The sequence below is a fragment of the Xenia sp. Carnegie-2017 genome, unplaced genomic scaffold (genome assembly GCF_021976095.1).
Source record: "Xenia sp. Carnegie-2017 unplaced genomic scaffold, XeniaSp_v1 HiC_scaffold_19, whole genome shotgun sequence".
NCBI lineage: Eukaryota > Metazoa > Cnidaria > Anthozoa > Malacalcyonacea > Xeniidae > Xenia > Xenia sp. Carnegie-2017.
Genome location: NW_025813481.1, coordinates 10,517,862 through 10,586,316, shown reverse-complemented (window position 1 = coordinate 10,586,316; position 68,455 = coordinate 10,517,862). Strand labels below are relative to the sequence as shown.

General features: G+C 36.8%; 5 protein-coding genes and 1 long non-coding RNA gene across 6 annotated transcripts in view; 3 read left to right on the top strand and 3 right to left on the bottom strand.

Moving 5' to 3' along the window:
• The window catches only part of LOC124438919 (52 kDa repressor of the inhibitor of the protein kinase-like), a 1,429-nt gene extending 317 nt beyond the window's left edge, over positions 1-1,112 (top strand). The window contains exons 1-2 of the mRNA XM_046989114.1: positions 1-565; positions 1,010-1,112. The exon at positions 1-565 is cut by the window's left edge and continues 317 nt beyond it. Coding sequence (XP_046845070.1) covers positions 1-565; positions 1,010-1,080 — 636 coding nt within the window. The 3' untranslated portion in view covers positions 1,081-1,112. The remainder of the gene's footprint in view (positions 566-1,009) is intronic.
• Positions 1,113-32,850: 31,738 nt separating this feature from the next.
• On the top strand, positions 32,851-36,688 carry LOC124439438 (52 kDa repressor of the inhibitor of the protein kinase-like). Its single transcript, XM_046989663.1, has 4 exons — positions 32,851-32,929; positions 33,327-34,078; positions 34,376-36,108; positions 36,227-36,688. Exons 1-4 carry the CDS (start codon positions 32,859-32,861, stop codon positions 36,686-36,688), a joined length of 3,018 nt encoding a protein of 1,005 aa, XP_046845619.1. The 5' UTR covers positions 32,851-32,858.
• Positions 36,689-40,816: 4,128 nt separating this feature from the next.
• Positions 40,817-42,408, top strand: LOC124438611. The gene is made up of 2 exons (XR_006946145.1): positions 40,817-41,062; positions 41,161-42,408. It is a non-coding gene; the product is annotated as an uncharacterized LOC124438611 (long non-coding RNA).
• A 1,585-nt stretch (positions 42,409-43,993) lies between these two features.
• Positions 43,994-44,906, bottom strand: LOC124438584 (hepatic lectin-like). Its single transcript, XM_046988756.1, has 2 exons — positions 44,682-44,906; positions 43,994-44,592 (listed from the first exon to the last, which is right to left on the bottom strand). Exons 1-2 carry the CDS (start codon positions 44,728-44,730, stop codon positions 44,165-44,167), a joined length of 477 nt encoding a protein of 158 aa, XP_046844712.1. The 5' UTR covers positions 44,731-44,906; the 3' UTR covers positions 43,994-44,164.
• Positions 44,907-50,657: 5,751 nt separating this feature from the next.
• LOC124439436 (uncharacterized protein K02A2.6-like) lies at positions 50,658-52,085 on the bottom strand. The gene has a single exon (XM_046989662.1). The coding sequence runs from the start codon at positions 52,083-52,085 to the stop codon at positions 50,658-50,660; it is 1,428 nt and encodes a 475-aa protein (XP_046845618.1).
• Positions 52,086-60,622: 8,537 nt separating this feature from the next.
• LOC124438762 lies at positions 60,623-62,417 on the bottom strand. The gene is made up of 2 exons (XM_046988960.1): positions 62,075-62,417; positions 60,623-60,733 (listed from the first exon to the last, which is right to left on the bottom strand). The coding sequence occupies exons 1-2, from the start codon at positions 62,317-62,319 to the stop codon at positions 60,676-60,678; spliced, it is 303 nt and encodes a 100-aa protein (XP_046844916.1). The 5' UTR covers positions 62,320-62,417; the 3' UTR covers positions 60,623-60,675.
• Between the last annotated feature and the right edge of the window lie 6,038 nt (positions 62,418-68,455).

Sequence of the window (68,455 nt, the reverse complement as noted above, 5' to 3'; positions counted from 1 at the left end):
GAAGAATGGAAACCAAGAACAGTGCGCAAACAAACGACCAGGGAAAATATTCCCCACACAACCATTTCTGAGTATTATAAACGTGCAATTACTCTTCCTCTACTAGATCATTTGCAATCTTCTTTAGAATCACGATTCGACCTTGAGAGTGTGAATGTCTATAAAGGCCTTAGCATTGTACCGACGAAAATGATGTCCATGACAAGAGATGGGGTGGATTGGAAAGAGCCATTCAAAACTGTGGCTAACTTTTATTATGATGATTTGCCAAATCCTTTGGCCTTAGATGCTGAACTTAGGTTGTGGTACACTTATTGGGAGACCCACTGCGGCCTCCTTCCTGATAACATTGCCCAGACTTTAAAATCTGTTCATTTCGCCGGATTTGAAAACATTAAAATTTTACTACGTATTTTAGGAACGCTCCCCATTACCTCTTGTGAATGTGAACGATCTATTTCTTCCCTTAGGACACTTAAAAACTATCAGCGAAGTACCATGGTTGGGGAACGCTTAAATGGTTTGGCCTTGATGCAAATTCATCAGGAAATTGTACCAGATATTGGTGAGGTTATTAATACTTTTGCTGTTGGAAATACAAGGCTAAAATTTGCATGAATTTATTCATATCCTAGTTTTTTATTTTGTTGAAATGTCCATATGTTAACCATTTATTGTGCGTTGTACACAATAGTAACGTCAATAGAATTTGCATCAAACTAATAGCTCCTTTTGCTATTTGCTGAAGGTGTGAAAGGCGAGTTTCTGGCGCCTTCAAAAACCAGAGTGCTCATTTTTAGGTGGGGGGTAAAGGGTTGGAATTGACTGGGATGGTGTGAAAAATTGAGCAATATCACATCCATGAAATATCCCATATAGTCACCCATTTCTAACCAAACTCCTTTTTCAAAGGTGTGTAGGCGAACTTCTGGTGCCATAACCAGTCTGCTTAATTCGGCTCTCACAGGGCTGTCCATGCCGGATCACGATTTTTTGTTTTGCGTTAAAGTGTTCCTAGGCATGCTGATGAGCCCTGATATGGGGCGAAACAGTCTTGTGTGCATTCAATATTCTGAATAGTGAAAATCAACGACCTTGTGATATGTAAGTATAAATATACATAGGTTTAGCGCTGAATGACGTCATAATGTTTTGCCTATGGTATCCAAAATCCTAGATCCGCCCCTGCTATCATCCACCACAAACACTAGAGCAGATATTAAATCAATAACAAAAATGACTATAGGAGACCTTTTATCAATTGCAATAAGTGCAATAAGCTTTACTTAATCCTCAACGCACACATTTATAATTAAAAATTATTGAATGAAGCTGAGAATTATATAAAAAATTATTCAATGTCATCCTCCAAGCAAAGCAAAGCTGAGGATGATAAATTTCCCCCATTGATTGGATTACTCTTTATATCATGCAAAAACCAAAGCACATAATTCAGTTTCTAAAACAATTGAAAATCTTGTGGAAGATTCTATACCTCAATACACTTAATGCTGTCAATTTTTAAATTGAAAATCTCGTTACCTACAGCAAATATTCAACGTCCAGTGGGCGGCAAGACTTAATGTCTTTGATAAGATATTATCAGTCAAGATTGATAATGTTAAGACTGAATTATCTGTAAGCTCTAAGCCAATCACAATCAAGATTGCACAACTTTTGTATAATAACTGCAATTATCAAGAATTGCTATGAATGTTTGGAGAGAGAAATAGCAATGAACATTTTTACAACAACTATTGGTAATGATTGTCACATTTCTCTTAGTTAACTATCCATAGACAATGCTCGCTTGAGATTGATTAGGATTGAAAACAGTGGACACCCCGTGATGATTGTTTATCCTACAGTGTAAATAAAAAGAGATGATCTTTAGAATTCAAAGTATTGTTATAATAATCCTTATCACTATGTTAAGTTCACGAATGAATAAAGTATTGTTATTTGCGTGTATATATTGGATATCTTTGTTACTACCATTAAAGCTTTTGTACTTCAGGTAATTTTCCAGTGGCAATGAATTTCAATGACGTTCTTTCATTTGAAAAAACACTGTGACTGCTTCATTCATTGATTATATTCCTTATGCAAAGATTGAAAACGCTTTTAATGCTCTGTAACGTAGCCAACTCTAATCTTTTTTCTTCGCAAAACAGTATAGGGAATATACAGTAGGTCCGTTTCGTGCGCAACTGGCTGATATATGTTTAAATACACGTGACTCATTTCATCGACAATATTCGTTAAAAATTACAATTGACTAGCTGCTAATGCTAAAATGGAAAGTGTAATTAGATATGCTTGGCACAATAATATAAGAGGAGTGGCTCTACTGTATATTCCGGTTCATCATTCTTATTCGTCAAAAAATACAATTGACTGGCTGCCAACGCTAAAATCATATGCATAATGAGATATGTGTGGTACGAAAAAGTTCATAGGAGTGGCTTCACTGCATATTAACAATACTGCGATTCGCACACTTTTTTCAAAAAATTAAAGAGCAACGTCTTTTTTGTGGATTGGGCCTTCAATTGTATTTAGCATAATGATTTTAGAACGTAATTTTGGACTAAAAACAATAATACATACGTATTACAGCACTGTTCATCAAGTACTTCAAGCATGAAATTCATTTCAGTTGCTTTCACACGTCCATAAGGATTAACTATTCTTGAATTATGCAAATTACAAGTGTCGGCTGATTTAAATGACGCGTAGTTTTTGATACACCCCGGTAGAATATTTTAAGTATCGACATTATCTGGGAAAAAACATGAGTTCTGATATTTATGTTGGCGAAAATATTTCCACTAAAGAAGAATCCATTGAGGTTACTAAGGATGTCTCCCAAGACCCTTGTACCTTGTCCAGCAGAACACCAACGGAACGAGAACAAATGACAGAATCAACAAGCGAGCCGCCTTACACTTATGTGGATCTTATAAAGATGGCATTCGCAAATTTAACATTTCCAATAATGACAGCATCCGAAATCTCCAACTTAATTGCAATAAAGTTTCCCTACTTTAAAAAATATATGTTAAAACTGCATGGCAATGTTCGAAAAAACTTATCGCAAAACGACGTTTTTGTCAATATACATAGGAAGATGATTGATCGATGCTCAAATGAGGATTACTGGGCAATAACGTCATATGACTTTACAGACAGCAGTATACTGAAATATGTACCAACAGAACGGAAACAACGAGGAGTGGATGAAAAACCACCCTTTAGTTACCTCGCTCTTGTCCAGATGGCTTTTTTGTGTTCACAAAACAAAACAATGACAACAGCAGAAGTATGCAAGTTTTTCATGAAAAATTTTCCTTACTTTCGGAAATCCTTGAAAAAATGGAGTTCCAGTGTTTATTGCACCTTAAATGCTAACACTTGTTTCACTAAAATAAGCGACTCTAGAAACGTTTACTGGGAAATAAACTATGATTTGTGTATGGTTGAAGATTTAATGTGTGACATTGTCAATTTACCTAGGCCATCTAAGAAAGAAACTGTTCCTGCCCACGTTGGAAATTCAACTCAATTCTATTCAAGAAAGATTACCATGCCAAATTTGCCCATTACTAATCCATTAAACGCAACCAATTTCACTATTTGGAATAATTTTGCCATGACATCAACGACTAAAGCTACATCATCTCCAGGATCTTCTACATTTCAATCGACGCTCCACAGCTTTCCCTTGTATGTAAGCCAGCATACAACAAATAATCCTGTACAGTGTTCAACACTATCTACAGCTGCTCAAGATTATATACATTCTCCAACTCCTATATCCGAGGTAATGAATTCTATATGGGCAAACCAAACTTCTTCACAAAGACTTGTACATTATCCACCAATGTCTCAAACTTCACAGCAATATGTACATTCTTTACCCTCTACAACCCAGGAAATGGCTTGTACTTATGCAAACAAAACTACTACACACAAGCTTGTACATTATCCACCAATGTCTCAAGCTACACAACAATATGTACCTTCTACAACCTCTTCAACCCAGGCAATTTCTTGTACTTATGCTAGCCAACCAACTACACACAAACTTGTACATTATCCAGCAGTCTCTCACGACACACTACAATATATGGCTTCTACAACCTCTTCAACCCAGCTAATGCCTTGCACGTATGAAAGTCAGCCCACTACACACAAACTTCTACATTACCCAACATCCTCTCACGATACACTACAATATATGGCTTCTACAACCTCTTCAACCCAGGTATTGCCTTGTACTTATGCAAGCCAACCCACTACATACAAGCTTGTACATTATCCAGCAGTCTCTCACGACACACTACAATATATGGCTTCTACAACCTCTTCAACCCAGCTAATGCCTTGCTCGTATGCAAGTCAACCCACTACACACAAACTTGTACATTACCCAACATCTTCTCACGATACACTACAATATATGGCTTCTACAACCTCTTCAACCCAGGTATTGCCTTGTACTTATGCAAGCCAACCCACTACATACAAACTTGTACATTATCCAGCAGTCTCTCACAACACACAACAATGTATAGCTTCTAAAACCTCTTCAACCCAGCTAATGCCTTGCTCGTATGCAAGTCAGCTCACTACACACAAACTTGTACATTACCCAACATCCTCTCACGATACACAACAATATATGGGTTCTACAACCTCTTCAACGCAGGTAATGCCTTGTACTTATGCAAGCCAACCCACTACACACAAACTTGTACATTACCCAACATCCTCTCACGATACACTACAATATATGGGTTCTACAACCTCTTCAACCCAGGCAATGCCTTGTACTTATGCTAGCCAACCAACTACACACAAACTTGTACATTATCCAGCAGTCTCTCACAACACTCAACAATATACAGCTTCTAAAGCCTCTTCAACCCAGCCAATGCCTTGCACGTATGCCAATCAGCCCAATACAAACAATCTTTTACTTTATCCATCAGTCTCTCAAGCTACACAACAATATGTACCTTGTACAACCTCTACAACACAGGTAATGCCCTTAATGTATGAAAAACAACCCACTACACACAAACTTGTACATTATCCATGAGTCTCTCACGTAACACAAAAATATATGGATTCTACAACCTCCTCAACCCATGTAATGCCTTGTACGCATGAAAGTCAGCTCACTACACACAAAATTTTACATTATTCACTACTCTCTCAAGATACACAACAGTATATATCTTCTACAACGCCGGTAATGACTTGTACGTATAAAAGCTTGCCTACTACCAACAAACTTGTACATTGTTCACCTGTCTATGAAGCCAAAAGACAATATATACCTTTTACAACCCCGACTCAACAGGAAATACTTTGTACTTTGTCGTAGTATGCAAATGAGGCTACCACAAACTTTCCCATAACAATCAACCATATGTCCAAAACAGAAAATCATCAGATAGCGACAAAGACTCTTCAAAAACTTGGGAAAACTTAAATCTGGATAGGTTACAAAGAATTTCTTGAAGAAAAACGTTTGAAATTATTGATTTAAACGTATGCACAGGAATTCGACATCAGATAATTTCTCAAAATATTCATTTGCTCCTATAACGAAAAAGATTGATAATGTTTTATTTTTATTTATAAAGATCTTTAACATACTTTAACATACTTTTTATTTATAAAGATCTTTAACATACGTTTTTTTGGGACTTTGATATGTAATTTTTCTTGATTATTATTTCATTGCACTGATCTGTGGAATACGAAGAAATAGAGTTAAATTTTTAATAGTTTAATTCTATGTGCAAATACCACAAAAAGATCTGATTGTATGAAACCTCTACGAATAGAATATGCGTTGCATATTAACTTGGTGATGAAGATTGAATTTCGCCATGTTAATTGATTTAGGTGTTGTAAACGTTGCATGTAAAAAAATATGGAATAGCCCAATTTTGAATTTAAATTTAACACAACAGCAACTGATTCCACCAATAATGAAAATCTTCCCACTCGATTGGTCTGTACAGCTCAACCAAGTCGTATAGCTCCTATTATGCAAGCATTGTCGTGCCACCACCGCACAACAAACATTTCTTTACAAGACATAGTTACTAAATAGCTGAAAAAAGAGAACGAAGAAAAAGAGGTATACACCAAATTCATACAAAAAAAGCTCAAATTTGGACGAAATAAATATATCCCTAACACATTAAAGTCATTTTAACTGCTTTTGTGCCTCCTTAGGGATAGAGGATTCCTGAATCATGCAATTTTTTGAAGTCAACCATTTCTAAAGACGAGCTGTTTTTTGAGGCAAACTGTATAGCCATTACCTATTGACATTGTTATGGAAGAAAACTCGAATTCTGAAAATCGTTGAATAACGATGAAATTGTTCCCTCTGAAGATGAAATGATTGAGGTGACTATGGATGTCTCAGACAAAACCTTAAGCTTGTCTAACAGAACACTAATAGAATAGGAACAAATGACAGAATAAACAAGCAAACCCCTTACAATTATAAAGATTCGCATATAATGAAAACGACAAGTTTTTTAAAATAAGCATGTTTCAACATCTCATGATGCCATCTTCAGTATAATAAAGATATAATGCACATAATAAATATACAAGAGTAATATAATACAGTGAAACAATTTATACAATTATGAGAAGATTTACATAAATATTACAGTGAAATATTGATTAGAATTAACGATAAGTATATTTTCAGGCTGTGTTTAGTGTTAAAACGAAAATCTTGAACGTTGTGATTAGGGTAAAATTTGTTAATGTGAATTGCTTCTTTGAGTCGAGGAGTGAATGTAATGTCTGCAAAGTCATGATTTTAAATCAAGAAGGTGAATAATTAGTTTTGCATGAAGGTAATAGTATACTCATAGACTCAAACTTGTAGACACAAACACAAAATAGCATTAACTAAGTTTAACGCTTATGAAAATACTGCTATGTTCTTTGAGTATTATTATATGCAAACATTTTATTAGAATCAATATACGTATCGTTATAACACGAAGAAACTCCAATTCGCTAAAGTTTACTGGGAAGTCAAAAAATTGAAACCATTTATGTTCTGATTAATATTTCAGGCTTTTAGCTTGTGCTAAGACTCTACTTGTAAAATCCTGGAGATACCACCTTGTGCGCATTGGCTAGAGAAGATTTTTGGAGACAGCAGTAGTGATTTTTAGGTGAGAATGTGAAGACCATGTGCACTATATCAATGAATGACGGAGAGAATAAAAATCAACAATAACAATCACGGTAAAACACAGTTTGACTCTTTAACAAGTCAAAAAGCAACTCATATAAGTTAGCATTATATATTTATGTAATGTTACTACCAACAAAGCTTTATTGCTTCTAGTAATTTGCCAGCGGAAACGACTTTCATTACGTTCTTTCATTTTAAACAACACTCTGACCGCTTCATTTATTGATGATAATCCTTATGTAAAGATAAAAAACGCTTTTAATGCTCAGTAGCATAGCCAACCCAAGTCTTTGTCAAGTCATGCAAAGATTTCTTTCTTCACACTGCAGTATAGGGAATTTACAGTGGGTCCATTTCGTGTGCAACTGGCTGACTTGTGCTTAATTATGCGTGAGGCAAGTAATCATTCTTATTCGTCAAAAAATACAATTGACTGGCTGCCAATGCTAAAATCATATGCATAATGATATTCGTTCATAGGAGTGGCTTCACTGCACAGGGGCGGTCATTTAGCGGTTATCAAATCTTTCACGTGACTAACGTATGAAGTTATCTGTACGTATTGAAATTCGGAACTTTTTTGTCTACTAATTAATTCATCCAACAGACTAAAGTGTTAAAAATATTTATACGTCAATACTTTCAAGGGCTATAAGCCAAACGAAAGCATAATGAACAGAATAATTAATGGCCGGACTTTACTGTCTTTTTTTAAGGAGGGCTATGTTTTTAACCTCAAATAAGATCTCAAGTCCACAGACCATCAAAAAATCAAATCTTAATCTTTTTATTGGTCAATTCGTTCATTGCCATGGACACTTGCAGTTTTGATATATATGCGGGGAGGCCTGATGGATTGACGACTTGCAAGGGGCTCTAACAGTCATAGTATCTTATAGTATTTACTAATATTTTTACTATATTATGTTTCGTTGCTTACGTACGAAAAATCCTAGATCCGCTCATGTCACTGCATATTAACAATATTGCGATTCGCACACTTTTTTTCCTAAAATAAAAGAGCAACGTTTATTTTGCAGTTTGGACCATGAATTATATTGAAGTATAATGATTTTAGAACGTAATTTTCACTGAAAACAATAATGCATACAAATTATGGCAATTATTCATCAAACATTTCAATTATGAAATTCATTTCAATTTCGTTCGCATGTCCTTAAGGATTAAGTATTCCTAAATCATCCAAATGCTAAGTATTCGCTGCTTTGAATGACGAGCAGTTTTTAATACACGTTGTACACAATATCTGTGAAAGAAAAATGAGCTCTGACATTTATGTTAGCGATGAAAATGTTTTCCCTGAGTAGAGGCGATGGAGGGTAATAGTGATGTCTCAGAGGACAATTCTAGCTTGTCCAGCGGAACCGTAACGGAACAGAAACAAATAACAGAATCAACAAGCAAACTACTTTACACTTATATGGATCTTATAAAAACGGAATTCAACTCTTCGAATAATGTCAATATTTGAATTAATTGCCATAAAATTTCCCTACTTAAAAAAATATATCTAAAAGTTGTACGACCGTGTTCTAAAAGCTTATCGCAAAACGGCGTTTTTTTAAATATACATCAGAATATGTTTGATCAAAGTAAAAAGGACGATTAATAGGCAATAACGTCACATGACTTTACAGACAGCAGTATACTGAAATATATTCCAAAAGAACAGAAGCATCAAAGAGCGGATGAAAAACCTCGTTCTCGTCCAGATGGCTTTTTTGAGTTCACCAAACAAAACAATGTCAACAATAGAGATACGAGAGTTTTTCAAGAAGAGATTTCCTTACTTTGAAAAACGTTCAACGCACTATTAATTGACTATTTATAGTAGCTTAGACGCAAACACTTGTTTTAGTGAAAAACGTCGGGAATTTGTGCAAAATAGAAGATGTAATGTTTGACATTATTAATTTACAAAGGCCATCTAAAAAAGAAAATGTTCCTGCCCCCGATGGATGTTCAACACAACTAACTCAACTAAAATTACCAGTCCAAACTTACCAATTGGTCGTGAAAATGATGTAAGTAACTCTAACATTAAGAATATTCTTTCTATGACATCAACCACTACTGCTACATCATATCCTGGATCTTTAACATCCCAAGTGAAGCACCTTCATTTAGCGTTGTAAGATCGCTCGTCTACTACAAAACGTCAGCAAAATATTCATCCTCAGAGTCAAAAATGACTTTTTTGACTCTGAAGATGACTACCGCTAAGGTTGTCGAAACGTCAGTCAACAACAAAAACAGTCCTTCTCAGGACTTTACCAGCCCTGTACGCAAGTCAGCCCACAACAAGCAAACTTGTTCATTATTCCCCAGTGTCTCAAGCTACACAACAATATTTACATTCTACAACCTCTACATTCCAAGAAATGCCGTATATGTATACAAGTCAGCTCACTACAAACAAACTTGTTCATTATTCCCCAGTGTCTCCAGCTACACAACAATATTTATATTCTATAGCCTCTACATTTCAAGAAATACTTTATATATATGCAAGTCACCCCACCAGAAACACACTTGAACATTATTTATCAGTGTCTCAAGCTACACAGCAATATTTACCTTCTACAACCTCTACAACCCAGGAAATGCCATATTTGTATACAATTCAGCCTACTACAAAAAGTGTTCGTTATTCACCATTGTCTCAAGCTACTCAACAAAATGTATCTTCTACAACTTTTACAACCCAGGTAAGGCCTTTTATGTATGCCAATCAGCCCACTACAAACAAACTTGTTGAATATTCACCAGTGTCTCAAGCTACACAACAATAATTACATTCTACAACCTCCACAGTCCAAGAAATGCTGTATATGTATGCAAGTCAGCCCACTACAAACAAACTTGTACATTAATCATTAATGTCTAAAGCTATACAGCAATATGTACCTTCTAAAACCGAGGTAGTATCTTTTATAAATGCAAGTCAGCCCACTACAAACAAACTTGTGTATTATTCACCAGTTTCTTAAACTACAAAACAATACGTACATTCTAAAACCTCTACCTTGCAGAAAATTGTACATTATTAACCATCATCTCAAGCTACATAACAGTATATACCTTCTACAACCTTTAAAACTTAGTTGATGGCTCCTAGGTATGCAAGTCAGTCAACTAGAAACAAACTTGTACATTACTCACAAGTATCTCAAGCTACACAGCAATATGCACATTCTACAACCTTTACAACCCGGATAATGCCTTCTATGCATGTATGCAAGTCAGTAAACTACAAAAAGACTTGTACATTATTCATCATTCTCTCCAGCTACACAACAATTTATACTTCTTAAAACATCATTACCCCAGGTAATACTTTAAACGTCGTCGTTTTGTGAAAGCTTGACTATACTACCAGCACACATGTACAGTATTCATCAGTCTATGAATCAACAAGTCAACATATACATTTTTGTTATGCAAAACTTCTGTTAAAGTGTACACGACTAAAACATAGAGAAGATGTTAGATTATAGCGTGGGGAATACGGTTTAACATGGCGAAAACTTCCGACTATCATACCAAGTGATGGATGATTGAACGCCAGCACAAGTTTATTGTTCTTTATAGGCAGAATGGCGTGAATGTCGGCTATGAATGTTAAAAATAAGGGTTGTAAATACCTCAAAAAAAGATTATAAAAGATTCTGCTTTCATTGATCTAAGGCTTTTTAAGCTCTTATAATTTTGACGATTTTTGGCATTTTTAGTTTTTATATTTTCTTGTTCGGTGCACAATGAATTGATGAGTTTTTCCTTACAATTTTGTACAAGCACTAGCGTTAATGCGCACTTAATGCAAACGATGGAATTTTAAAATAGACGAGTTTCGACATTTTATGATGCCATCTTCAGTATGAGTGAATAATTACATAAATATATCAAAGTTTATATAAAAATATTACGATACAGTAACATAAATATATAAGTATGGATAAATTATAACAATACTGCGGAAATGAGATAATTTAATGGGGATCTTGTCACAAACTAAATATTGTGCTGAATCTAAAAACTTGAACATTGAGGTAAGGTTAATGTTTTTTTAATATTTTGTTAGTATTTTGTTAACAAAACTAACCCTAACATAATGTTCAAATTTGAAATTCAACACAATATTTAGTTTGTAACACGCTCCCCATTAATTTATCTCATTTCCTTATTATTGTTATAATTTCTCCATATTTATATATTTATGTTTCTGTATCATATTACTTTTTTATTAACTTTGTATTATTTATGTAATTATTTACTTATACTAAAGATGGCATTTTTCTTTATAGTAAACACGTAAGCTGCTTGAATTTCGGCTATGGAAAACCGTTTTGTAGTAGCTTAAACCACTTCTAATAAATTTTTAACGAAATATGCACTTCATTTTTCTAAATTACAGAAAGTTAAATTTGCATTATTTGGCTTGAGAGCCTTTTAACAGACATCAGTAGCCATTTTTAGATGACCATTAGTGAAGACTGTGGGCACATAACAAAAAAATGGTGGAAAAGTAAAAATCAACAATAACAATTACGGCAACACATCTTTTCAATTTAAACAAGAGAAAAAGAAAAGCAACGTTGGATAGTTTAGCTATAAGGCTAAGGTGGAAATTTAGGTTTGCTACTGCATTTCTAAATTTTAAATTAAATTCAAGTCATCAACTTATTCGAAGTTGAACTCACACACTTTTCTAACCATGCGACAATTTTCTCCTGATGATCGACATCAGATGCACGTTATACTGCACTCGACCTCAGCTTTTTTACGCACTTTGTATTTCGAGCAGAAAATGACAACAAACAGAGAGGAAGAGCTAAAACAAAGCAATTCATTCGGTTACAAATACATAGTGATTAAAGAATTCATAATATATTTTCAAGGAGAATAGGACTCCACACCATGCAAAGTAATCAAATAAACCTTTATAATTTTTTCACTAGACTTACCATTACCATGCACGTTTGACTGAAAGTTTAAAATACTCTCCACTATGTTGCCACTCGAACGTTCATAATTTTGATCAGCAATCATGTCCCACTCGTGATAATTTGTCCACTAAACATTCCTAGTATCGTGTTAATTGGTTGCACATTGACTTCACTAAAATGATAATATTGTGCTTAGCAACAAATACCAGCACTTGCTTTAAGAAACAATATGACACAATACTTAAGCCAGGTAATAGTATAGAGAAGAAACGTAGTCTCACATTCATTTGCAACTTGGTGTTGTATAATTAATTAGAACATGGCCAAAGGCACTCGGCTAATCAGACTTCTGTATTTTGATGGTCTATATCTCGTAGTCCTCAAAATTAACGAAGTGGTGTTGGCTATAAAGCTCAAATAAAATTCAGAGATGCAGTGATAATTATTGAAAAATATAGTTTAGTAGTATTCTCTAAATCTTACTAATGTTTTCTATATAGAGAATACTAATTTGGATATTGTGTTATTATTGTTTACTTCCTTATTAATACTCTCTAAATAGAAAATACTAATGAGCTTAAATTAACACCCTCATGGCTTAAATAAACATCCTCTACTTAATATGCTGGCTGCGGTTGAAGAGGCAATTGAATGGCTATCGTTATGTTAAGAGCAATGACATGCATAATAAGACATTTACTACAGTCTGTTTACTAAAGCTACGTACGAACGAGCTCAACATGCTTAGCGATGTTGATCATATGAGATAAACTATTCCTTGATTTCTGGCAACAGCGGAAAATATATAAATACATATACTGATCAGTGACGAAAATTTTACAATAACATACGCCACACAGTGCGCATGCGTTACCTTGACATTGTTGAGTAAGCTGTGCAAACGCACTAAACAATGTTTAGACATGCATCGATAAGCGCGGAACAAAGAAATGTTGAGCGTTGCTGAATGTTTTAAAAAGTTCAAACTTCACTTAACAACGATCAACACCTCTCAATACCACTCCACAGGCTGTGCAAATGCGCTCAACATGTTGAGGCTACAATGTTGAGTGAACATGTTGAGCGCGTTTTCACGTAGCTTAAATTTCACAAAGCAATACACATAGCTATGACGTCAGAATTTTTACGAAGATTTAAAGTTCCAAGATATACTTTCGCGAGTTTTCTCGAGATTTCACATTTATTCTCGCCCATGTAACTAGCATGCTTAATGACATATGCTATGCAAAGTCCAGCAGGATTCAAAGTGTAGCTTTGTAATGCTTTGCTATTCTTTATGCCAGGCACATACAAATAACATATTAACTTTTCTAAAATTCAACTAATGTGAAAACAATAGATTCATAAATAAATGAATTATGATAATATTCTGAAATTGAAACAGCAAAAGGAAAACTTGCAGATAATGCCGCTGAAAACAATAATTCATGTGAGTTACGGCTACTGCTCATTGCATATTTCAAGTATGAAAGCCATTTCCCTGTCTTGCCCTCCTGAGGGATTAAATATTTTAGATTCATGCAAATTCTAAAAGTTTTAGCTCGTTTCAAAGACGAGCAGTTTTCTTGAGACACCCTGCACAACATTTGAATATCGACATTATCAGAAAAAAAATATGAGTTCTGGCATTTTTTAAAGACATAAAAATCTTCCCTCTGAAGACGAAGCGATAAAGGTTGCTATGAAAGTTGCTGTTGAGGTCTAAATGCACACATTCAGGTTGTTCAGCAGAACACTAACGGACATAGCCTAATCAAATTTACACGGCCTGATATCTTGCTATAGCAAGGCCACAAATGCAAGGCCATTGAATTTTCAATGAGTCAGCAAGTTTTCTTTTCAAATCTAAAAATAGAGCATGACAGGCAGGAAGTTTTTCATGAAGTTGTTCATTTGAAAAAGTAAATTTGTCTTGGTTAGTTGAGTGTCTGTGATAAGATCTTGATTGAGTTGTTCGTCAGTTGCAGTGCAGAATGCCAAATAAATGTAGCGTTGCTAGGTGTTACACCAACTACAAAGGACACGCTAGTGGGACTGTGTTCGAGGAGCTGCAACCGATATGGTGCTTGTTCTTGAACAGAGGAGCTCATGACACCGCTGAGCTGAAATCCGTGTTTACATGCGAACATCACTTCGAGGACAAGTATATCCAGCGAAATACCAAGTATCCTCGCCTCATCAAGTCAATGAAGCCAATTCCAACCATTCATCCAGAGAGCCTGAAAGATCGTCCCTCACTGCAAACTTCAATCCCAAAGCTTCGAAAACCTCCGACTCAACGCGTTTTTCAGGAAGATGAGTTTGACAAGTTCAAGCACCTTGACATAATCAAAGATTTTGGTGAAATTAACGACTCACTGCTCCACGTAATTGGTCACCAGTTTTCGTTTTCTCGCCATGACGACCATGCCATTTTTTTTGAAATGGAAAAGAATGAACAATCTGTGCCTGAAGTTACAGTTTGCATCCGAGTGGATGTTGATCTGCGCGTATGCCTTTACAACCGAGGTGCCCCGCTTCCTTTACCTGAGTGGCTTCGTAGAGATCAGTGTAAATTGACGAGTAAAAGTATGCTCCACAATTTCCCTGCCTATGTTGAACAAAAGAGCTTATCCTCTAGCGGTGTTTTTGAAGAGTTAAGGAAGTTGAAATATCAGAAGAGCCCTGTGTATTCAGCAAACATGATTCGGTATGCCCTCTTGTTACGTTATACATCTCTACAGACTTACAAACTGCTGCAAGAAGAGTTTAAATTGCCATCTGTTTCCCTCCTCCGGCGAATAACAGCTGGGAAGATCGATGCATTGAAAGCTGCGAACCTTCTTAAAGACAACGGCAGTATTTCTGATGATGTGATCCTGATTGTGGATGAAATGTTTCTTCAGAAGTGCGAGGAGTACATTGCTGGTGAATCATATGGCGCAGATGAACAAGGTGAGCTGTATAAAGGTGTAGTATGTTTCATGATAGTTGGGTTAAATAGTAACATTTCATATGTTGTGAAAGCCCTTCCCGAGAAACAAATAATTGGGAAATGGTTAAAACACGAGCTTTTAGCCTGTTTGAAACTACTTCAAGAAAACGGATTCCGTGTCAGAGGAATTGTATCGGATGTTCATTCTTCGAACGTCAATTCATACAAGGAATTGCGCTCTGCGTGTGGCGCCGGTGTTGATGATCTGTATATCACACTGAATAGTCAGAAGACCTATCTGTTTTTCGACTCTGTTCACCTGGTGAAGAACATCAGAAATAATTTGCTGAATCGCAAAAGGTTTCTTTTTCCTACTTTCAATTTTACTGGGTTTTATGACCCTATTTCAGTAAGCGGAAGAGAGATTTCCTGGCGGTTACTTCATGAGGTTTACGAGAAAGATCAGAAACTTGAGGCAAATTTAAGGGCAGCGCCTGGACTTAGTGCGAAGTTTTTACACCCGGGAAATTGTAAACAGAATGTACCCGTAGCTTTAGCCATATTTTCACGTTCAACTGCTACCGGCATAAGACATTAATTTCCTGACAAAGCCGACGACGCTGCAAGTTTCCTGCACCTTATTGATGTTTGGTGGACAATTTCAAATTCAAAATCCCGAGTTAACACCTCTAATCGCCTTGGGAATGCTGCAGTTCTCAAAAAACTCGAATTCTTGAGAGCCTTTGCAGATTGGATTGACGAGTGGGATAACCTTAAAATGCCAAATTGCGACAAATTCAATCTTACTGCTCAAACTAGTCATGCGCTTCGATGCACCCTTCGCTGCCATGCTGCTTTAATTGAAGAACTTTTAAGTGAGGGTTATTGATATGTGCTGACTTCGCGCTTACAGAGTGATCCTTTGGAAAAACGGTATGGTCAGTACCACCAAATGAGTGGTGGTCGTTTTTTGGTCGGCTTACAAGATGTGGTATTCTCAGAAAAGATTCTAAAAATAAAAACCCTTGTGAAGGAAGGACTGGACATTGATGATCGGGTCAAAGTCACCGATGAAAAATCACCGGAAAAAGTAGAAGAATTTAGAGACTCCGTGCAGCCAATCATATCTGAGTCTAATAGGATATGTTTGACGGATGCTTCTAAGGAAATTTCTGATAACGTTGCTGGGTACATTGCAAAAATGCTGATTAAGCTTTGCAATAGTTGCTGTGAGCAACTACTAACCAATAATGGTGTTTCGCCATATGTGCAGTTACTTTCTCGCGGCGGATTGAAGGAACCATCTGCTGCGTTGGGTAATTTTGTTGCTCATGGATTTGCTGTACTGAATGCAGCAGCGAATATTATTCAAGACTCTAGCTTGCCATAGCGATTTGTTGCGGAGGATCTTTTGAAAACCGTTTTATGTAACGAATGGTTCGTCTGCGAACAGCACGAAGATATCGCCAATAACCGGGCAATAAGAATTATTTGTAACGTCTTCCTCAACAATCAGAGGAAAAGGCGAACAGAGGCTGTTGTCAAAGACCGAGTTGTTGCACTAATGCAAAGCAAGCGTTCCAAAGGCAATTGATGTAATTTTATTTATATTAACCGAGACAGCGTTTTTTAAAAGGCATCTACTTTCAACTCGAGTTTTTGTTTCAATTTCAGCATGCAAATGTCTTGTTTGTCTCTGAGACACTTGATCTCTAGTATATACTCCAATCTGATTTCGCATATAAGTGGTAGAGGTCGAAATCATTTAGAAATCGTGAAGGCCTTAATGGCCTTGCATTTTTGGCCTTGCTATGGCAAGATATCAGGCCGTGTAAATTTGAGTAGGCCATGTAACGGAACAAGAAGAAATGACAGAATCACCAAGTAAACCACCTTAAAATTGGCCATCTCAAGTTCGACAGTTCGAATAATGACAGAATCAAAAATCGCCGAACATATTATTAAAAAGTTTCCCTGCTATGAAATGCATAAATCAGAATTGAACATAGTTTCGCTTAGTTCAATGGCAATTATCTTTGAAGGTATATCAACAAAACAGTTTTTTTGTGACAAGTTTTCTAGAACATCTATGTGCTTTGCAACCACATCATATGATGTTTCAGACAGCAGTATACTAAAATATGTGCCGCGCCAACAGAACCGAAACAACGAAGAGCGGATGAAAAACCACCCCTTAGTTACATTGCTTTTGTCCAGTGACTATTTTTAGTTCAAAAAACAAAAATTGACAGTAGAATAAATACGCAAGTTTTTCAAGAAGAGCTTTTCTTGCTTTGACACATACTCGAAGAATTGGACCGCCGCTGTTCAAAAAGCCTTAGATACCACTACCTGTTTCATCGAAGTAAATACAAATGATCACATTTACTGTGGGGAACGAACCAGGAGTTGTTTATGGTAAAAGATATGATATTTGTTTGACATTTTTGAATTGCCTAGGCCATTTAAAAACATGTTCCTGCCCCTCCCTTACAATTTCAACTCAATTAAATTCAACGAGCACTATCAAGCAAAACTGCCATTACTTATCCATTACATGCAACTAATTTCAGCATTGAGAAAATAACTACCACGACATAAACTGCTACATCTACATCATATCCTGCATCTTTTACATCACAAGTGAAGATCCACAACTTTTCAATGTATGCAAGCAAGCATATCACGACAAACAATCCTGTATATTAACCACTCTCTGCATCTACTCAACAGAATATACCTTCTAAAGCTCCTAAATCGAAGGTAATTTCTTCTATGTATACATATTTGCATGAATGCAAACCAGCCCACTATAATCAATATGGATGGATTGCAAACTGTTCGACTGGAGACTACCTTTGACTCTGAAGACGATTACCACTAAGGTTGTCAAAACGTCAGTCAACATGAACAACAACAGTCCTTATCACGACTCTACTAACCTGGACGATCTATTTCTACAAACATGTAACGATACTTCATGGTTCAAACTATTTACTTTAATGAAAACTACATCATAATATGTTATAAATGCTTTAAATATTGTCTGTTTGTTAGTTATTCGGATACAGTGGCGGATTAAACCTTTCTCGGGCCCCCAGCTACTAAATCTTTCTCTGGTTGGGCCCCTTTAGACTGTCCGCTTCTTCCCATTCCCTTGCAAATCATTAGTTTTCCCACAATGAGCAAAGGAGAGACTTTATGAATAAAACAAACTGCCATTAAACTTAAGAAAACACTTTAGTTAAAGTATGATTTAAATAGGTTTCTTACGTGCTTTCTTTGTTGCAAAATTGTCAATAAGCTTGTCAAAATCAAGTGCATTTGAAATTTCATGCTCGATGCTTATAAGCGATAGTTTGCTGTTTTGGTCCTGACCCATTGTTCTCCTTCACTCGTTTTTTATGCGTTTAAATTTAGAGAAAGATCTCTCTCTGCTGCCATTTGAAACCATCATGCGGAAGTATATCCAAAGGGTGATGTTTATATTTGGAAATGTTTGTATCCAGTCATTGTCATACATTTAAAAAGAAAAACATACCAAGTTCACTCGAGCTTTCTTGTTTGGTAGCTAAGCAATTGGAGTCTGCATTCAAACCTTTAGTAACAGCCTTGCAAATGCCAACAATTTGGATAAATTTTGAATCGAAGCAATCATTACGGTCATTACGGTAATCTTTTACAAGATTTGCTGCTGCAACTTTCATTCCTGCCGTAGAAGGTTGTTCTAATGGGGAGAGAAAGCCAGACTTTGTGCAGACAACTTGATAAGCATCTAAATGTTTCTTCAATGCCACAAATAATTGGTCAGTGATGGTAAAGAAAACTTCAGCCTTAAATTTTTCACGTGCGTTAAGCACTACATCTTCTGCACTGCTTTCATCAAACTGACGTTTTCTCTTCCGCTAGCGTTCTTCATCACATTTGTAGCTGATTCCACTACACTTTTCCCCCTAAGTGGAATACTGGTGAACAGTGATTTCACATCAAAAGACACTAGTATATAGTTGTCCGGTATTTGTATAGTGCTCAGTTTTTTAATGAAAGTTTCAGTGGATTGTAGCTTGTGTTTTGATTTGTTTTGAGGGTTACAATCGTCCTCTATACGTGACAACAACTTGACAAAAGACGAACAACAAGCACTCAAACGACTAAAACACGACAACAACATCGTCATTTTACCAGCAGACAAAGGACGCGTGACTGTGGTCATGGACAGGAATGATTACTTTAACAAAATGGACACACTTGTTAACGACAGACAAACGTACGAACAACTCAAACGAGACCCAACACCATCACTAGTACGCAAACTTAACAGCAAGATCTTCTCTATGAGAAAATCTAACATTATAGTTGAACGTATTTACTATCGACTCAGATGTTCAGTACCACGACCACCCAGACTACACGGACTACCAAAACTTCAAAAACCACAAATACCCATGCGACCAATTGTATCATTCTGTGGTTCGCCTACTTTCGAACTTTCAAAGTACTTGACTAACATACTGCAACCACTTACAAACAAATCAAAACACAAGCTACAATCCACTGAAACTTTCATTAAACAACTGAGCACTATACAAATACCGGACAACTATATACTAGTGTCTTTTGATGTGAAATCACTGTTCACCAGTATTCCACTTAATCTGGCACTTACTTGTACAAAAACCCACATTACAAACACCACGGACGTACTGCCATTACCGACAGAAACATTATGGAGTTACTAGAGCTCTGCCTCACCTCGACTTACTTCCAATACAAAGGAACACACTACAAACAATTACATGGGACAGCAATGGGCTCGCCCGTTTCTGTTGTAGTTGCTGAAATTGTAATGCAATCTATAGGGGAACGGGCACTCATGACTTACAAACATGCACTACCTTTTTGGTTTCGCTACGTAGATGACACAATCACAGCACTACATGCAGACGACATTAATGACTTTCATACTCACATCAACAAACAGAACAGCCACATACAATTTACCAAAGATGTCGAAGAGAACGGAACTCTTCTTTTTCTCGACTGTTTGGTAAAACATGACAATCAAAAACTAGGAACAACAGTTTATCGCAAGCCAACACATACTGACGGACTACTAGACCAATCATCTTACAACCCTACATCACACAAAGCCACCACAATCAGAACATTAACAAGACGTGCACAAATCATATGTGATTCACCGGACGCTCTACAAAACGAAAACAACTATCTCAAACGTGTTTTTGACAAAAACAACTATAACTCTGACTTTATCAAACGCAACACTTACAAACCCAACGAACCCAACGAAACGAACAACTCAGTGACAACAGCAACGATACCTTACATCAAAGGTACGTCTGAGACTATCTCGCGTATCTTACGACCATACAACATACGTGTCGCAAATAAACCAATCACAACGTTACGACAAGTACTAACGAACATAAAGGACAAAGAACAACCCAACGAACGACAAGGTGCAGTTTACAAAATAAACTGCTCCGACTGCCACGCCTCCTATATCGGGGAAACTGGCAGGAACTTAAACATAAGACTTACTGAGCACAAACGAGCTACTAAGAAACAAGACAAAACTAATCACATTGCCGAACATCACCGAATCATAAAGCACAACATTGACTGGGACTCGGCAAAATGCATCACTTACAGTACTGACTATAGACAACGGCTTACATTAGAAAGTTGGTATACCAACTTGGAACAAACCCCCCTGAACAGATCACAGCAATTACCGGCACCTTACAAACGACTTATTCACAATACAAACAAACGATCAACTAAAAACATTACACTTCAAACTAATTCACAATGACAATACACAATTGACACCCACACACTACAACTAAAAACGTCACACCTAAATCACACATCACAACTAAATAAAATATTTCACTTCACGCTAATCCCCAATGACACTACACATTTCCTGCACATTTCCTGTACACACAATACAATGACGTAAGAACCAGACAACAAATATGGCTAACCTGACGTTTACTCCGCATTTGACTCTGAAGATGACTACCGCTAAGGTTGTCGAAACGTCAGTCAACAACAACAAAAACAGTCCTTCTCAGGACTTTATTAACCTGGACGATCATCATTTACAAACATATAACGATACTCCCGGGTTCAAACCATTTACTTCATTCACAATGTCGGACAGAACTTTATTACCCATTAATCCAATAATTTTCCTCACAGATTGTTGAAGACAAATATGATGTGTAACCACGACTTTTGTTGGCGTGCTTGCGAACGTTCTCAGCAAGGAATGTATCATATCTACTCAGCAGCTGTAGAATACCAAGATAGTTCTCATTGGTAGATGAACCAATTATTTCTTATTTTCCACGGAATTTCAGGCCTCGACCAAATAGAAATTGTACAACACTCACTATTCTTTGAAGCAGCTGCCTCCAATAATCCTTCTCCGTCTTGTATACTTTAATCAAACTGTCGTCCATTTTCCAGAAAACGTGCGACTACGTGGCAAATGTTCAGCCCTATGCTGAGTTAAACCCCGGTGCTGAAATTCCATCTCTAATTCAGCTCACGGGGTTAAAATTTCTAGAAAGTGTTGAACTCAGTATTGGTATTAAAATTACACCATGTAATCGTATTTAACGCAGAGCCGAGTTATTTAAGCGTACGTATCAGTTATTGTCGGCATTGACATGATTTTTATGTTTTATGTTCCTGGTGTTTAGTTGACTAGATGCCCGTTAATTTCTGTCCTCGGGAATGAGATTTTCAATGTGAACACAAAAAATTTCAACTCACTTAACAGGGCTCAGTTCACCCGAGAGTTGAAAACGCTCCCTGTAATGAGCCCCTCGATGGGGCTTACAACCACACTTAATTAGATATGTCAAGCAAAGTAAGCGAGGCTAAAACTGAGCCTTTTTATTCTTTTAATACTCTCTATGGGTTGCTCAGATGAGTAACATGTAAGTTTTTCTGTGTTTAACTACAATGAAAACAATGCATTTGTAAAAAAAGGAATAATGATGACGTTCCGAAATTTATATAACAGGACGAAGCTTGCGAGATGCTGCTGCGAAAAACAATAATTTAAATAAATCACGACAATGTCTCATTGCAAATTTTAAGAATGAATATCATTTTCATTTTGCATGCTCCTGCTCAGGAACAAATATTCCTGAATCACAAATTCTAAATGTAGGCTGTCTTCAAAACTGAGTAATTTTCAGAGCCATGCAGTACAACATTTGACTCTAGACATTATTAACGAAAAAAGCAGGAGTTTTGATAATCGTGATAACGATGAAAATGTACACTCCGAAGAAGAAACAATGGAGGTGACAATGGCAGTGGTGAAACTGGGTGAGATAACAAAAATTAAATACTTTACACTCCAGGAAAACACTATTTTTTCTTTTTTATTTACTAAGCTATAACATGAAACTTCGTGCCTCGTACAACCGTTTAATCACCTATTATCACCAAAAGTTCACCATTGGATGAAGTGCTTTTTGAACTCTATGATTATGCATTTGCTAATGCATAGTTTGGTAATATATAAATCTCTGTACTATTTCATAAATAGTTTGCAGCATTGAATAGTTTTTATTGATATTTACAATTTCTAATGATGAAATTCATTGCGAAGATATTTAAAAGTTCTTTGGCGTGCTAAAAGATATGTATTTTATATTTTCTGTATCTACTGCTGCTAGTATGTTGAGTTTTAAATATAAATGTGTTCTATTGTGTTACTTCAGTTGTTTAGCTTGGTATGTTTGAATAAATTTAGTTTGGTAAACATATTTTGCAAAAATAAAAATTATTATATTTTAATTGAAAAGACTTGAACAGTGTTTTAAAAAGTAGCTTAGATAAATATGTATGAGAGAAATCACTGTTCGTCTGATAGCAGGTCAAGACATCTACGATAAGCAAGTTGACCCTGTTCTCCCTCATCTTTTAGTGGCTCTTGACATTGTAACCTAATAGATTCTCCAACCTTTTAAGTTGGAGGTGTTAACTGAATTTCATTATCTTAATAACTAAGATTCACCAAATTTTCTGCTTCAGAAACAAATCCATAAAGATATAGCTGTGCTTCTGTCAATGCAATATGTGCAGAATTGATATTTTGTATCATACCAGCAGTCCAAAGGTGCACAGGTGATTGGTTATGTTCTGAAAACATTAAGCGGATATTCATTTGAGACACAAATTCTTTAAGTGATCTATTAATCTGAGGTAGGAAGATATAATAAGGGCACCACAAAACATATATTTAAGGGGTCGAGAATTTCGTTTTCTTCAAATTCAGCAAACAGTTGAGAGTAAAAACACAGAACACCAGCACACACATCAATGTGGATTCGCTCTACCTACAGTTTTGAGCAGATGATCCAGTGATAATGCTGCCTCTACCTAAACCTCGCTGTTCTAACATGTACTGAGCACATGTAAATTCTCCAATCCGTGGTCACATCTTGCATGTGAAGGTACACCATATTTTTGTGTTTCTTTATTTAAAAGGTTAAGAACAGTCTCTGCTTTGTTGTTATCACAACAATAACAATATATGAGCAACCGTGAAAAGCCATCAATAAAAACATGGAAAACAGCTTCCACCTAATTAAACTATGGGCAAAATGAAAGTGCCAAAGAGAATTAGGCATTGAAATACTATATTTACCTCTATGTATAACCAATCTCTACCTTAATGCAGTCACCACAGGATCAACTCTTCTCAGGCAATCACTAACTCTACTGCGTTGAAGTCAAATTCCACGACTTCTTAAGCACCAATAAATCTTCTCCTTCCAGTGTTAGGAGCTAGAAACCTCCAACTAGAATTTTCATCTCTTGATGTTAATTCTTCGTATATATTGTCCAAATTCTTATGAGATAAATCAGAATATTCATGGCTATCTTGAATTTAAAATTCTTTGCGTTTTCGTTGTAAAGTAGAAACACTAACATGTAACAATTTTGCAATTTTCTGACACGAAAAGTGAAGAGACCTTAAAAATTTTTATTGTTCTTGCGTTATGGCTGACTTTGTTCTTCCTTGGCCATATGCCCTTTCCGGATCCCAATCATTAATGTACTGTGCTGTGTACGAATCCAGAAAATTATCTGTGTTTTCAAATGATTTTTCGTAAGCCTGAAGCGATATAATACAGTCCATCAGTTGGTCATATCTTGTGTCATTGATACTAGTGGCAGTTTCACTTGATTGTAGAATCTTCAGTGTTGTAAGAACCTTATCAAGGCGACGACAAGTTACTTCGACTAGCTCGTCAGTCCAGTCAATTTCTCGAGGAGAGAGAAAAAGACTAATAACTCAATTCAGATTTTGATAAAAATGTTGTAAACCACGTTCGTTTCTTTCTCTCACAATGTTACGGTGCAACATATGCAGAAGTGTATTCATAATTTTACTGTAAGGCTTCGTATCATCGGCAAAGAAGGATCGGCCATGTTGTGCATAAAGTATAGTAATCACAGTAATACTGAAGACAGGCATGCATTGCATCATGGAACAAAAAAAAATTACCTATACAGCAAAATATTAACCTTAAAAATAATTGGGCAATATAAAATAATAATAACACTGTATGGAAGAAAGACATAAAGAAAACTTACATAAACTCTTAAATGATTTGGGTATTTTTGACCAGAACGGGCCTTCATACTTAAATAACAAATGGCAGAAACAAGAATTGTAAATTTACATAAGTATGCGTTTGAAAACTAAAATTTATTGCACTCATATTTTACTCTTATGTGTAATTGATAATTTGATAATATATCATCAAAGGAGCCAAAACCGTGTTGCATTCCAAATATAAATTCAAATTCGTCTATTTTCCTTCTCATCGTAGCATCACCAGAATTTTGCGATTCCACTCGCAGTCAGCGGTTGCTCTTTTAAGTCACCAAAATTCCATAAGTGTGAGATTTTGACAAAGATTGAAAGGCTCGTGTAATTATTTTTTCCTTGTTAAATCAATCATTGGAGGAATATATAAAAATACAAATAATTATAAAGAACACAAACATAGTTCTCATAGCAACGTACTAGAATGCAACAAATTTATTCATTATTCTACTGGAGAAAATTTGTTCAACAGTCAGGTAATGCATTATTTATCTACTTCTGTCAACCATTTTCAGCATTGAATTTAAAATTTCCACCACTCCTTTTCTCAGAAAAAACAGACACTATTTTGAAAAAAGTTGGTTCCTTATCCGCCATCATGTCCCTAATTTCTCGTAATAGCCTATCTATCTTTGCTTTTTTTAGAAAGTTTTACATGACTAGGCCGCAGCAGTTTTACAAAATATTAACATAATTTAGTTACTACGTTAACACAGTAATCATTCAAAAGTTAGTTAAAATAGTGAAGAAATCAAGGTAGCTACATATAAAAAGTTAGTTCCGTTTGCTGTTAGAGCTTTTCATAGAGAAAGTGGCTTTAATGTAGAAAGTAATGATTAGAAAGACGTGTTTGATGTGATGGGAAGAATGTTTTAGGGAACAAGTACATGGAAATTTCAAGATTAAAACCACAACACAAACGAATAGTAAAATGAGAAATGTAGAATCGTAAAACCAATAATCAAAGAAGGATTGAAAAGAATCTTAAAGATTGATGAAAATATTTCCCTAGGCTTAAAGAGATGAGCAAGGAAATTATTCTTTGCAAGTTGATGGCTTGATTAATACTAAATCATCAGATAATAGAAAACGGTACCGTTGAATGTTAGTCACCGTAGTGAATATTTTGACAAAATGAAAAATCAAAGAGGACAAAATGAAAAATACGCTGGTGGGTAAATGGCTGCAATCAGGTTGGACATAACAGCTTCCAAAAGAATAAGCAAATTAGCAGAGAAAGTTAGAAAGATATCTTGGATGTGTTCGGTCTGCATATTAAACACATGGGAAAAAATCCAATGTGTCATAAAGAGAATAAGCAAGGTGAACATGAGGTGAAGGGTTGAATGAAAGAATGTATAAAAATTTTGCTGGCCTCCTTGCACAATTGATTGTTGGAAGTTTACAGGGCTGTTTGGATGCCGGCTGAGTGCCTGGTAAAGTTGAATCTAAAGTGTTAAGAAAAGTGTTGATACTATCAGTGGCTTGAAAACGCTTGCCAATCACATGTTTGTTATCGATGTGGAAGCTGACTGTCATATTGGTTAAGAAATCGTTTGCTATTTGTGTTTGGGCAGTAATTTCATGGTCATTGGAGTAATGGAATACATGGCTTGAGTTATGGAGTTGAAGTGGTTTGTGTGGCACATGCACTTAGTACTTTTGAGCGTTTCGTGTTGTGTGCGGCAGATCAGTGCATGGGAAGGGATAGTGGCAGTGTTGGCAGATAAAGAGTCTTGGTATTTTCTCAACCGAGTTACGGAATTGCATCTAAACCCATTGCCTTTGAATTATGCACTTATCCTTTTAAATTTCTCATCAAAAATAGACTTTGTTGCATCACGATTAAATAAACAGTTCTCTACCTACTGCTTATAAAAGCCAGACAATGAATACATTCGTGAATACATTTCCTATCTTCTGCACAAACTTAAAGCTCTATTGTTTTTTCCATTTAGTTGCTTGCTACAGGTTTCTAAATAAAATCATTCAGGAGAAAGCATAGGGAATTTTGATAGTGCCAGACTAGCCAACGCAACCTTGTTACCGTCGGTTGTCTAAACTGCATGTTCGACCACAAGTAAATCTGCAATCGAATGGTTTATTGTTTAGTCTTTGTCACTCCCCGGAGGTAATTCTTCCAATATATAAGAAACTCAAACCTTTGGTATGTCATGTCTCCTACAGAAGTCTGATAACCAATATCTTCATTAATGATTTTATAGGACCTTACCGTCAAAATAACTTTCTCGTTAACTTTACTAAGCGGGCTGAAATTTTAAACAATCCACCTCTTAACTACAAAAAATATTGTCCTCGGATGTGACATGTGCACGTTTTACATCACAGAGAAAGTGAAATAGACACGTGCTGGGGCTCATGGCAAAACCTTAAATTTGTAAAATATCCTTTGACTCTCATCTCTGTATTTTATACTCATCTCATAGAGTATGTTAAAAGAGCTGCACCTGCTAAGAATGAAGTCAAGCAACTACTTCTTAGTTATGTGAAACTTTACCAGCCAGTTTCAAAGACACAATCTCGCTATGGATAAAACCAGTCTTATCGTCCGCAGGTCTCGACGTTACCAAGTTTGAGGGTCACGGTGCTCATGCGACATCAACTTCAATTTTATCGAGAAATCATAGACCTTCGGGAAGGGGGCAGCTACCTCATCCAAAAAGTGTAAAAAAAAGTTTAAAGTTCATTTCTGCTGATTTATTTAATGACATTGAGCCCGTGTAACAATGGTTATCGAACAATATCTTATCATAATATCATTCATAATTAATAACGTTACTATCAATTCAAATTAAATGTTTTTTGGATTAAAAGTTGGAAAAAACGTTTTAAGAAATAATTTAAATGCTCAACTTCAATGCCATTTCATCATTTTTTATTCTAGGTGCATGTTTCGTCTTCTTACTATACTTATATAAGTTCTTTATTTAGTGTTACAAAGGTAAAACCTAATTGTATTTCAGTAATTTTAAGGCTTCTTTCCTTAACAATGTTTTACTCCAAAAGAAAATGATGGAATTTACAAAGGAGTTGGAGAAAGAAATTAAGAACATCCATGATGACAAGATGTGCATGTTAACAGAACCACTTTGCCAAGTGTATGATAGTGCAAATATTACAACTATCGGCGATATCATAAAACTCAGAAAACAGACAATAGCAAAGAAGCAAGATCGTGCTAGCTTGATTTGTTGAAAAAACAATTTTGTTCGAGAAATATTTCCATCTGAAGATGCCATGGAGCTTGTTTGACGAGAAAGTTTTCTGACAACAATATATATGTGTGTGTAAGTATACAAAAAAAGAGAGAAAAAAACCGTCAACTTTATGATACTTAAATTAATCAAATTCTTCACCCAGAAAATAAAAAATCCTGCACTTATTGGTAGGTCTAACAGATACGCACAACTTAATGCAATCATCAATTTTCGCTTAGTCACTCTCGTAGTGTAAGCATACGGTTGTAAAATAGCGACGTATCTTTCCCATGTTAAAGCTGCGTAACATATAAGTGATACTTCATAAGATAAAACAATCATTATAAAGTTGAACGTATTGACAACACAGTTGTGCGATGTATTTAACGTGCCAACTATATAGGCCAACGAAAACGGCATTGCCATTACACTTGTAGAAAAATCGATGGAAGATTGCACGAGGATTATAAAATAACATGGTTTCTTCATTAACTGAGATGATTTTACAATGGTTACTATCGCCACGCTGTTGAGAAGAATAGTGAAAAGAATGACAAAAGAAATAAAAATTCCCATCGCCATGTAATGTAATAACACATTGTTGCTTGAAAAACTATCGTCAAAGTAACGGGATTCAATATTCCATAAGTTACAAGACAGCAGATAATTTGTGATGTTCATTGAAGAATTCATGGTCGTTATTCTCTAATTTTTTCTGAGTACACAAACCAAAAAGAATCCCAAGAAAACACAATCTACATTAAATGTACAACATAGGACATAAATATCTAATGACATAAATATGTAATGATACAATGACTATAACTTACATATCCGATTGATTCTTAGCTTAAAGAACGAAAGCCATCATCAGAGAATATATATATTACATATTTTCTCTAATGATGTTATTGGAATAAAGTCGAAAACCCGGTGCCATCCGGAAAACTGCTATAGTAGCGAGAATCTCTCGTTCATACACAGTTTAAAATAGATTTGACACGTTTCCTAAACCTGTGGTCTTGTTAGCTCAACAAGTAGAGCGGAGTACTCGTATCCCAAAGGTGCGAGTTCAAATCTCGGCTAAGTCACATGTTCAGTAGGATTAATATATTATATATAAGAACGAAATGTACGGAACTTTACTTAATGTGGAGTGGAATAAAATTTTTACGTCCTTAATCGAATCTTTCGAGTAACCTTGTAGGCAACCATAAAAAACAAAGCTTCCCAATCACAACATAACTATACGTATTTCTGGTTTAAATTAAATTTGAGAAACTCCAGGTATAAAAGTTCAATTGCTCATATGTTTGAAAACAACTTATAAAAACTAACCTTGCTTCGGCTTTAACAATAAAGCTCCAGTTTAAAAGAACAGGTCACTATGTAGCTACTAAAGCATTTTAAATCTCAAATGTACGTAACTAAAACATTATTTACATTAGAAAAAGTCATTAAAAATGCGATCGTATATCTAACATCTGCGTCAATCTCTTTGCGTCGATACAGCGACGATATTCTATTCTTTTAGTTATTTCTCAATTTGAATCAAAACATTTAAAAAAAATATCGAGGTTTCAGAGGGTTATTGAAAGTATTGAAATATTTAAATTTAAACTGGTGTAAAATTGTTTGACTATTATTTACTGAGATTTCTTTTGGACATTGTTTTTAGGAAACTTGGCGAGGCAATTATTTTAAGCAAAACCTGAAGATGTAGTTTTCATTACTGAGCATCATTCACTTCATATCTTTCTCACTTAGATGTCATAAAGGAAATTATGCAATTTCCTTATATTTTACTGCTATTTACGATAAATTGCACTCCCGATTTAAACCATTCAGAATTGAGAATTTTTTTCATGTATATTATTAATGAAACAGGAAAAGATCGGAAAATTTTGTGACGCACAAAACGTTATGATAAGATTATAAAAGTTACTAAAATATTAATGAAGAAACTGCGATCGATCGTTTATTTAATCTGGAAAAATTTGTTTCACAGCGTCTTTAGATTCAAAAGATGCCTTTATCTCATTAACCTGTGACATTAAAGACAGTTAGTTTATTTGCGATAGCAATCTATATCAATCATGATATTAATTCACTTGCCTCCCTAATGGCTTAGCCAGCTGCTCCAGACTATTCACAAAGCTACTTAATCAGCATTGGTTAGAATTACGTACATAAGGGCAAATAACTGCTAGTTATATTGATGACTTGGAAAAAATCATGATGATTGCGTCAAATGTGTCATTGACGCTTTAAAAAAATTGATGACTCAATGTTTGTAATTCATCCACAGAAATCAGTGTTTAACCGAAAACACGCATTACTCAGATCTGGTAAAAAAATGTAACTTGGCCAAATTGATCAGGAAGTTGACAGCGTCTTCCCAAGCGTGATAAAACAATCGTTCTAATGTTAAAAAGCCTCTGTCAGTAAGAGATCACAAAGATTTTGCCAATTGCATTGTAGAGGGCAATAATTTCTCGATTTTACAGTCTTATTACCCATGACACGCACACCACTCCCATGAACTATGGATGCTTCCTTTTGTGGTTAACGATGCTTCCCTGAAAATTCTCCATGACCGCCAAACTGGAGGAACTTTGTCTATAACGGAGAAACAGTTTATTATCTCGAATTCTTCGAACTACTTTAATGTTTGTTGTAGCAATTGTCTCTCTTGTGCCTTAGCACAAAGCAGTTATGCGTCTGCCAATTAATTTTTCGGACTGTATGCTATCCAATTTGTATGCACAGTCGATACAAAATTTTCAATTTTACTGAATATAACTATTCTACATTACAGATAATCTTTAATATTTCAAGTATTTACATTCACAACCAGCTACAGAAGAAGACTTACTGGTAACGTGTGACAACTAATAAAGGTTTTTCATAACTTCCTACTTCCGTTCTTCCATAAATTCCTAGTATCGAATAACAATTATCTATTATTTATTTACATAAGTTCCGACGCACTCCTTCCTTTAAGCCTTTAAAGTCAAACAAAACTTTTGTTCGCCAAAATGCGTTTCGAACTACCGTTCTTCTTGGTCTCTTATCACTTTCTACACTGCCACCATTTTCTGAAACCTCTCCTATCTCACTAAATTCTTCTTTCTTCATTTCTACACATCTGTCTTTACTTACCTATCCATCCCGTTCAAGTGGACACAGTTTCTGAAGAGGCCTGCTTATGTGCATTGGCCTTCTTTTGCTAACGTCTTTGACTTCCGCTCCTCTGACTAAATTATCTTTTCCCTTGATCAATCTCTCGATTCTCGCTATTTTCCAAAATCCTCTTTTCAAACTTTCCTCGAACACAAGAACTACATAACCTACTTTCGTACACAAAATACCCTTTATTTTGCCAACCTTATGACACTCCCTTAAACTTGTTAAGTATTCCTTCCTCCATTTGGACCAAAAATGCTTTCTCAATTTCGCTAGATACCTAAACCCACGCTTGACCTCTTCTGCATCTTCGTCATTAATAGTATTCCTTCGTCTGGAATAGATGTTAATTTTCTTCCGAACATAAGATGTGCAGGAGTCAGTACATCTACATTCAGTTCTTCTTCATATACATAAGTCAATGGTCTAGAGTTTAACGTACCTTGTACCTCAACTAATATTGTTTACAGTTCTTCCTTGTTCAATTTAGCATTACCCAACACCTTCCTCAGACAAGCTTTCACCAATGCTACCATTCTTTCAGGAAATCCACCCTGCCAGGGTGTCCTTGCTAAATTAAACTTCCATATTAACCGATCAACCTCCGAATATGACTTCACCTCCTTACTTTCATATATCCTTGTTTTCCGCGTCTACATGGTAGTCACCGTTTAGCTCTGTCACATTATATACAACCGCGTAGTATGCCTTCAGGCTGGCATCTGAATACCCATGCAAGTAAGATTTTGTCTTTCCAAATAAATTACCATACACACATCTCGCCACCACTAAATTCCTGACTCTCTCCAAATCTTCTATCCACCTCTCTCAACGTTTTTTCTTGTCAACTTCCAACTCCTTGTCCGATTCAACCTTCTCAACAGGGGCGGATCTAGACCGATGCAACCGATGCGAATGCATCAGTCAAAATATTTAGATATTAAAATCTGCGAGTTTGCATTTTAATGAAATAAATAGCAAATATTATTTTCGAATTATTTAAAACGCACATTTGACAGTGATATATTGTTTAGTTAACTTATAGATTTAGCAGTTTTAAGCTAAAATTTGTTCTAGAAATAACATTTGTGTTCTCCGATAATTTTGTCGTATTCCATGACACAAATAGCGAAAGAAAAGTCGATAAAATTTAGCGAAATTTTGTCGTGAATACATAATTAGTAAGTAATTTAATAGTATTCTGCCAGCACGTCACGGTAGATGGGAGAGGCATCGCTACGTCACAGTAGATTTGCGATGCATCGGTCCCGAGTCCTTTTCCGCGTGAAATCTACTGTGACATCAGCAAAACCATTGTTTTAGGGCCTCACGTCACGGTAGATTTTGCCGCTGAGCGATGCATTTTCCATAATTTTGTGATTGTGGGCACATGGCACCGATGCATTCAACTTTGAACTTCAAAGTTGAATGCATTGTTATTTGATCACTTGATATAACTCACAATCATCGATCGAAGTCATGGCTGTCGAGAATATCAAACACGATCTGTGTACTCTGCTTCGAGAAGAGAAGTCATTTGATATTAATGGAGTGCGTCGAACCTATGAAACGAGAGCTGCTACTTTTATTTCAAAATCCTCTCCTTGGAATCCCTTTCAAAGGGTAAAATGGGAGAGATATGTCAAGTGAAATGTTAATACCTAAGCACTTGACAGTTCATTGGCAAAGTGGAGAACTAAGAGCTTTAAAGTAAGTAAATTTACCTTTATGCTTGCATGTTTTAAATGTAAATAGTGTACTCATTTCAGACTCAGAGTGTAGTCGTGTAGACAACGACGAACAATCATCATAAAATATACACGATGTCATATTACTTATGCAGCACTTATACTTGCATTCATATGTAATATAATACAAACTGTAATATGCAGGGTAGGTGCGATTTTAGTTGCATTTTAGTTTATGTACTGTATGGATTACATTAAAAATGTAATGACTGTATTCCTTCTTCCAATATACTTATGACTTCAGTAGAAGCTAACATTTTCTTTTCCAAATAACCCTGTCAGACATTTAAGTTTTGAATTCTTCTGATTTCTAATTTTTAACCACACAATGAGAATTTTCTTAACTCTGCTATATTTAGAACTAGAGGTGATGGTAATTGTCTGTACAGAGCCTGCTCAAAATTACTTTGTGGCAAGGAAGACCTATGTCATTTGCTGAGAGACTTAACAAGCATTGAGCTATTCAATCACCAGGAGTATTATGCTAACCACCCTTACTTAAAAGATAAGTTGCATTTTTTTAAGTCAGAAAATACTGCTTTTTCTGCATCAGTATCAGATGTGGCTTTAGGCAATGGCTATGATAGGAAAAATCCAAGCACAAAGGTAATAGTAGTTAAAGAGGACGCTCTAAATAATGCATGCAATGGTACTTATTCTTCACTTATGTGTATATTTGGTTTGTCGTCTGTCACTGGAATGACTATAATTTCAGTTTATCCCGAAAAGTTGGACCAGGAGACCAAATATTCACAATTTCTAAATGGTAAAATTCTTCCACGGCAAGCACACCAACATATTTCAAGTCAACTTGTTCAGCCTGCTAAGTTAATTTTAATGTGGACAACTACTGGCGCTTATTCTCTTCCAGAATTAGATATAGAATTTCAACCCAATCATTTTGTACCACTAATTGAATTTAATCAAAATAATAACTCAAGAGTTAATAATAAAAAAAAAATTACTGACCACTTTAAAGTTGATGTCTTACAGAAAAATAAAAGTGGACTTGAGCAACAAATAGACACAACTTTGGTAGCACCTGCAAAATCCTCACCAAGGGAAGACTTAGATGGCAGCAGCTATGATTGCTTGAAGACTTCCTTAAAACGTGGGTTAAATTAGTGATTGTTCATGTGCAAATATATTTTAATTATAGGTAAGCATGATTTTCTAAGAACATAAGTAAAGCATACCATGCAATATAAAGTATTCGTTGTGGGATGGAGGATATTTTTTGTACATGTGAATAAATCCTTCCTTCTAAACATGAGATCGTCAAATTGGCAACAAGCTTTCACTCAAATGCACCAAAAACAATGACCTATGATATATGACCTTGCATGTTAACGCATTCAGGCGTTTTGAATGTAGTCGTATACCTACATCTTAGTAATGTTTTATTTAGGACCTCTTTCATTCGACTTTGAAGATGGAAAAGTATCAAATGCTTCTTGTCCCTTGTCAAAATCTGTAAAAACTGATATGACAGATGTTGATCCCTTGGATATTGGACATTTTGTATCTGTGGCGGCCCTAGATGACGACACAAAGCTAAGACTTATAACAAATCACTGGAAGCCTTCCCCTTCTTTCAATTTTCCTTTTTCTGAGAATAGTAAATCTTCAAGAAAATTTTGTGCTGGCTGGCTAGATCGTTGGTCCTGGTTGTGCTACTCTAAATTATTTGATGGAGCCTTTTGTTATTATTGCGTTTTGTTCGGTCATCAAACAGGACATAATGGTTCAAAGCTTAGTAAATTATTTAAGGAACCCTTAAGAAACTGGCAAAGTGCGGCAACAAAATTTTACCAGCATGACAAATATTCCCTAATTCACCGTGACTCCAAGTTACGTTTGTCGCAGTTCCAACGTGTGATGAAAGGTAAAACTATTGGCATCGACGAACAAGCCGATCATCTTAGAAGTGCTCGCATTCAATACAATCGTGACGTTTTAGGCTCTATTATTAAAACTATTATACTGGCAGGCAGACAGAATCTTCCCTTACGAGGCCATCGTGACGACTCAAAGTATTTTCTATCTTCTAATCCTGGGAACTTTCAGGCCTTTTTGAATTTTAGAGTAGACGCGGGTGACGCGAAACTAGAAAAACATTTTGAAAATGCAAGTAAGAATGCAACTTATCGTTCGAAGACAATTCAAAACAAGCTGATAAAGATCTGCGGGGAACAAATCAAAGAAAAGATTGTTTCTGACATCAATTCTAATGAATGCCCAATTTACTCAGTCCTTGGTGATGAGGCAACAGACTGCAGCAGTATCGAGCAGATGCCAATTGTTGTAAGGTATGTTGACTCAAAGCAAGAAATTAATGAGTGTGAAGGAATGACTGGCGAAGCGCTAGCGAAGAATATCGAAGATACTTTAAACGAAGTTGGGCTACTACTTTCCAACTGTCGTGGTCAGTGCTATGATGGTGCCAGTGCAATGTCAAGCAAATCAAAGGGAGTTGCTTGTCGTATTTTAAAGAAAAATCCAAAAGCTTTGTATATCCATTGCGCTAGTCATCGATTGAACCTTGTTGTTGCTAAAGCATGTGGTGAGCAAACTGTCAAAAACATGTTGGGGCATGCTCAAAAGATCTTCAGTTTCTTCAGCCCATCCCCCCTACGAATGCAGTGCTTGAGGCAGAATATGGAAAAGTCTGGGTTACGTCGTAAAAAACTAGGAGCTCCATCCACAACGCGTTGGGTTGAACGGATACGTACACTTGATGGATTTGTGGAAGCATTTGTACCTGTTTGTCAAAGTTTAGAGTACATGAAGCTCAATATGAATAAAGATTTTGATAATTCAAGTAGGGACGCAGAGGGATATCTTCGTTCCATAAAATCTTTCGAATTTATTGTTAATCTTGTGATTACATCAAATGTTCTGCATCACACAATGTCGTTGACTGTCCAACTGCAGCAAAGGATGATCGATATCGCTGAATCAATTAAACATATAAATCTTTTGAAGTCACAATTAAAAATTTTACGCAGCTCGGCTGATACAATTCATGACCAATACTACGAAGAAGCAGTGGATTTAGCAAACAGAGTAAACGTTGATGAAAAATTCCTCGACTTTGCAATGTTCAGACAACTCGTGAAAACTATCCTGCACATACAGCACGTGAATACTACCGCATGAAACTAACCATCCCTCTTCTTGATCACTTGATTGAACAGATGGAATTTCGGTTTTCTTCAGAGCTGTGCGATATTTATCGTGGATTCTATATTATACCTAGTATTTTCTCAATTGCAAGGACGTTAATTGGAAGGAAGAGTTTATGAAGTTTGCTGTTGCATATAAAGAGGATATGCCACACTTTCGGAAAATACATGCTGAATTAGGATTGTGGGAAACAAATTGGAAAGGGGGCTTTGAGAAAGTTAAGTACGATTCAATTGCCGACACGCTTCGAACTTGTAACAAACTTGCGTTTCCAAATATATTTACAGCGCTTAAGATACTCGCTGTTGTGCCAGTCACTACATGTGAGTGTGAAAGATCCGTTTCTGCCCTTCGTCGAATGAAAACTTGGTTACGTAGCACAATGATCAACGAAAGGTTAAATGGATTAGCCCAAATGCATATTAATGATGATATTAAGTGTGATGTCGAAGAAGTGATTAATACCTTTGCTAGACAAAACCCAACGAGGATGCAATTTCTTGATATCCTGGAGGATAAAGAAACAGATGCTTGACGATGAGCTCCATGAGAAATTCTTAATGCTGATAAACAACCTACATTTTCTTTGAGAGTTATCTTGTTTTCAGCCGTTATTGAGAGGACGAAGACCACGTTTAAACATTGATTTTCTTAAACATTTCATCTTTGCTGTGGTTGGAAGAAGACGATCTTTCAATATTGCTTTTATAATTGTTGTCATCTTTGCTGCCGTTAGAAGAAGACCATCTTTGAACATTGCTTTTATTAAACTTTTCATCTTTTTTACCGTTGGAAGAAGACCACCTTTGAACATTGCTTTTATCAATGCTGTTATCTTACAAAAGACGGCTCATGTTATTTTTTCGATAAAATTTACGCTAAAGATTTTTCTGTCACCTTTCCCAAATCGCTGGAAAATGCTTCTCGGATAGTGAAAATTCAAAAATTTTCTGGGGGAGCATGCCCCCAGACCCCCCTAGCGGTGGCTCGCGCCTCCGGCGCTCGCAATGCATCGGTCAGCTAAAGAGCTGGATCCGCGCCTGCTTCTCAATACATAGTTCCTGAAACAATAACTTAGCACAAACTACAATTGGATTTATAAGACGTAAGGGATAGAATAATCCAGCAAGTGTACTTAGTATATTTTGTTTACTTGGAATGAGTACCTTTACTCTTTAAGACAATTTCCAGAGGCTAATTAAAAGCGATCCGACTTACACTCCCATCCCAATCATATAGTACTTTCTCAAAACTCCCACTAATACTATTCTCCCCAACGGATTCCTTGGTATAAGTTGGCTCATTTTCGAAATACTAACTTTTGCCTTTCTTTTTTCTAAAATGCTTCTTTCATTATTTTCCATTTCTTTTCTATTTTCAACATTACTTAGCCGCTTTCTAAGTCTAAATCCTCCTGCAGCCAATCGCTCACTTGTTGACTCATAATACGTCATTTCTTTTCTTCTTGAACTGTTCACCTGACACTAAATAATCAACATAAGAACTATCTCTGAGTTTTTTAATAAATTCTTGTCTATCACCGTGAATGAGTCTAAATGATACTCAGCGTTGCATTCAACAAAAATAGAGAGCAGTTGAACCCAAACACTACTCTACAAAATTAGTACTCTACAGATCTTACCCTCTCAATGTTTGTGTCATCAACCCAAAAAAATCTTAGGCAATCCCTGTCCAAAGCATCAACTTCTATATTCAAAAATGCCTTTTCAATATCTGCCACTAAAGCGACTATCTTCTCTCTAAACCTTATCAAAATATGAAATAGCAATGGTGCTAATATGGGTCCCACATGCTAACAGTCATTGAGCGAGGAAGTTTTTGGTGACTCCTTACACGATGCATCATAAACAACTCTTACCTTAGTTGTTTTCGCTTCCTTGAAAACAACAGCATGACGTGGTAAATACTGTATTTTATCAGCTTTCTATAGTTCTAAAACTGGTTCAAAAATATCCCTCATGAACTGACTTTTGATTGTCTTATCATACTCTTCAAAAATTTCTGGTTCCTCTTCAGCCGGACTAACGGACCCTTTAATCTTCTCAAGCTTATATTGTAATTCGTATAATCTAAACCATATCCTTTGTTTCATAACAACTTGACACTGCATCTGTTACCATTAAACACAATAGAATCCCTTAACGATTCATGAACTTCATCTTCCTCTGCTATTCCTAGTGTTTAAAAATCCCACAAAAGGTTGACATTCTTCTCTGAACTTAAATTTCCAGAAATTTCATGAGTAATGAAATGTACTTGAGCGTGCATGTTATCCAAATCATTTCTCGCTTTCCTGGGCCGGACAACACATAACCTAACTTAGTAGAAACAGCAATTGGTTCATCTATCTGTCCCCGAACAACATTGCTTTCCTGAAACCACCAAAGATAATTAGCTCCAGTCAAAACTTCTGAAAACCACAGACCCTTTTAATGTGAATAATCCCTCTTTCTCAACTCTGCATGTTTATTCTGATTTTAGATATACAGTATACACTATATGCCTCGATGCTCTCACTCTCTATTCACAAATGGCTTGTGACTTTCTGAATCAAACAACACTCTGACCGTAACAAGTTCCTCATATTCCTTCATAAAAGCCTTTTCTGTCTGTAATGCTACCCTAGAATGAGATCCTAGAATAGAATGGTTGTTTTGAATATTGCCTTTAAGAAACCATTAGCTTCACAAATTGAACTATGGTGTGCCTTCTCACATGCATTACATTCATCATTACAATTACAATTCTTACTGACATATCCTTTCTTCAAGCAAATGAAACATGTTTCGTATTTACGAATGAGTTGTTTTCTCTCAGTTACATTGGTAATTTTCTTACATTCCTCCGCATTGTGTTAGACCAGGGGTCTCCAAACTACGGCCCGCGGGCCAGATGCGGCCTGTTGGGCCTCTCAATCCGGCCCGCAGAGGCACTTAAGTAAAAAAATATTATTATTAAACAAAATAAACTTTGTGCAGAAAGTTCACGTTATGTCGCAAGCCAACTAGCAAGAGTAGCTTACGTCAATTTTTTCTCCCAGCTTCCCTACTTCCGTTTCAAGCACATTGTGAATTTTAAAAAGCTGAAGGATAACGTGGAAATTTTTTATATTCTTCGGCCCTCAACATGCTGGATGAAAGTTCATGTGGCCCTCTGGCTGTAAAGTTTGGAGACCCCTGTGTTAGACAATAAATGCATTTTCTTTTCGCTTTACTGTTCGTTGACTCTTCGTTGCAACTCTCGTGCTTTGCGTGTAGTGCTGATGCTGACCCGACATGTCTTTGTCGCAATGTTTCTCGTTGTTTCTCCCCGTCTGGCCTCTTGTTTCTCTAACCGATCGTTTAGAGAAACAAGAGCTTCTCAAAGCTCCAACTCTTCTCAAAGCTCTCACGCTTCTCAAAGCTCCAGCTCCGACGCTACATTTTGGGACAGATTTCTTTGTATCTGGCACTTCCAACACTATGCCATTTTCCTTTGGAGGAACATCAGTCAGTATTTTATAGCATTCATCCAATTTGACCTTTACTTCATACAAAATATTGCTGTTTCCCCATCCCTCAGCAACATAAGTTAAATTCTTTAATCGTCCCAGCCGTTCTCTGCACCTTCGGCTTCTGTTCTATGTGAAGATGGCTTTCGTTTTAGCTCAGCTACAATGGCGGGAAAAATGTTCTTGTCCTTAGTTAAGTGGATTTCGTTTTCCTCTAGTGCTTCAACGGTTTGTGAAGAATCATCGGAGTGACATTGGCTTACCTCAAATGGCTTTGTTTCCATTACAGACGTGCAACCTATCCGATCAACTGTTAAAAATGGAGATTCCGTGTACGACTTCGGTAGTTTATCAAATGACCAAAGTGGAAAGTCGTATATATTAAATACGTTAATATATACATATACATATATATAAGTGAAGGAGTCACCATTTTACTATGGTGATATCACATTGTAATACACTTTGTAGACAAAGATGAATTCTAACCTTCGTATTTCAGTCAATCAAATGTTCATATTTAGTTTATTTTAAATGCCTTATGGAGACAAAATATAACTGCATGATACATTGTCTTGAAATACGTCATGTTACAAAAGTTTTCTCGATCATTCTATCAGTTGACATGCAAATGCGAAACAACACTTGTAATGAACAGTAGGACTTATTCTATATTCATAAATAGTCTTATTGAGCAAAGGACGACAAAGAGAAAAACATAGGATTCTTTATTTGACGTTCAATTACAGAACATTTGCAATTCATTTTGCCACGTCGTGACGTACATACTGCAGAGGACAATAAACGTTAGATAATAACTCTGCTGAAACAAACACTAACACGTTACTAAAACACAATAATTGCATTGAAAATGAAACGACAAAACTGAGAGATAACGAAAGCTGTTGATTTATCTTTCATTGTAGAAGTATATAGTAAATATCTTATTTTAATAACGGCAGTCAACAACATCATTAATTTATTTTCTTTTTTGAAACCATGTTTTTAATGATAAATATAAATCACTTTCAGTAATTACTGATTTGACTAGCCAGTGGTTATATTTTTGTCAATGACTGTGTTTTGTCAGTAATTGTCCTTGTATTTCTTTGATATTTCAATCAAATTCCGCCTCGTCGTAGTCATGACGCACACAGCAATCGAGGGAAGTGAGTGTTGGAAACTCAACTCTGATATTTTTAGTCAGAGTATTTTAGTGTTACACACAACCAATTTATTCTTTTATAATTCGTCCAAGGCTGCAGCTAGACTGCCGAAAGCTTGTTTAACAATCAATGAATGTTTGACCGCATTATCGAAAATCCTGATATCGGATGACGCATTTTTTCCTAAAAAATGTTAAATAGTTCGCTATCATGGCCAATTTGATTTGTACAGGTATGTAGTATTTGTACAGGTATGAGTATTTACATATCGATGACTGATTTTTATCTGTTGGTAAATATAGTAACATCCATCTCTAACACTTTATTTAGGTCCCGGTCGTATTTTAGTGAATTGAAATTGAAAGAATCCAGTTTATTTATTTCACACGCCATGTTGAGACTTAAGAGGAAGTTACCTTTAGCTAAAATTTACGTACATGCTATTATCATTGGTTATGTTATTTTTGATTACTCGATCGTTCCTTTGATAGCGACAAGCAATGAGATGGGGAGTAACTAAAAGAAAACAAGGATTCTTTGTTTGATGTTTAATTACAGATTGGCCACGTCGTAACCCACTTGTAGTCCCCAAACATATAGGCCATGGACCTACTTCGAAAATTGTGATTTTTTCATGCGTCCATCGAGGAAGAAAAGAATTTTTTAACCATCATTGATCTTGCTGCTGTTATAGTACTTATATATATATATATCAACTCTAGCATGTATGTCAATAGTATAACTTGCAAAGTAATAAGAAAACCGATTAGTTTATCTTGAGTTAATGGTCAGGTGAAATCAATATAATGTTTTTACGTCGTAGCCAATCAAAGCAAAGAAAGTCTTGCCCTCAACCAATTACGTAGCGTCGGGGTGAAAGGTCTTTCAGTACACTTGGTACACAATGGCGAACAACAAGGCTTGCTGAAGTTTCTCACTCGGATGACGAGTTTATTGCGTTATGCATATCAAAAATAGTGCTAACTCAAAATTAAAATCATTTGCACTTGCTTGTTGGTGTATATTTACTTTTTTTACTGCTAAATGGAGAAAACTTTCATGATATAAGGCGAAATGGCGCAGGAACAGCTTCAACTTCTGGGGCTAATTGACGACCATTACGTTGACAATTTGTCTTTCGCTGAAAGTGTTAGCTCTTCAGAGCGTTTCGTACCCATACCAGCGCTCTGCAAATTCCATTGCAATCGCTAAAGTCGGTTTTTCATTGTCCAAATGCAGTGAAGAAAACAGAACAGGCAAATAAGAATGAGAGAAAGAAAAACAAGACGATCAACATAAGGACTTTTCAGTTTTGGAGACTTGTAATTCAGTATATGTGAGATTATTTGGTACCAGTTGAATTTCAAAGATACATTTCTTTTCACTTTGAATTTATTACTTGAAATTTACTTCAAATACTACACTCAGAGTAGTTGTGATTCTACGTTGCGTTTTTTTGTTTCGATAAGATAAGAAATGCATATATATTGTGTGAATTATTTTACAATGTTGCTTCAAACTAACTAGAGCAATTTGTCATTTCAATATTAAACTATAATTTTTATAGATGGTATCTGAGATGTCGTGTTTGCTTTCTTATGTTCTGCCATTTGCTGAGCTTTGAGTCCACTTTTTGAAATCTTGAACCATGCTGTTTTTTAACATTTTTATATTGTAATTGGGCTGACATGTCCAACATTTGCAGCTGTTTGCTGTGCACACGGCATCTTTGTTCTAGTTTTGAAATATAGCTAGTTGAGCGTTGTACTTCTGCTGTTTTAGTATACTGTACATACAGTATGACAAAGCTCCAAATCTGTACTCATATTGCATGTAATGAAGCCTACAGGAAGGCTTCTGTATAGAAATATAGACGACTAAGACGCTCAAAGTCATAACTTTCCACAATTGATTAGGACTAAACGGCTGACTTAGCAATTTTATTAACAAACCGAAGTAGAAAAATATACTAGGAGCATGGTATTGATGATTTTTGGCTCAACCAAGCAGAGAAAAAATGCCTTTTTTTCGTTTGCTATGTATGTGCAATTTTTAGATTTAACATATCTTCGGAAAATGATATATAAATAGTATAAACTCCCCATAATGTAAAATTGCGCTCGTTCCTCCGTGGACGCATGCTGATATTATTTCTAGACGACTTTTTGCGATTGGGCCCATAGCCTAATAGTGAGCCCGAGTATTTGACAAGCTGTTTATTTTTCTTTCATTGCAGAAGTATATAATAAAAAACTTATTTTCATACCGGCAGTCTAAATGTATCCTTAATTTTATTGCCTTTCTTTGAACCAAGGTTTTGAATGCAAAATATAAATCATTTTCACTAATTACTCATTTGAGCAGTCAGCCTTTATATAGTTAATAAGTAGAAATGATGAATGGAACAACAAAGACTCTTGTTTTTATCACTGAACTGACCACATTTGTATAGCACCCTAGCCAAACTACAGCTAAAGAAACGCCTATCAGGCATTTAAACAGGGCTACTCCGTTATATTGTGTATTAATGGCATTAAATAGTTGCCAATTTGCACAACGAATTTTATAGCAATGCAATCTCATATGTGGCAATATATTATGTAAGTAAATTGTGTTCATTATACATGTAAATAGTTATACTCTCGCTTGAAGCGATCCAATAAACACTTTATTGATTGAAGAACTTTGTATAAGTCACGTGTGATTTATGTAATTTCGCTGCAATATAGAAATATCCGTTTTTTAAAATCGTGCTTACCTTTGCTAGCCTGAGTAACAAAAATAGCAAGAGTTTGGCAATCATTACTTTGCTCAAATTTGACATGCATGGTCATGAAAGATTTGCGATGGAAAATGTAAATTTATAACACGACGTAAGAACGATGAAGGGAATAACAAAGATTCACGATTCCTTGTCATAAGTTTGTACGTACAAACAAACATGAATTAGCTTGGTGATAAAATTGAACAATTTTTTAAAAACAAATAGTTTGCCTGCATGGTACTTGGCTAACAGTATTTTCAACAGAATTCTCTTACAAACACTATCTGCATGCACTCATTGAAAGAGAGGTGCTTATATGCTCCGTGATTCGTGAGAAAGTTAATGCAGTACACTTTAATATCAACGAAGATGCGTATAAAAACGCTGGAACAACAAATGTAATTTTAATGCATTATTTATTGGCTGGCTCGACTGAAAATATTTACAATATGTAAACTAGTGAAATCAAAATAGTGCCTGCTTGATAATGTATCATAAGTAAAGTATCTTCTAAGCCAACGTCCACCATTAAACTGTCCTTTCCTGTTCCTTCTTCGTCGAGATAAAAAATCATTCGCACGTACAATGACACTTCAAAGATGTTGGTTTACTTTGACAAATGTAGTGGTAGGAAAAATAGCATGGGACATCATTCCATTTGCCTTTTGGATAAAAATGGACGCAATTCTCTTTGTTTCCAAGATTATTAGGTTCATCGGAAGCCCAATTGATAAATGTAGGCAGGACATGTTGCATTGTATAAAATTTCTTGTCGTCTTTATTACGAAACAAACCAATAAATGGATTTTGCAGATTTTTTCTTTTGGCAGCACTGTAAATGGCGTTATTCTCAACCAAGTTCTTTGGAAAAGCAAGATATCCTCCCATGCGTTGACATTCAAGAATGGCTTTGCTTCCAGTTGTTTTGGTTGTACTGAAGTAGTAGCAAGATTGACGAAGATAAGTCCAACCAGATGGACATCTACTTGCTTCATTTACTAAAACGAGTTAATATAATTACACAAAGGTCAATTAGCACAAAAAAAATGTTAGCGATTGAAGAAAAAAATAATGTAGCAACTAATACCTTGAAAATTATTCACGACAATGCATAGAAGAAACAGTAACTTAAACATTTTCGACTTTAGACACAGCAGTGAAATCTTTTGTGGAAAGACTTAAATCACCAAACACCTACCTAGAGCAGCGAATGTTTGAGTAATCATTGAGAGATATTATATATACGTATTTAGAAGCTAAGACAGAGCTCCTTGCTGAAACAGACACGTAAACTTCCACATGAATACAATACAATACAAAACAAGTCAATAAAAGCAGTATTTATATCATCACTTACAGAAGTAACTGTATTGAGTAAATGATTTTTGCACATTTTTTTTAAACGGTGGACTATAGCTTTCATGTATTTACGTATTCAGTAATGTTATTATGTTGATAATAAAATTTATTATTTAAAGCAATTGTGATTGTGACTCTAATTTACATTTATTCATTTGTCTTTTGCTGTTTTGCAATGAAGAGCTTTTCTTATAGGAGTCGAAATTTAAAAGACTATCGAGCTTTTGCACTGCGAGGTCATGTTATTTTTGAGTACTCGATTCATCGGCATGCAAGACTGTAAATTTGACATGAAATTACAAAATAAGATTTGTTATAAACTATGCACTGGGAACTGTAAACAGAATCACAAAGATTCTTTATTAGACGTTTACATACCGACAGAGATGAACTTGAATTCGCCACGTCATAGTCATAAGCCACACTGAGCCATCGAAGAAAGCGAGTGTTGGAAACTTTTTACTGTAATATGTTTCGTCTTTACTATAATATGTTGTTAATACTATAATATATCGTTAAATATCGATATAATAGGTGTGATGGTGATGTTCATAGAATTATGCAGGTAATAATTGGAAGAAAACAATGGATTTCAAAGGAGCTTAATCCTGTATAAAGCTTGACTACATAAATATCGCCCAACTGGCAAAAATTACATGAGTTGACTACACAACTTGTTTTGAGCCATGAACAACAAAAAGCACAAAACTTTTAAAGTCAAAGATGATTTTTCATTATAAATATTAAAGCCCAGCAAAGTGCTTTTAAAAAGCCATTTAATACAAAAATATTAAATAAAAAAGGAATATTTATTCAATGGCGTAACGTTTCATCTTGACTCTCAAGACATCATCAGACAGTATTAAATGGCAAGTGAGGACTGTGATGTGGTGTGTATGTACATACATATATATATTTACGCTCTGCTCTCGGGCATCGAGCACTGTTTTATACGGAGAATCATCAAATATAAACTTCCTACATATATATATATATATATATATACACTTTAGGAAGTTTATAATTTATGATTTACCGTATAAAACAGTAACCTGAACAGTTACGAAACAGGCTTGTCGGGATGAATCTGTAGTTTTGTGATCTTTCTCAACACCACTACACATATAATATACACTTTATATATATATACACTTTATATACATATACACTTTATATATATATTCACTTTTTATATATACACTTTGTATATATATATATATATATTATTATGGATAATATTCCTGGATAAAAGAGCGCTCAATATTCTATATATTAGAAGAGCGTAAGATAAAATGAACTAAAATAAAATGGACAATTGTTTGCTGTCGCTACTCGGAGTTTCACGCCGTAGGGCGATCTTCAGGCAACTATATATATATATTTGAAAATTGGTAACCCCGGCATATTATGATAATGATAAGGATTCTCATCATCAACAAAGCCTTTGTAAATAATATATTCTTACATTCTGACGAAGGCTCGAAGCACCGAGTTGAAAGCTTAGTAAAAAAATTTCAAAATAAAAATCCAGAGAATCCTTATCATTATCATATATAGATATGTACATAGAGACGTCCACCGCTTTCGCTTTAAGCAAAGCTCACCTTTATAGGTTTGAGCGCTCTGGTGACTCTACAATACAATCCATACAATGTGTAACCGTACGTCCTGTGTCCCAAGTGCAGGAGTCACCATTTTACTATGGTGATAGCCGGGAGGGCACATTGTTATACACTTTGTATATTACGCTCGCTGCGCTTGCGCAGTTTGAGCGCTCTTGGATTGCGCAGAGAGTCTCATAAAGAGACGTCCACCGCTTTCGCTTTATGCAAAGTTCACCTTTATAGGTTTGAGCGCTCTGGTGACTCTACAATACAATCCATACAATGTGTAACCGTACGTCCTGTGTCCCAAGTGCAGGAGTCACTATTTTAATATGGTGATATCCGGGAGGGCACATAGTATATACACTTTGTATATACATATATATAAGTTTGAAAATTTGTAATCCAGGCATTGAAATACATAAAAGATAAAAGTTTCTCCGGATTTTAAGTGATTTTTATTGAGCTTTCGTCTCGTTGCTTCGAGCCTTCATCAGAATGAGGATATTTATTTACACGTGCTTTTTAGCTTGGAGACGTTTAGAGCGTCTAATTGGATTAGTGGGTGGGTCAATGTGATTGGATGGGGTGAAATGCGTTGCTATGGGTTTTGGTGTATTGTGAATATGATTGGTGTTAATAATATTAGAGTGTAGTGTTTTAGTTTTGGTGTTGTTTGTAGTTTTTTTGTCCTTTTTCTTCAGTTGTGAGTATATGATGGGTATGTCGATATGTCTGTTTATTGTGTCGTTGTCTTTACCGTACCAAGCTTGTCAAATTAGCGTGCGTGTTTAGTCTGTGCGCGTCCGAGTACTTCAGTTTCTGTCCAGTCGAATGTGTGGTTGTTTCCGTGGGTATGTTCTGCCGGTAGTGAGTTCGGATCTCGTCGTTTTATGGCGTTTTTGTGTTCTGTGAGTCTTGTTTCAATTTTCTTAGATGTTTGTCCTATGTATTGCTTTAAACAGTCTTTACATGGTATCATGTAGATCGCGTCAGTTGTATCATGAATTGTTGTTTTGTCTTTATGTTTGGTGAAACATGATATGAGTTTTTGTGTAGGTTTGAGGGCGACGTTAATATTAAATGGTCGAAGAATTCTGGCAGTCATTTCTGATTTTCCGTTTATGTATGGTAATGTGATGATTTTTTCTGTTTCGTCCGGTTTTTTGTTGCTTTTGTCGGTTTGTGTTTTGTTTTGTATTTTGTATATAGTTTTGTTTATAAAGTTTCTAGGGTAATTGCTTTTAATAAATGTGGAGTATAAGTAGTTGCGTTCTGTTTTTTTGGCTTCTTCCGTATTAATATGAGTGTTTATCCTGTTGAAAAGTGTTCGAATGCAGCTTATTTTGTGTTGTGTTGGATGATTGCTGTTGAAATCGAGTATTTGTTCTGTGTGAGTGGTTTTGCGGTATACTTGTGTGTTTAGTGTACCGTCATCTGTTCTGGTTAGGAATTTATAGACAAAAGGTTAAATGTAAAGATTGTGGTGCAGAAATGAATGCTGATAATTTTTTGAAGCACAGTTCAAGTAAACACAAAGGTATGGCAAAATCCCAAGATGTTGTAGAAGCATCACAAACGACGCTTCATTTTTCTAAGGTTAGTAAAATGTCACTTATATATGTACATAGTAAATAAAATGAAAGTCTTTAGCATGCCTTATAGATCTCTTAGAAAATTGCTGGTTAGTTCTGTATAAGTGCCGTTCAATTTATGTGAAATAATTGATAATTCGTGTTGCACAAAACTTTGTTATTCTGCTCTGTTGCAGCAGCAACTATCTCTGTTTTTGTGAAGGACACTCATACCATAAAGTTTCAATGTATTCTTATTTATTTTAGATCCTTCCAACTGCCCCTGTTACATGTGATAGCATTGATGAAATGCATGAAGGAGAATTCAAAAGTGTAAAACAAAAATTCTGCAATGATACTGATATATCACAAAAGGTTACATTCAAAAACTCTCATGATTTGTAAAACTGTAATAGCACATTTGCACATATAGTGACTTATTCGGCTTACAGAAGCTGGATCCTAAGAAGGCTTTGAAAGCTCTCCCCTTGCAGACGTACGCCCATGGAGTTGGCCGTAGCGTTGGCTATGCCTTTAATGCCGATAATACTCTCAAAAGGGCACCTGGTGTCCCGCTCTCTTCAACCAAAGCCTTCTCGAATACGGTGCAAGAAAATATTGTCCGTGTCCTCAGCAGGAACTGTCAGTATAAGTTTCCCCCATTCCTCCCCCTCTTCTCTTTTGGGGATAGTTGGCTGCCTTCGTGCACACTTGTGAAGATTTGCGTCGACCTCCCACAAGGCGATCTCAGTCGCTACATGATCATTTCTAACAAAGGGGGAGGTGCGGATAACGCAGACGTTATCAGCGGAATACGTATAGGTCTGCTAGAGCTCGACTTTGTCTACCCCAACTATCGCATGAAAAAAGACTACAGACACCAGATCTTGATGGCTAAGGAGCTGTATTTTCCCACCTGGTGCCCCAGGGTAGTTCAGAAGTCGTTGAACGATGACACTGGCGCTCTCGCGCTCCTGCACAATGCCCCGATCCCCAGGAAGATTATTCTCTTCTTCACCGACTCGAGGCTCAGAGACGCACCAGGACTTGCCCCAAATACCACCGCCGACTCCAGTAACCAATTGGCTATGATCCACGCCAACTTAAGCCAGCTCCGCATCATCGTGAACGAGCAGAACCTCTTTGATCACCCCCTGACGTTCTCGTGGCAGTGCAGCGCGGGCGAAGCAACCAAACTGGAGCCACTTACTTCTACGACCCCAATAAAAGTTCCTACCTGAGAGGCTACAACTTGGTCCAAGAGTTCTTCCGAAAGGCGTACGGCACAGAAGTGCCCATCACGGCCGAGGACTAATGCAACAACTGGTTATGATCCCGATCAATCTCAATATGGACCCTGTCACAGACACCGTAAAAACCGCGAGGCAATCTCACAATCGATTATCAGTTCACGGCAGTAGCGGACAGTCCTATTACGCTCTCCTTGGACGCCACCACGTCAATCAAAGTGAAACTTCTGTGCCGCGATCAGTATATGTACACGATGTCGAAAGAGAAAGGTATCAGCTGCAGTGTCGTCTGAGTTATAGAGTAATTACATATGCTAGCATAATTACATTTGAAGTGTGGTGTTTGTCGTTATTGGCAACATGGAAGGTGGTGATCTGTAAACGAGCAACCGCTGTTATCGCGGGGGTGACCTCTCGACGACAAACCGCCGTTATCGTGGGGGTGATCTTGCGCCGACAACCGCCAATATGGCAGGTTTCTTCCCCTCCTACGCATGTTAGGCCTGGGGCCAGTGTCTCACTGTCGGAGCTGCAAAAAGCGATGAGCGACCCGATCAAGTCACAAATGCTCACGCAGCGTGAGGCTTTCCTTGGGCGTTGGCGGGGTTGAGCCTGCTCCCAATGGTGATGGAAAAGGGGGCGGGAGACCGGATCGCCAACCCAATGAAGACGCCCCCACCTGAAAGGCAAACTGCAATCATTATCCATCGGGGATTGGCTTTCCCCCCAAGGCTGTTGGGAGCCGCCACCAGGATGGCCCCTTACGCGAAGAATGCCGCTATCCCCTTCGCAGTCGGTGCGCTCAGCTCACTGGGGGACAACGTCGTTGACAGTATCTTCGTAGCGGATATTCTTAACGGTAACATGTCTTAACCCTCCGACGACTACCGCGAGGAATATGTGCCATCACGCGAGCAGATGACTGGTTGTGCTGCAAAAAGATCGAGGGCTGGAAAGACTCGCAAGACGACCGGGCCAAGGTCGACAACAAAACGGAAGTCGGGGCGTCGAAGCACGCAACGCCCAGAACACCGTAAGTGTAATATTGTGAGATTTCTCTCTTTTTTATTGCTTTGTCATATTACTTTTATACAGATCTTTACTTAATTATAATATACGTAATATGACGTACGAAATACTTGTGATTTACATAATAACTATACTACACCTCTCCCCAAACTAATTAAATATATTTTTTTTTGTATTTTGTATATATAAATTCGTATATGAAAATATTAATTGTTTCTTTTATAGCTAAATAACTTTTATCTCTAAATTAACTTTCAACTTGTCCGTATCGAATAGGGGCTTTTCTTGTACGCAAAGGATACCGCCGATCTTTTTCCTTTATACTTTCCTCACTGGGTTCTTCTGGACTTTTCCCGTTTTCTATCTTCTTGAAAAATGACGAATTACGAGTAAACAACATTTTATATTTCTTCGCTGTTACCATTGAACCTTTACTTTCCACGACTTCACATGGCTTACCATCATAGGGTGTTTGTTGTTTATTGGTGGTCGTATCTTTCTTTACTAACACCATATCACCTACTTTAATTTCACTTGTCTTTACGTTCCTGTTATTGTCTGCATGTAATTTCATCTTCAATTTTGCTCTTTCATCCTGTACTCGAATTCTTTCCTCTGTATCTACATGAAATGGTTCTTCAGGTAAACGTACTTTCATTGGTTGACCGAATAAAGCAATAGATGGAGAGATTTTGGTCGAACTATGAGGTGTGGCACGATAATTTCGCAGGAACTTGTGGATTTCTTGCTTCCAATTTTTTCCCTCCATTATCGCAGCCTTTATTGTCTTTTTGATAGTACGCATGAATCTTACCACTTCCCCGTTGGCTCGTGGCCAATAAGGAGTAACTTTTCTGTGTTTAAATCCCAAATACTTTGAAAATTCGTAAAATTCCTTGCTATTGAATGGCGGTCCATTGTCTGAACGTATCGTATCTGGTATTTCGAGCTCCGAAAGAATCTTATCCAAACAGGGTATAACAGTCTTTGCGGACGTTGATCGGATTACTTCTACGATGGGATATCTGGAAAAATCATCATACAAAACAAACAAATGTTCACCTGTGCCTGTAGGAGCTACACCAAAGTCCATACTTAGCTCTTTCCAAGGAGATCTTGGCAACTCTGACATTTTCAATGGTTCCTTTTCACTGACTGGAGTTGTAATCTGACAGGCTAAAAAACACGATTTAACTTTTCCATTAACTAACTCATCTATACGTGGAAACCATACCTTTTCACGTAATAACGCTTTTGTTTTTGACATTCTCATATGACCTTCATGAGCAATGTTCACTACTTTCTCTCGTAAACTTTCTAGTATGATTATTTGATGTTTTAGTGAAATTATACCCGAAGATATGCAAAGTTCATCTTTAAGTTTCTCATATGAACTAAATTCTGCTTGATTTACTCCTACCATATTTGAACTCTCAAACCATCTACCTGTTTCAATGGCTTGAATTACTGCTCGAAGAGTAATGTCTTCTCTTGTAGCTTCTTCCAGATCTTTCCTGCTGATTGTTCTTGGAACCGAGTTCTGTGTAACGTAATTAACAAATTCTTCTGCTACTTTCTCTTGCCGGTTGTTTAGTTTCTCATCAGATAAGGGATGACGTGAGAGAAAAATCTGCAGGATTTTCAGTTCCAGGTTGAAAAAAGATTTCAAAATCATATGGTTGCAATCGCAAAGCCCATCGTTCTAATCTCGCAGATGGCTTTGATGATGGATTTGTATATTTTCACCAGCGGCTTGTGATCAGTGACGATGGTGAATTTTCCTCCAAACAAATATAAATGAAAATGTTCGCAGGCCCATACTATAGCTAAAGCTTCTCTTTCCAAGTGAGAATAATTTTTCTCTGTGGTAGTTAGTGCTTTACTAGCGTAAGCAATTATTTTCCTTTTTTCTTCTCCCTTTTTCCTCTGCGCCAAGACTGCTGCAATACCAACTGGACTAGCATCTGTGAAAACCTCCGTATGACTATCCGGATCGAAATACGCACTTTCTGGCCCATCTGTTAATGCTTTCCGTAGGGCTTTCATTGTGTCTTCTTGTTCTCTTGTCCACACGTATGGGGCATCTTTCTTGATAAGTCGACGTAACGGCTCCGTAATTGTGGCATAATGTTTAATAAATCGACAGCAAAAATTGGTCATGCCTAACAAACTTCGTACTTCTCCTACATCTTTAGGATTTGTGCATTCCTTAATTGCTCTCACTTTATTGGGATCCGGCACAATACCATTCTCTGAGAACACATATCCTTGGAATATTAAACTTCTTTTCTTAAACAGACATTTCTCTTTCTTAAGAGATAGTCCTCGATCTTTAATTCGTTGTAATACCGCGTTCAAATTTGCATCGTGATCTTTCTCGTCTACGCCAAACACCATAATGTCATCACTGATATTAATCACGCCTCTCAGTCCATTCAACGTTTCTCTGATGGCATTTTGGAATATCTCTGCAGCACAGTTTATTCCAAAATTCAAACGTCGAAATCTCCGTAGACCAATGTGTGTTGAGAAGGTTGTCAAATATCTTGATTCTGCATCGAGCTCTAACTGGTTATAGCCTTGATTTAAGTCCAATTTGCTAAACCATACAGCACCATTTAGATCACTTATAATTTCACCGATCGTCGGAGTCAAGTGTCGTTCTCTGTTTATTGCTTTGTTTACTTGTCGCATATCTATACAAACTCGGACCTCCTCTTTTTGTTTTGGTACGACCACGACTGGTGAAACCCAAGGTGTTGGTCCATCTGTTTTCTCTATGACTCCACGTTCTTCGTCTCGTTTTAACTGTTTCTCTAAGTCTTTTCTCACATGAAACGGCACCCGACGATGAGGTTGTGCGACAGGTTGTACGTCCTTATCTACGTGTAGATGAACTTGAAACCCTTTCAATTTTCCCAGTCCTTGAAAGACTTCTTGATATTTGTTAATTAGCTCTTCCACTTTGGTATCTTCTCTCACTTTTTCTTGTGCCTTTTCTTTAACGGGTTCCTGTTTAGACTTTGTAGTGCCTTCTATGGATGCAACTATTTGTACCAGGCCCAATTTTTGAGAACTTTTCCAGCTAATTAAGCAACTCGTATTCCCATTAACAACAAAAAATATCTCCAACCCAGATAGTTTATCGGTTTCGACCACACACTGACATTTTCCTTTAATTGATAGTTGTTTCTCCGACCCATAAGGAAAGATTTTCTCATTTACTTCCTGCAATATTGGCTTTTTCTTCAATTTGTTAAAATTCACTTCATCCAAGAGATTTACGCTGGAACCGGTATCTGCCATGACTGACACAGGAGTACCATTTATCTTAACTTTAAATTTCGGCAGCTTTTGTTCCGCCGTCAACGTTAAAAATACATATTCATCTTCCATACTTGATTCGGACGTTATTTCTTGCACCGTATTCACTTGACGAGGTCTTACTTGATTACATTTTATCTGTCCGTTTCGCTTTGTTGATTCAGCGAGAGAACTTTGATAATTGTCTTGCAACAGCTCTTTGCCTCTTCGATTCTCATGGCAACAAACTTGAAAATGGTTCCACTTTAAACACTGTCGACATTTCTTTCCATATGTCGGGAAATTTGTTTTCCTTGGACGATGTTCACGAGCACAAAATTTGCATTTGATCTTCGATGAATATTCGGAAGCATTTGAGGTTTTATCCTTGGGCGTCTTGAACTGCTTTCTTTTATGCCAAATTCGATTCGTGCTTTCGATGCCTTCTGCTTGTGTTTTTGACATCTCCATTGTTTTACCCATTTGTATTAATTTCTCCATCGTTATTTCGGGGTCTGCTAACGCTTTTCTCCGCAATTTGAAGACAAACCATTTTGTATGATCTGATTTTTTATCTCTCTGCTTTCTTCATGAAATTCGCAGGATTTGGCCAATTGTTTCAGTCTCGTATAGTACGCGGATATGTTTTCTCCTGGGAGTTGTTTCGCTTGACGAAACTTATAAACTTCGAATTCTATATTCTTCTGTGGAGTGAAGTAATTTCGTAACGCTTTCTCCGCTTTTCTAAATACATCTTCTTCTCTATCTGGCTCGTCAATTTCTAGAGTTTCGGATATCTCATTAACTTCTTCACCGACATAGTGCATGAGCATCGCCTTCTTTTTTGCGGCATTTGTGATGTTCATTGCCAACAACAAATCCTCCAATCTTAATACGTATTTTCCCCAAGCTTTTCTAAGGTCTGGTTCTTCTAAGTTGAACGTACGGAAGCTAGGCAAAGCTGTCATGTTCGAAATGTAGTATCTTTCTCAGGATCAAGTCGTATTTCTTCGTCCCTTCATAATCTTTGTCGCCTGATGTAATATTGTGAGATTTCTATCTTTTTTATTGCTTTGTCATATTACTTTTATACAGATCTTTACTTAATTATAATATACGTAATATGAGGTACGAAATACTAATGATTTATATAATAACTATACTACAGTAAGGACACGACAGAAAACCACGGGGCGAGCGAAGAATAGTGGTTTATTTGAATTCAAGACCACGCTCCTGTATGCTGCAAAGAGCACGGGCGAGAGAGCAGCGAATTGCGCAAAATCGAGGACCATTTTTAGGTTGAAACTGTCAGCCACAAGTTTGGCACCCAATGTCCTTGCTTGCGGGCCTCGTCCTCGACCCCGACGAGCGTCCACATCGGCCAGTCGTTCAACATTTAGAGCGGTGCATACATTTCCGAAATGGATTTTCGGCTGTTATTTCCCACCCCCGGGTCAGTCGTCCCGACGCCATCACAGGCGCCCGCGCTACCTGTTCTTTTAAGTGTTATCGTGCGCGATACTAGCACTGGTGGCGGCAAATACCCCGCTATCCCCGCGCTTGAATTTCACAAAAAGGAATAGTTTGACGAGCTTCTCCCTTCACTCAAAAAATGGGGGCAGAATGTTTTTCTCTTGGGTCAAAGCAATATGGGCAAGAGCTTCTTCACGAAATGGCTCCTTGCTCACGTTTGTCCGAAAAGGCTGTACGTCATTTCGAACACCTCCGCTGATCAATACATCCAACCTAACACGGTCTTGAAGCATTATTCTGTCATGCCTAAATCGGTCCAGGATACGAGTATTGAACCGGAGTCCTACGTCATGATCGACGACATCCGCGTCATGAATCTTAAATACGGAACGCAGAGGGAATGCCTCTATACATTCTTTACCATGTATTGCCATCATCTGAACTTGAACGCTTCTTCCTCTCCCAGAGCTTCGACAACATAAAGGACATAAAGGTTAACACAAACTTTCTCTATCTCTTCCGATTCATGGATAAGTCGAATGTGAAGTGGTTTCTTAATACGCTCTTCGGCGGCACGGGCAATAAACCGGCTCTCATCTTCAAACTGTACGAGGAACTCTTGACCCGCAGCGAGCGCCTGATCCTCGCTATGGATTGCACCAATCAGCCATTCCCTATTATTGCGACGAAAAATCTATTGCGGTGGACTTTCATTGAAAGCTTTGCTTTCTCTGTCATTACCAGAAAAATCTGAACAAGAATTCGAGAAAGAAGTTCAAGAGGGATATCACCAGATATTTAAGCATATGTTTGAAGAGAATGGAATATATTCGAGTCCTGATCGTCAATTGTCTTCCACAGCGACTTGAGCGGGTGGCGGATGGTTATCTGTCGGCCTTCCTCATCCCCAAGGCGCGGCTTTTGGAGGTCCTCCAGTACCCGAGCACATTATCAAACTCGCTAATTCCTTTATGGAGGTATTGGGTTATCTCCCCGAAAGGGTCCGTGGAAAGGGCGCCGGAGCACTAAATCGCCACCAGGATTTCATCTCTTTCTTGTGCAAAACATTGCAGTATATACCAAACCATTCCCTTGCTAAGTTGAGTTTGCTGGAGCTAAAAAAACACCCAAGCGTAAAAGAGCTATATGCCTTGTTCAAGGGCTACCCTGCGCTTCTCAATGAAACGTCGGTACTGAGCGCGGTCAAATCCAGGTTGCTGAACTATTCTGAAGATACAGGCCAAGCTCGCGACAGCGTTGCTGATGTCCGTTTGAAAAACCAACTCCCGGCGGTCACTACAACCGCGCCCTCTCTCCGGACTCGAAAAGAGGGGGAGTTCGATCGCTTCCTGCTGCTCGTATTTGGCCGCTTTCTGGCTGGCCAGAAGATTCCCGAGGCCTTTCTCAAAAGCAACTATTTCATTCCGCGTGCGCAGCTGGTACAATTGTTTACGGAATACCCTCAAGGGTTTGAAGCAAATCTTAGGGAGCCTCAGGCAGATCAGGATATGCGTCTTGCCATCGTGGTTGACTATCGCGTGCTTGTGAACAACGTAAACCAGCAGTTTCTCAGCAGGTATCCCTTTGAGGGGGTCGTTAACGCCGTAGTCGACTTCGGCCATCCCCAGTTTCACCTAGTGAGGCAGGAGCTGCAGGAGATCAAGCCGCATGCTCTTGCGGTACCGGGGTCAGGGCAGAAGTTCGGTGATTTGGCGGCCTTGCTTGAGACCTACTCCAAAACACCCGAGAGCAAACTTATAAATTATGATCGTCATTTTATGCCTAGAGGCGTCAGAGGCAAGATAACTGTAAGGAATTCTCTTAAAAAGGTAAATTGTATCATATTTAAAAATCATAGTTCGAAGTATTCATTTCAGCACTGCAAACTTTTTATATTTTTGTGGTCTTTTATCTTGACTTCTTTCTTGCAACTCTTTTTCTTTTCAAGCTAATTTTCCCAACACTGCTAAAATGTTTTCTCACTTTTTTACCTGATGTTTGCCATGTTTTACGGAAAATGTTAAGCCCTGCATTTCCTAAATATTTAAATAGTGAATTTGCTATGGGAAAAATTTTTATGCCTGTTTTATATATTTTCAGTTGCAAGAAGCAAACACCCAACAAGATGTAAACAATGCCTTTGCAGAATGTTCAGACTGGCGTGTTGAAATTGATGGTCTACCATCATCTTTTAAACTAGAGAATAAAGACCATTTTGTGAAAGAAGTCATAGAATACTTTGTTGTGATCAAATGCAAGCCAATGCTTGATCAGCTACTTCATGGGTTGAAATATTACAATGTCAGTGCTGAGTAATGAGTAGTTTATCATCTAAGATAAAAGTCACCAATATCTAGCTCTGTATTCAATTTCAAATCCTTTTTTCTATAGACTAGTTTGCTAGAATGTGGTAAATTTTTTTTGTGTAGGTGTTGCAACTACTTAGAGCACATAAAGGCATGGCACAACACATTTTCATGTTTGACCCAGATGATAAACTGGATGTAAAAAAGCTGCTTAAAATCTTGAAACCAAATTTAGCACCAACTGCAAATATAAGGAGACAATCAGAGGAAATAGTGATGGCAAAATTTATTTCATTTCTAAAGGCCGCAGAGGGTTAAAACATGTTTTGCCTTATTTTAATACTGCCATAATTCTCATGCTTCAGTAATATATATATATATTCTGTTTTTCCTAATCTATTTTGACACATGAACCACTGCCATTATCTAATAAGTTAATTACTTGTTCACTCCATGATGTGTTTTTGTATGACACTGAAGGTTTTAGTCAAGAAAGAATTGTTTCTCTTTTTGTTTCTCAATGCAAGAATTGGCTGACAAAGAAATTGAGCTGACTGAAGAAGAAAAAAAGTATATTCCATCGGTAACACCAAGCTACATGTTAATGTTTACATCTGGTGCAGCAAATGTCCCTTCAACTGGCTTTGAACCAAAACCTTCAATTGTTTTTGTTCATGATGACAAGAAAATGATTCCAAGTGCACAAACATGCTCTAACACCCTTAATATTTATGTAAATGAACACACACAGAAGGGCAAGCTCTTGCCCTATCTCTTCACTGCATTGATGAATGGAGCCATTTTTTCAAAACTATAATAAAATTGGTGCAACTGAAATATTACTTTAATATTACTTTACGGTATGTGATTAGTAAAACATTCAACATTGATTAAGCAAGTAATTGTGTTCACATTATGAGCAAAGTCATGCTTGTTGTCTATATTACACTTTTTACAGTTATTGCAAAATTTGTTAACTCAATAAACCTTGAGCATTTTTATGTAGTTTTAACTGAAAACTTGTCCCTGAGCAATCTTGCACATGCTATGATATCTAGTCATGCCTGCCTCCAGTTTTCTGGTTTTAATAAACCTAATTGTTCTCCAATAGTTTGGAAGTATTCCTGAATAATACTATCTTCTTCATATTCATTACAATATTGAATCATTTCTTGAAATTGCTCATCAGAAACTGGCTGGAGGTGATCAAATGCCTGTGTACACTCGGGCAGAAAAAATGGTTCATCTGGCCGTCCTTCAACTGTGTCAAATCTTAACTTTCGTATATAGTGAGAGTTTGAGTGTCGCATAACAGAGTTGAAATCTTGCAAAAGATCAGAGAAACTCTACCACAAGCATCTCAGAAGATGTGTCCAAGACACCAGTCTCAACAAGATCTTTAAAAAAATTCATCCACCAGTTACTTTCCTGTGCATTCTTAAGAATGACCACCAGGACTCAATGCCCTGATTTGCTGGTGACGAGCCACATCCATGTGGCTTAACACCAGACAATTCGTCTTCACACATACTTCTTAAATATGCCTGCATTGCAGACATGATAACGTTTTCAGTGCCGTTATCTGTTCGTAATAGAGTTGGGCAACCCTGATACTTAGTGACAGTGTCTAAGAAATGCTTTCCTGTTACTGCAGGATCATTATTGGTTCTGCATACTTTCAACCACAGTATCTTACCACTATATCCGTCAATACATCCATGCACAGGAAAGCCGTATGGTTTGAGTTAATCTTAGCCATCCACATGCCAAACATAGTTTGGCCCTGGAGAATGATAAATTCGTTGACGAAGAGTGCCAGACTTCCTAAAGTTTACCCAGACAAAACTAACGATAACACCACGAACAAAAAGACACATACAAAAACATGCAACTGCCGAATAAAACAAAACTGCTCACTTAACAGAAACTGCCTACAAACATTCGTCATCTATCAAGCAACTGTAAAACGCAAGGAAAATAACACATCACCGAATAACAAAGCACAACATTGACTGGGACTCGGCAAAATACATTACATACAGTACTGACTATAGACAACGGCTTACATTAGAAAGTTGGTATACCAACTTGGAACAAACCCCCTGAACAGATTACTGCAATTACCGGCACCTTACAAACGACTTATTCACAATACAAACAAACGATTAACTAAAACATTACACTTCACACTAATTCACAATGACAAACACAATTAACACCCACACATTGCAACTAAAAACATCACATCTAAACACACATCACAACTAAAAATAAAATATTTCACTTCACACAAATTAACAATGACAATACACATTTCCTGTACCCACAATACAACGACGTAAGAACCAGATAACAAATACGGCTAACCTGACTTTTATTCCTCATTTCACTCTGAAGATGACTACCGCTAACAGGGGCGGATCCAGCTTCTGGGCTGACCGTGGCCCTGTGACGTAGCGAGCGCCTTCGGCGCGAGCCAACGCTAGGGGGGTCTGGGGGCATGCTCCCCCAGAAAATTTTGAAATCTAGACTCTTGGAAAAGCGAATTCCGGCATTTTTAATGTAGAATATAACAATACTTTCGTTATAACCTCATCTAAAAAAATTTCTAATATCGCCATTTTTTTAACTCTGTTCGGATAGAAGAATAAAAATTTTACTTACCTTGTGGTGTCTGATGTAAAATCAACGCAGTTTCCGTACCTTTCTGTAATCACAGGATTGTTGCCGCAGGAGTGAGAGAAAGATTAAGCATGTTATTTTTGCAGTGAATAACCAAAAGACAGTTCACTACAAAAAAATAATTTCCCATCTTTGTTGCCCCATCAAATGGTCTTTTTCGAAAAGCAGCAAGGATGCCTTTTGTAACAGCCATAAAGATGGCAAGACTAATAAATGCAATGTTCAAAGGTGGTCTTCTTCCAACAATAGCAAAGATGTTTATCCAACAATCGTAAAGATTGCAAGATTAATAAAAGCAAAGTTCAAAGGCAGTCTTCTTCCAACAGCAGCAAAGATGTTTATCCAATAATCGTAAAGTTGGCAAGATTAATAAAAGGAATGTTCAAGGGTGATCTTCTTCCAACAGCAACAAAGATGTTTATCCAACAACCGCAAAGATGGCAAGATTAATAAAAGCAATGTTCAAAGGTGATCTTCTTCCAACAGCAGCAAAGATGTTTACCCAACCATGGTAAAGATGGCAAGATTAATAAAAGCAATGTTCAAAGGTGGTCCTCTAAAAACAAAGTAACAAAATGATTTTTGGTGGATGGGATTTTTTGATCTACCAAATAAGAAGGTGGCATCGCAGCACAACGAAAGATATGGACATAGTCAATTGCACTCCCATCAACAAAATCTCTTGATTATAATGTACAATTGAACATTTTAGCCAACAAATCCCAATTTCCTTTCACTTCAGCATCATTAGTAATTGGGTAGTATGACTGAATAGCACACTGGATTACAGTGGACAAAGCAAACATACACATCAAGGGTAAAAAGGTGTAATTATTTGCTGTTTCCTCTGCTTCTTGTGAAACTGCTGCAATTTCATTCGCATTTTCTAAAGAGGTTAGAGTTGCATCGGATATACACATGGCAAAGGCATTTTTAAGTGACGTGAATGCACCATTTTTATGCTGGGACTCGATGAGAGGATGGGTAGAATAGTATTTTGCATTCTCAAACATTTCAACACTAGTTAGGAATCTCAAGTAAATAGAGAGAGTCTCATTCCCAACTAATGCAATAGAACATGCATTGAACAGACAATTCCCATTGGCTAAAGTACTAAAAGAAAAATTAGTATTTAAGTATCAATGGCTGCTTTGTTATACCAAGTTATACCTGGAAACAAATCTGCTAGACTGACTCTGACATTAGAATAAATAAGGGTAACCAATACTGTTAAAGATAGACTAATATTGAAATTGAGAAAGTTATTTTCTCTTTGTGTTAATTTGGTAACATCATGATAGAGTCAAAGTCACAGTCAAAGCAGGTAGTCTAAGATTTTGAATCTAAGCAGGTAGTCTAAGATTTTGAATTTAGTCTAAGATTTTGGAGGTAGTCTAAGAATTTGGTAACATCATGATAGAGTCAAAGTCAAAGTCAAAGCAGGTAGTCTAAGATTTGGAACTAGTCTAGGCATGTCGAACAGGATTCAGACGACTTATTTATTCCATCTACTATAGCATCAATATTCGATATAAATCGCGAAAGAAAGTAACAGTTATTCAAAATGATATGTTAGTTTCTTTAACCAGGGGATAACATAAAATGCCAGGAATACAAGGATAATACATTATTGATTGGGTTAAATTTTAAAAAGGACTAGCTTTGACTAATATTGAAGTAAAACATTTTTTTTTAACAGACAGTAACAATTAAAATTATTTAGGCCGTACATTAGACAGACTGAGTATGCAAAATAATGACAGCTTTAGACATATATTTTACTTGATACACTAAGTATGAATAGCTGAAAATTAACGGATTGATCATATATTTCAGGCCAAGATGTCAAACGTAAATAAAAATATAAATTAATACCCCAATACATGTAAATTCTTACCTAACAGGGACATTGGGTCCTGATCTTTCAATTTGGCTTTCAGGGAACAGCAGTTTTGAAAATGAACAAGTTCGTAGCATAATGTCGCCAGTAGAATTTATACGACGAAGCCTTTCCTCGTTGATTATTTTACCACAGTGTTGTCTCAAGTTAGACAATTCACCAGAAATAATTTCGCAAGCGTTCTCTTGCTGAAAGGTTTGGACGAGCTTTTCAAGAACATCGATCTTTTTAGATGTTTCCATTGATCCTAATCGCTGAGTAGAACTAGAAGTAGCGTTTTTTCAAGTCGACAAGAATCGAGCTATTGCATATGACTTGTATTTATTGCGCAATCAAAATACATTCACCGTGGCTCACCATGGCGCACATGACCAAAACGTTCCCTGTGATTGGCATGCAACGCTGCACCCTGGCTGAAGGTTACTATATTTAGCAACTATTGCGAAATTTTTTGAACGCTGACCGTGGCTCTTCATTCTGAGATTGCAGGCTCGAATTTACGAACATATTCCGAGCATATTCATGGCGTATTCGGCAAGATTCGAGACGCTTTCGGTGATTTTACAGTTCAGAGTTTAACTGGATGATAATACTATTTTAACAAGACGTTTCATTTGAAGTTTTTGTTCTGTTAACACAAATTTTTGACAAAAAATTACAAAATTCATTCAATTTTTGCTTTTGATCGAATTTTGCTGTATTTGAGCAAAATTTTTAATCATGAAAAAGTCAACCCTGGAAAAACTTAAGTGGCAGAATTCTGACCGTGGCTCAAGCCACTTTCGCCATGGCCTAGATCCGCCCCTGGCTAAGGTTGTCGAAACGTCAGTCAACAACAACAAAAACAGTCCTTCTCGGGACTATACCAACCTGGACGATCGACATTTACAAACATGTAACGATACTCCCGGGTTCAAACCATTTACTTTATTACGATCATTTCGACTACAGAGCGAACAACTTGCTACCGACTACATACGTTTTGTAAGCAACGTCAGACGCATACGCCAACAACTCTGGTTCAACCACCGCTGCAAGGATTTTGGTCTCATTCCGGCAGGACTTAGAATTAAGTCCCAGTTGAACACACAAGAGGCTATTCAGATTGTCAAATCCACCAGCAGACGACTGATACGAGCATGAATTAACGACTGTTACAGACGAATCAACTATTAAATCAAAAACAAGAACAAAGACTGAACAAACTGAAGGAACTCATACCAACGACAGTAAGTGATACTTTACTTTCTACGATACAAACTATTGCAGAGAAACGAGCAAATAAGACAGAGACACAACTCCAAATCAAACAACAACAAAAACTTGAACGTTTAAAACAAACTAAAACACGTACAAGACATAAACATGCCGATAACTGGGTGAGAAATATTTCTTCCCGCTCATTAGACGAAACTAAAACGCGACTACTATCTTAGGGACTAAAACATTCCATAACACTTAGTCGAATCCCGACTGAGACGATAGTATCAAGTGTCGAGGCTGTCCAAGCGTATCAAAGAGACTTGTCAGAGACAACCAAAGACGAGATCAGAAGCAGGATAGCCTCCACTTTACAATCGTCCTCTATACGTGACAACAAATTGACAAAGGACAAACGACAAGCACTCAAACGACTAAAACACGACAACAACATCGTCATTTTACCGGCAGAGAAAGGACGCGTGACTGTGGTTATGGACAGGAATGATTACTTTAACAAAATGGACACCCTTGTTAACGACAGACAAACGTACGAACAACTCAAACGAGACCCAACACCATCACTAGTACGCAAACTTAACAGCAAGATCTTCTCTATGAGAAAATCTAACATTATAACTGAACGTATTTACTATCGACACAGATGTTCAGTACCACGACCCCCCAGACTATACGGACTACCAAAACTTCACAAACCACAAATACCCATGCGACCAATTGTATCATTCTGTGTTTCACCTACTTACAAACTTTCAAAGTACTTGACTGACATACTGCAACCACTTACAAACAAATCAAAACACAAGCTACAATCCACTGAAACTTTCATTAAAAAACTGTGCACTATACAAATACCAGACAACTATATACTACTGTCTTTTGATGTGAAATCACTGTTCACCAGTATTCCACTTAATCTGGCCCTTACTTCTACAAAAACCCTCATTGCAAACACCACGGACGTATTTCCATTACCGATTGAAAACATTATGGAGCTACTGGAGCTCTGCCTCACCTGGACTTACTTCCAGTACAAAGGTACACACTACAAACAATTACATAGGACAGCAATGGGCTCAACCGTTTCTGTTGTAGTTGCTGAAATTGTAATGCAAGCTATAGTGGAACGGGCGCTCACGACTTACAAATATGCACTACCCTTTTGGTTTCGCTACGTAGATGATAGTATTGCGATTAATGCCTTTGTTATCATGGCAGTTGGATTAAAAAAACCTTGGTTTCATTCAAAACTGGTCAAATGCAGGCACAGATAATCAAAGAAGCAATAAACTTACTATCTAATGCAAGTCTTCGTGTTCAAACTGTGACATTTGATGGATGTGACAAAAACCTGACAACTGCTAGGTGTTTAGGATGCAGCATGTTTCTAGAAGATCCCGTGAAGATTTGTATTATCGATAGAAAGGATTACAATGAACAATTATCCTTCCTAAATTTTTCCGTAGCTTTGCTTGCCACAAGGCGTACACAACTGGCTAACTTGCGCGTGCATATACTCTCTCGTACAAATCTGACACGACCATAGCTAATAACGTAGTAGAAGTACCAATATCGTTGAAATGAAAATAAAATTGTATTTTAATTTTACATTGAGGCTACAATTGAAGTCTTGAGCAGTGAAATATCGATTAATTAAGTATACACACGCGATTACAGAAACTATAAGAGATTATTAAGCTGACTAAACTTAATGCGAGTATTAATTTGCGAAACACCTAAATCATGTTTTTCTCACACTAAAGCAATTATAAAATAGTAAGTAAAATCCTTCCACTCCTCCTCCTTGCAAACGAGACAAGTATGCTCAAAAGCAGAAAGCCTTACGCTGTATTCATCGTGTTAATCTGTCCTTCACAGTAAAAGCGCGTGAACGCGTCTTAATCACAAATCTCATAATACACTAGATAGTGCAACTGACATACAAGTTGAAGCCTGGCAAATTTACTACCGGAGCCCCAAAGTTGTGAGAATCAATATGGCGTTGTATTAGAAAATATGTGGTCCAAGTTAATATCTCGCAATTATTAGCGAATCGCGAAGGTTGCATGACTTTTTTTTTGCACTATTTATGAAATAAATCATTGTGACCATAATTCTTAAGAAAAATATTACAGAATACGCCAATACATCGCCGTAAAATTGATTTCAAGTGTAGCTCGATTTGAAAGCATCAGCAGCCAGGGTGCATTCCGTGCAGTCAAATCGGAATATATTCGACGTAGAGTTATGAAAACCTTGCCGTACTGGCGCACAAACGTCGCTGTTGGCGTACTGGCGTACTCTGAATTCTTTGCTTGTGGCGCACATCTCTTCCTCTCGACATAGCTATATTCGTTTGCCGACCAGAAACACCACAAAAATGCATTTCAGGTACAATAATCCAGTGCAATATTCAATTATGTACAGTGAACAATATACTTTATATAAATCGTGAAAAATCTTTCAAACTGTAATCTCCAACTCGTTTTACTTAACAATAAATATCGGAAGATAATTCCACAACGTTCGAATGAGCATTTTGTGGCAGATTTTGCTGTGATATGATATTTAGATGTGCAAATCCCAGTATCTCAAGCCTTCGTCGATGCTGATACTTTCAAATCGAGCTACTCTTGAAATCAAATTTACGGCGATGTATTGGCTTATCCTGCTATTTTTTTTTCTTAAAAAACTATAGTCACATTGATTTTTTTCATTAATAGAGTAAACCAGTTTATGTAACCATCGTGACTTGCAAGTAATTGCAAGATATCAGCTTTGACCAGATATTTCCTAATACAACGCCATATTGATTCTCACTCTTTTGGGGCTCCGGAACTAAATTTGCCCAGCTTCAACCACTGCTTATTAAATGTTAGCCGTTGCACTATCTAGTAGATTATGAGATCTAGTGTATCTATGAGATCTATGTAGTCGCTGCAGGAAGCTCATGTACTTAGAATGCAAATTGAGGAATACAGAAGCTCCTTTGGTAAAGCTTTACACTTCTGAATGTTTAAAATGTAGTTAGATTACTCTGGTTCTTTAGTGCGGTGTGATGATGGCATCACATTATTTATCTCGCTTCCCTATAAGATAGCGTTTTCTCAACTGGTGTTAGTAGTTTTAGTTTGTTTGAATGAAGTCCGAAGAGGAGAAGCAATAGAAGTTTGAGATTGAGGAATTAAAGTAAGTAATTGTCCTTTCACCTTTTAACTCTGCTATACCGGTCACAAGCCCGGAACTTGTAGCGTAAGGTTCTCTGCTTTGAGTAGACTTGTCTCGTTTGCAAGGAGGAAATGGAAGGATTTTACTTACTATTTTATGTTTGCTTTAGTGTAAAAAAAATATGATTCAGGTGTTTCCCAAATTACTACTCGCATTAAGTTTGGTCAGCTTATAATTCGCATATAGTAAAATATCGATATAATTGGTGTAATGGCGATGTTCATAGAATTATGCAAGTAATAATCGGCAGAAAACAATGGATTTCAAAGGAGCTTAATCCTGTATAAAGCTTGACTACATAAATATCGCTCACCTTGCAATAATTACATGAGTTGGCTACGCAACCTGCTTTGAACCATGAAAAACAAAAAGCACAAAACTTTTAAAGTAAAAGATGATTTATCATTATAAATATTAAAGCCCAGCAAAGTGCTTTTAAAAAAGCCATTCAATACAAACAGTGGCGTAGCTAGCGGTCTGGCTGGTCGGGCCCAGCCCGACCAAATATTTTCCCAAAATGAAAAATTTGTTTTCTTTAAAATTGGATTTGCGAAAATTTTAAATTCTGCGACTCTTTGGGGAATAATCCACAGTCTATTAGTGTAATATTTGTCAAATTGCGTCGTTATTAGCAAAATTGTCATGTTTTTAAACGTTACTTAGCAACAATGACTAGTGCATTTCTAGTGCCAGGCATTACGCAGTTTAGTCGGGCTCTGAAAATTCAGCCCGACCAAGTAGTAAAATCTATAGTGGGATTATCTGCAATCTGATTGGTTGATAGCAACCGAGCAAACTCAAATGCGCTGTTTCGCAACATCTAGTCGGGCTCTGAAAGTTCAGCCCGACCAAGTAGTAAAATCTATAGTGGGAATATCTGTAATCTGATTGGTTGAGAGTAGCTGTAAACACACTCAAATGTTTAACAACATCTAGTCGGGCTCATTTTCAAAAGCGTGACTTGAATTTTGAGCTTTCGAAATATACGTTCGGAAATCGTGATAACTTACATTACAATGGCTTCGGCAAATGAAATCGATATAATAAGTGAACTACAAAAGAAACCATTTTCTGTTCGACAATCAGGCGAGCAAAATATACTCGTAAAGCAGCGGCCAATTCCAAATTTACAAGGGACTACAGAGGCAATAGAAGCTTTCAGGAAAGTTGGTACTCGAAGAAAGATTGGCTTTGTGGTAGCTCAGAAAAGAATGCATTGTTCTGTTGGCCTTGACTTTTGTTTTGCCCTGGATTGTCATCTTCATGGAAGCAGACGGGATTCAAAAACATGAAGAATTTCCTATCCGATTGTAAGAAGCATGAGAAGGCAAAATCGCACATGGGTGATTACAAGACCTGGAAGACCTACGGTTTTCAGCCATGCTTACAACCATAGTGGCGCCTCGTGAGCCTGACCAAATGTTTTTCGCTAGCAACGCCACTGAATACAAAAACTAATAAATAGAAAAGAAATATTTATTCAATAGCGTAACGTTTCATTTTGACTCTCAAGACATCATCAGACAGTATTAAATGGCAAGTGATGACTGTGATTTTATGTGTTGAACAAATCTCATGCAGGACACTTAATTCATTAAAGAATTCACAATTTGGTAATTTCTTACAACCTGGATCACCAGATTTTCCTTTCCTGCGTTTGAAGGCTTTTCTGTAGTTTGCTGTTATTCTTGTCCATTCACTTTTTAAAATTGCAATATCTACGCAAATATTTTAAAAGAAAGGTTTTTATTTCCTTAAAAACTGCAGTATTACGATAAATTAAATGCATGTACGTCAGTACGTACATGATAAAGCAAATTATATCAACATTTATGAACAAAGTTAAAACAACCTGTGACACGAAGCTATGTAGCATCTTGTCTCCAAGCGTCATCCTTCTTTGGCTTCTCCTTAAATGATCTAGCTGAA

What these genes read in the sequence shown, in the direction of transcription:
- LOC124439438 (XM_046989663.1), top strand. Translation starts at nt 32,859, where the DNA reads ATGTCAAGTGAAATGTTAATACCTAAGCACTTGACAGTTCATTGGCAA. An exon ending in GGAGAACTAAGAGCTTTAAA is followed by an intron (nt 32,930 to 33,326) that starts GTAAGTAAATTT and finishes TGCTATATTTAG; the next exon opens with AACTAGAGGTGATGGTAATT. An exon ending in CTATCCTGCACATACAGCAC is followed by an intron (nt 36,109 to 36,226) that starts GTGAATACTACC and finishes TATTATACCTAG; the next exon opens with TATTTTCTCAATTGCAAGGA.
- LOC124438584 (XM_046988756.1), bottom strand. Translation starts at nt 44,730, where the DNA reads ATGTTTAAGTTACTGTTTCTTCTATGCATTGTCGTGAATAATTTTCAA. An exon ending in TGTCGTGAATAATTTTCAAG is followed by an intron (nt 44,593 to 44,681) that starts GTATTAGTTGCT and finishes AACTCGTTTTAG; the next exon opens with TAAATGAAGCAAGTAGATGT.
- LOC124439436 (XM_046989662.1), bottom strand. Translation starts at nt 52,085, where the DNA reads ATGATTTTGAAATCTTTTTTCAACCTGGAACTGAAAATCCTGCAGATT.
- LOC124438762 (XM_046988960.1), bottom strand. Translation starts at nt 62,319, where the DNA reads ATGGAAACATCTAAAAAGATCGATGTTCTTGAAAAGCTCGTCCAAACC. An exon ending in GGACCCAATGTCCCTGTTAG is followed by an intron (nt 60,734 to 62,074) that starts GTAAGAATTTAC and finishes CTTTGTTTTTAG; the next exon opens with AGGACCACCTTTGAACATTG.